The 69,580-nt window shown below is 52.4% G+C and overlaps 1 protein-coding gene across 1 annotated transcript; it reads right to left on the bottom strand.

Moving 5' to 3' along the window:
* Window positions 1-47,408: 47,408 nt before the first annotated feature.
* On the bottom strand, window positions 47,409-68,970 carry LOC142020298 (UAP56-interacting factor-like). The gene is made up of 9 exons (XM_075008034.1): window positions 68,760-68,970; window positions 63,237-63,380; window positions 55,278-55,420; window positions 52,813-52,940; window positions 51,334-51,415; window positions 49,681-49,724; window positions 49,519-49,593; window positions 48,185-48,296; window positions 47,409-47,571 (listed from the first exon to the last, which is right to left on the bottom strand). Exons 1-9 carry the CDS (start codon window positions 68,809-68,811, stop codon window positions 47,476-47,478), a joined length of 876 nt encoding a protein of 291 aa, XP_074864135.1. The 5' UTR covers window positions 68,812-68,970; the 3' UTR covers window positions 47,409-47,475.
* Window positions 68,971-69,580: the final 610 nt, after the last annotated feature.

The raw sequence follows: 69,580 nt of genomic DNA, 5'->3' as shown, positions 1-69,580 counted from the left end.
AGGAGTGGGGGAGGCGCTGCTGCATGACTCCTGCTCTCCAGCAGCCCCGGACAGCTGGGCTCTCTGAGAGGGGACAGGGTGTTCGGGGGTAGCCTGACTCTAGCACTAGCCATGTTCCCAAAGGGCAGGGTCCAGCCTGGCCAGAGAACTCCTGGCTCCTTGCAGGAGAGGGGGCTGGTCCCAAGATCTGTGCGATCGGGACACCAGGCCATCCACCTGTGCTGTGCCCACAGCTCTGTCCTCCTGCCAGGGCAGAAGCACCAGGAAACGGTCACTTTCCCTCCCCGCTGAACCCCTCCCTCCTGTGGGTTTGTGGAGTCTGAACCGCAGCACTGCTTTTCCAGGGCCCTGCCTTCCTTCCCACAGCCTGCTGCTCCGGGGGTCACGCCCTCGGAGTGCTGTGCGAACATTAACTGCTTTGGCTCAATTGCCCGGGCTATCTCTCCTCCGAGAGCGCCGTTATCTCCAGGGCATGCAGTGTGCCAGCTCCCACAGCCGGCGCGGCGTATTTATGGCTTTGCCAAGGAGCAGTATTTCTGGTGACCTGGTCATGCCCAGCATGTATGTTGGCAAGGAGCAGTGCCAGAGAAGCAGGGATGTTCTGTAGGACGCCAGACCAACGGGAGGACTTCCGCCCGGCAGAGAGCCACTCAGAGTGTGCGAGGCCGCCCTGATATTTTACAGAGCGTTACGAGCATGCCACAAGTGTTTGCTCTGATTCGAAGAAGTGCTGGGAAACAGTCTGGCACAAATTACAGGAAAAAACTGGGGGCCGAGGACCTCGGAGCGATTGGTTTGGCTTTCCCAGTGGGGCTTGGTGCAGCACCAAGTATGTCCAGCATACAGGTCCTGCAGCCTGAGGCTGGTTACAACGAACATCCTCTGGGGCAATTTGTGCAGCAGCAGCTCAACGTTGCACAGCAACTCAGAGGCGCTTGGGCAGCCGCTCCTGACAACCATGCAGAGCAGTAATCAACAGTCTCGTCCCTGGTGCACACCTTCACATTGCACTAGCCCAGAGCGGGAGGGGAGGGGCTGGCTCCCTGAGAACTCACCCCCCATCGGGCTGGGGGAGACGCTCCTTTGATAATTAATGGTCAGAGCTTTGCTGCTCTCTGTCTTCTCAGGTTGAAACAAAGCAGGGCAAGGGAGCAGCGGCCCAGCAGGCCTGGCAAGGGCACCGTGCAGGGGCCAGCTGGGGCTCTTTTACGTGTGTGCAGAGTGGGTGAAGGGAAATGGTCCAGGGAGCCCTTTCCTCCTCTCGGGCACTTGTGCAAACCCAGGCGGGATCCGGGTATCTACACTCTGTGTACAGGGAGAGGGCAGCTTCCTCAGGGATCACAAATATTGGAAGGAGGGAGACACCCCTTTGCATCCACAGGTGCTCAGCAGCCAGCACTGTGGGGAGCTGGCTCCCTTTTACGCAGCCCCCCGTGGCTGCCAGGCTGCACTGCAGAGGTCATGCCTCCAGCCATCACAGTAGTCAGCTCCATCATATAACTAACTCCCACGGGCCTAGGAAAGCGTACGCCATCAATCTTAGCAGTACCCTTAGGCACAGGGATGTGCACTGGATGGTTCTTGCTTTCATGTTTCACAGGGGTAGCCATGTTAGTCTGTATCCCCAAAAACAAAGAGCAGTCCTGTGGCACCTTATAGGCTGACAGATATTCTGGAGCATAAACTTTAGTGGGTAAAGACCCGCTTTGTCTGCATGCATCTGATGAGGCCCACAAAAACTTATGCCCCAATAAATCTGTTCAAGTGCCCCAGGACTTCTCATTGTTCATGCTTTCATGGGGCCTGTCCATTCCTTGAGCATCCAGAAATTCCCACTGAATTGCAGATTATTGGATTTATTTCTACCCAGAACACGCTGTGCTCATGTATCTGGATACCTGGGCTTTCATTTAATTGGCTAAGATAATGCCGGTATATCACAGAATACCTAGAACTGGAAGGGACCTGGGAGGGGGTGCATCACAGAAGACCCCTTGGGATGGTCCCCAGTGTGCTGATCATGCCACTTACACCCAACTTCTTGCTCTCCAGGGCTCCCCACGACCCTGCCCTGAGGAGCTGGAGCCTCTGGTCTCCTCTCCTCTGGCACAGAGCTGGGGTTACCATCCACCTGCAGAGCAATGCAGAGCTGTTTAACCAGTGGTCTGGGTGGATGCAGTTCTGGAGCACAGCACCCAGGAAATCAACCCGCAGAAGGGATCAGAATCCCACATAAATTTGTCTGTCTCTGAGTAAAAGATTTGCATAGGGAGGGCTCATTAGGCAAGCCCCTTTTATCAGTGAAAGGGAGAGCTGCACAGTGGTAGCCCTCCCCAGGTAATGAAACTTTACGCTGGGTCTGATTGTAAACAAAAGAGTAATTAAGCAAAATGGTAAGATTTAAGTGGTTACAATAAGGATAAGCAGGTCAAAGAGACTTACCAAATCAAATCAAAGAGAAAATGTGCTGCTAAGTCTATTCTTGTGAGTTCTAACCTTACATAGCTGTCTGAATGTCAGGTGAAATCTTCAGGTCAGAAATGGGCTCAGCGGAGGGTGACCAAAATAATTAGGGGGCTGGAGCATATGACCTATGAAGAAAAGTTGAGGGAAATGGGTCTGTTTAGTCTGCAGAAGAGAAGACTGAGGCGGGGATTTGATAACAGCCTTCAACTTACTGAAGGGAGGTTGCAAAGAGGCTGGAGAGAGGCTGTTCACAGTGGTCACGGACGGCAGGACACGGAATGATGGTCTCAAGTTGCAGTTGGGAAGGTCCAGGTTGAACATTAGGAAAAACTTTTTCACAAGGAGGGTGGTAAAGCATTGGAATGGTCTAACCAGGGAAGTAGTGGAGTCTCCATCCCTGGAGGTGTTTGTCTTGCCTCGACAAAGCCCTGGCTGGGCTGATCTGATGAGGTTTGGCCCCGCCTTGGGCAGGGGGCTGGACTTGATGGCTTCTTAGGTCTCTTCCAGCTCTATTGTTCTGATTCTATGATCTTATCCTGACTGGGGTCTCCAGGAAAGTTCTCTGTCTGTCTTATGGCGTGTCAGGCAATTTCCAGAGCAGGCTGATGACAAAAGATGAAGGAACCCCAAGGTCCCTTTCTACCTTCCCACTGTGGCTGGAATTCCATTGCTCCTTTGTGTAAGAGCATACTCAGAGCTGGAGCCTGTCATGCAAGCAGGTCACCTGTCCAAGTCCTCTTTCGGCAATTGGCCATTGGCGGCCCTCTGGGTTGCAGGTGCACAGTCAATTCCTCAGATGTGGATTGACACGCATGAAAGGCTCTTTGTTGGCTAAGTGCTGCTATCCCCTCACAAGCCAGACTCTCACAATAAGGTGGCCAAACGTCCAGGTGAGGCCTTAACAAAGACAAACATTTGGCACACAAATATGTGGACAATACTTATAACTTCAACTACAAAAATGATGTGTGCGCAATAATAGAATGTACAGATCCTGCAGGTTACAAATGATAGGTCCAAAGTATTCTGAGTTAGGCATATTTACACTCATAACCCATTTTTCATAAAGCAGGGTGGGAGAGGGTCTATCACAGGGCCTCAAGAGGTCATCAAGTCCAGTCCTCTGCATTCATGGCAGTACCAAGCCCCATATATCATCCCTGACAGGTGTTTGTCTAACCTGCTCTTAAAAATCTTCCGCAATGGAGGTGCCACAACCTCCCTGGGCAATTTATTCCCGTGCTTAACCACCCTGACAGTTAAGAAGTTTTTCCCAACCTTCAACCTAAACCTCCCTTGCTGCAATTTAAGCCCATTGTTTTGTGACCTATCACCAGAGATCAAGGAAGTTAATTTTCATCCTGTCAGCAGAGCTCTGTCTACACTAGGGTCAGGCTGGTCTAATGACATTCCTCAGCGTGGTTATGCTGACAGAAGTTGCTCATGGCGTGGCAGCTGCAGCAGTGGTGGGGAAGCCGGCCATGGAAACCGGCCCCTCTGCTACAACAGCTGAATCTTGCGGGAGGGAGAGGGTTCTGCAGAGGGTAACGCAGCTGAGTTATCAATGTTCCTTTTATCCCCGCCACCTGGCACATGGGCTGTGAAGAGGCACTGGGCGTGCTGCCCAGGTGGGACAGATTTCACCTCTTTCTATGGCTCTTTGCCCTGAGGGGCCCCCTCCAGTGAGGAGACATGGGCAGTCTCAGAGCATCCTTGATGACAAACAACTTTGGGAAGGGTGCTTTGTATTTGCTTGTAGGAAGATGCCCACGTGGCGAAACAGGAGCAGGAGGGATGCGGCTCGCTGCTTGGGCAGGGGGACCAGCTTGCTGCCTTTTCTGGCTGAACGGTTTCCAGACGTGGGCATGAACAGTTATTCCTACGTTTCCCTTTCCAGGAGGCAAAGAACCGCTTGCTCAGCTGAGCCCACAGGGTTCTCCGTGTCTCGGGAGCTGGGAGCAACCTCCAGCCCTGGCAGGGGACCAGTGTCTCTGTGCAGCAGTCAGGACTGTTCCTCTCAGAGGCAGTGCCAGCCCCGGGAGCCAGCAGGAACCACTGAGCAGAACAGGGGAGGATGAGGGGGTAGGCTGGGGCTGATGAGTCCTCCATGAGAGAGCCACTGCCTGGCTTGGCCCTTCACACTGGGCGCTCGGACAAAGCCCAGGGGCTACTGCAGTGCTTCAGCGAGGGGCTGCTGGTTTTGCTTCTCCACTGAGAGGTCCTGAGCTCCCATTCTGCCCTCCAGCACCTGGCAGGCAGCTCTGAGCGGGAAGCACAGGGCCCCGGAGCACTTCTGCCTTGCAGAGTGGTGTCCCATGCGCACGCTGAACACGAGCCCAGCAATGCTCACGCTCTGCTCAGGAGTGCGAGGGGTCCTTCGAGGTGCTCTGCAGGACCACCTGACAGAGGGGGAGGGGCAGCTCTCCGCACAGGGAGCGCGCTTGCCGCTAGCGAATGGGAATGGTGGGAACACCCGTCCGTGAGTGGCTGGTGAGCGGCGTTTTCCCTGGGGAGCGTTCCTGTATGAGTCTCCCTTACAAACAAGGAGCCTGTCCTCTGAACGGCACTTCCTGACTCGGAGAGCTACCGTGTTGCTGTGTCTCAAAAACAAACTGAGGAAATTTATAAAAGGAGAAGAGTTTGAGAGTGGGCTCTGCCCACTTCCCAGGAAACTCTCCATGCCCGCAGTGGGGACGGCAGGCCTGTCTCCCTGCAAGCCCAGAGCGCGTGCTGGCCCTCTCTTTGGCAGAGGGATTTCCCTGCAAACTGCCTCTGCTGGCAGACAAACGCTTTTCCAAAGTGGAGGAAGTGAGTGGAGGACAGTTCTCTCTTTGTGGCCAAGATGTCAGAGCTCCTATTAGTCTGAACTTTAACTTGGACCAAATCCGCAGCAGACCAAAGGAAGTCAGAGTGACAGCCTTGTGACAGACGCTGCAAAGCTCCCTAGCGTCTCTTAACACCACAGTGTCAGTTGGAGCTGTACCTTAACTACTAGCAGCCCTTGAGAAGCTCTCGCCTTTTGTCTTTAGACGCCAAACTACACAGGGGGTGATCTAAGGCCTGAGTCAGAGTCCTAGAGCAGGGTGTGCCAAGAGGGAGGGTATAACATTTTAAGGGGCAGCACAGCATAATCAGCTGCCAGGTCTCAGGCTCATGCGTCTCATTAGAAATGTTGAAATATGTTACTGGGTTTATGTCTGAAACCAGGCGAGGGGAGCCGGCAGGTCTGAAACCTGTGGTGAGATAGGGAATTGCCTACCCCAGCATGCAAAGCCGGCCCCGGCGGATTGGACAGATGAGATCAACAGCGAGATTCAACGACCAGGAAGGCAGTTCTGCAACGCTCTGTGGAGAGCGAAGGGCATGACAAGGCACCAAAGACGGCATGGCCATCCACTGCAGCCTAGGAAGTCCCAGCCGTGACAACTTTTCGTACCAGTGGACCCAGGCTGCTGAGGTCGAGAGAGTGGAACCATCCCTGTGCAACGGCTTTTCCACGTTAAACATTCTCCCGCACGAGTTCTTTGCACGTTCTCATCACTGTTCTGTGCCAATTCATTACGTTTTTACATTCTGCAGACTTCTTTTCCTACCCACACCGAAAGCTTGGGTGGTTTGGGTTTTTTTCCCCACGTGCAGATGACCAAAATTTCCATGGGTGTGGATGACATTAGACAGGTTGGGGGGCCCAGCTAATTGCAGGGAGGAAAAGTGGGGCCCAGTGTAAAAAGTTTCCTCACCCTGGGCAAGAGCAAAGTGGGACGGGAAGAGAAATGGCCACAGGTGATGTGTCTGCCTGTTTGCTCTGCATTGATACCCACTGGCAGAGAGTCCCAAAGGCACTTATGGCACTTCTACACCCAGGTCCCAGGGACAAACCTACCTCCCCCAAGGGCTCCATGGGAGCCATGTGGGGCAAACCCTGGCAGCATACCACCTGGTGTGCGAGGAGAGACAAGAGCTTGGCAGGAGGATGCCTTTTCTGCCCAGCAAATTGTGAGTCAGAGCCTCTCTCCATGCAGGACAGCATAAGGAAGAGACCTTTGGCTCCCCCTAGGAATGTGGTGGTATGTCTAGCAGGCAAACCCAGTCCCCAGGGGACTAGCATGCAGGATGCATGTACGTGCTGGCCCTGGGGGCACACTGCACATCCACAGAGCAGCAGAAAATGGTGCCTGGCCCTCCATTCCCATGGGCCAGGCTCAGCCAGCCCACCCTGCAAGAGCAGGTCCCAGTGCTAGCCCGCTTTCCACTGGGGCTACTTATCTGGTCACCGTCACTGGAGTGTTTGAACACCTCTCAACCCAGAGTGTGTTCATCTCCTCACCCCCTTGTGGCACAGAGGGGGGCTGTCAGCCCTGAAGTATGGGGGAACAACCCAGGCCTAGGGAAGCTAAATGACTTGCCCAAGGTCACCCAGGATGCCTGTGGCAAAAGAGGGACTTTAGCCTAGGGCTTGGGAGACCAAGGCTCGCTCTGTAACCTCCTCTCATCACACATCTCCACAGAGTCAGGAGTTTGGCACTGACTGAGTAGTTACCATGCTCCACTCCTGGAGATTACAGGCAAGACGCAGCGGCTATTTCTGAATCCCCTTGAAATTGGCATTGGCGGCCCTTCTGTTGAGTCCACAGAGGCGAGGAGAATGGAGATGGATGCAGCTGGCAGGAGTCTGGAACGGCCATGCTGTGACAGCCCTTCAGGGGCTTGCCGTGGTCACTTGGTAGTGTTACTCCTACAAGGTGCTGAGAGAGTGAGCCAGCAAATGCAGCGTTGCTAGTGATCAGATCACAGGTAGAAAGCGAAGGAAAATTAGACTAAATTATTCAGCCACCTCTGTTTTCCAAAGGATTGGATAAACTGCAGCACTTGCTCACTCCACATAATCATGTCATGAACTCCACTGTTTGTTCCACTGTACATTTCGAATGTTGCAATTCTAATGTGTAAAGTCGTCATTAAGTCTTTGTCCAATATTCCATTTGGTCTTCACGTTCGCTGAACCTGGGAACTAGGGGCGTTACTTGCCGTCAATCACTGGCGCTAAAAAGAAATTTGGTTACAAATGATTTCCTTGGCACGTTTGCTTTCTTGGCAGGCTGTCAACATTCTTTAGAATGCAGTGAAACTTCCCAGCTTCCATGTTGAATTGAACGGATACTTCTTCAGTGTTGCATTTAACTTTGTCACACTATAAAGCCATCTGAAATTTCTGTGCGTTGTATGAATTAGGGGAATTATTATATGTTGAATGTCTCTTTCCCAGCTGCTATGCTTCGTGAGAATCAAATAACTGTTTTCTAGACTTTTGTTATATGCCTTGTCTGAGGTAATAGAGCTAAACTGTATGAGGCAGCATATGATAGCCAGAGCCTAAAATTGAAAGGGAGGAAAAAATAAGTAAATGAATGCCTCGGTCAGTGTATCTGTGGCTGATGTGGCAATTTCCTGCCACATACCCTAAAATCGTTATTGACTGAAGTGTCCGTATCTTTGGGGTCCAGTGTATTACCAGCACAGGTTGTGTATTACCGTGACTCAGGGTCGAGAGAGGGTGGGGGGAGTCGTCACTAGGGAGGAGATGGGCTGTGAACACTTGCGAGTGGAATGAATTGAAAAATGGACCAGGCAAGTGTCAAGTGGTTTGCCTGGGGCATCTCTACTGGGAGGTGAATGCCTCTTCTGTTAGTAGTAGGCATCCTTCAGTCTGCATAGACTATGGATCGCACCCTTTAAAGTTTCAATTGAGGACTTCATTTACAGCGTCTATTGTGACTATGAAGACCCACACGAGAGTGACAGTCCTTGCTGCATCTCTTGCAGATGTAGTGGGTGTCTGGCAAGTCCTTATTGTGCTTTCTGTGCACTCGCTTCTCCTCTGCTAGCTGTCTGATCTTCATCTCGCCCTTCTGAAGGCCCTTGTGTAACCCCTGCCTCCACCTGCCGCGGTCGTCTGCTAGTTCTTCCCAGTTGTCCAGCTCGATGTCTGCCTCTCTGAGGTCTCTCTTGCAGACATCTTTGTAGCGCAACTGGGGGCGTCCAGGAGGTCTTTTGCCAGAGGCTAGCTCACCATACAGGATGTCTTTTGGAATCCTTCCATCATTCATCCTGTGGACGTGGCCAAGCCAGCGGAGCCGACGCTGCCTGAGGAGGGTGTGCATGGTTGGGATTCCAGCTTGCTCGAGGACGGCAGTGTTGGTCACTCTGTCCTATGATATTCCAAGGATGCGCCTGAGGCAGCGCAAGTGGAAGACGTTCAGCCTCTTTTCCTGGCGGGCATACAGGGTCCAAGTCTCGCTGCCATAAAGGAGGGTGCTGAGGATGCAGGCTCTGTAGATTTGCATTTTGGTGTGAGTGTACAGCTTGTTGTTATTCCACACTCTCTTGCTGAGTCTGGACACAGTTGTGGCCGCTTTTCCGATCCTCCTATTTAGCTCAGTGTCCAATGACAGGGTGTCAGTGATGGTGGACCCGAGGTAAACGAACTCGTGAACGACCTCTAACGTAGTTATGCACAAACCTACCCACCTTTTGAAGCAATGCCTTGAGGAGAGGCCCATGGCCTGCTGCTTACCTGCTTCCACAGCCTCTCATGCTTGAGGGCCCTATCTGTGTAAAGAGAAGATTAATTTATCAATCAGGTGTGAGTTCTGAGCTTATAACCCCAGAAGCTCCTTGGTGGTGGTTACAGAACTGGCTTCTACGTGACCCTGAGACTGGAGGATGAGCTCTGGTAAGGTTATTAGTAGGATAAGTTTACAGCATAGTAAGACAATGACGTGATGAACCCGCCGACAATGGCATGTACTTGCTTTATAGGTGCTTTGTGCCAGTAACAAGAATCCCCAATGGCCAACGGCAGCACACTGGAAGGGGGAGGGCTCTGAGTTACTACAGCAAATCCCTTCCCAGCTGTCTGGCTGGCAGGTCTTGCCCCCGTGCCCAAAGTCTAACTGGCTGGCATAGTTAAAGTCAGGAGGGACTTTACTGCCATGTCAGACTAGCAGAGACCCGGGGGGGGAGGTCTGCCTTATTCTGGGGCACGAGGCACTTGCTGGTTTAAGCTAGTGTAAGTGGTGGACCCACTCAAACTTTAAACCATGATTTGAGGAGATCAGTAACTCTGCCAGAGGTTACAGTTGATCGGGGGGCGGGCGAGTGAGGTTCTGTGCAGCAGGTCAGACTGGATGATCGGGTGGGCCCTGCGAGCATGTGAATCTGAATCAATGCTTGTAGATTCTTTTATTGTTTTGAATGTTTTCTCCGTCATGCTCTCACCTTAAAAATAGATGTGCTTGCTTAAGAAGCTGTGCGGTGCGCTGTGGCTGCTGGCACTGGCAGCTGATCCTAGCCTCTGGAGAGAAAGTAAGGCACAGAGACAGCAGTTGGAGGCAGTCTGGCTTGCTGGAGATATCACAGTGTGGGCAGGGAACTGTGTCACCTGGAGATATTACTGGTCAGGAGGGAAAGTAATGTTGGTCTCTTCCCAAGAGAGGTGATGTCTGAGGTGCAAGAGCCCAGAGCTGGGTGCCTCGAGGGGCCATGGACAGGGAATACAGACGCAGTTGCCTTGAACTTTTTCAATCTCTATGGCAGCATATCTGGGATGGAAAGCACCGTTTTGGTTACAGTTGAAGTTGGCACAACGCTATTATCAGCATGCTCCACCCACAGCTGCAATGTGTAATAGTGGTGGCAGGGTTAGAACATAATTACAATGGCAGTGAGGCATGAATGTGGCCTACTAACCAAACTGGAGACGTTGCAACAGCATTTGATGTATACTCTCGTGTTTTCTTAAGACAGTGGCTTGCACAAAGTGTTACTGTTTTGCATGGTGCAGTAATAATACTGAATGCCTGCTTTCTGCAGGACGCTAAATTAGACTGTCATCCTTCTGTCTTGCTACAGCTCTCCTACCAAACCTCAGCTGGTATGTGACTGTGGAAGTGGCATGTGACCATCCCCAGGGATGTCAGTGCTTTGAAGAATTTTTGTTCAGTTGTGTATTTGTACCACGTGGAAGTCATGGTTGGTGTTCGTGGGCACCTGTGGGCTGCGGTGTTCAGCAGCCTGAACCAACGCAGATGTGCAACAATTTCATCCTGGGGCTGGGGTGAAATCGACAGCCGTCACCCTGACTTCCTGCCATCTGGACTCATGCCTGACCTGGAAGCCCCCACAAGAGACATGACCACAGTTCAGACTGTGGGCAGGTGTCCATGTCTCTCAGATGGGTGTGACAGTCTGTTCTTTTTGCAGTCTATAAAGATGATAGTCATTGCTTAATGGTGGGGAGCCATCCGCGTTTCCATTATTTAAATGCACCCTTCCTCAGAAGCAAACTAGGGAAATGCAAACTACAGGGAGTTATTAAGGCTGACGCAAGACCTGGTGGACAATAACAGCCTGAGGGCCAGACGTGGTTCACCCGAGTTAGGACCTGGTGGGCCACCACATGCTTTATTTATGTAAGTGTCCGCAGGGACAGCTGCTTGCATCTCCCACTGGCTACGGGTTGCTGTTCCTGGCCAATAGGAGCTGCAGGAAGTGGTACAAGCCAGGCCAGAGCTTCCTGCAGTTCCTATTGGCTGAGATTGGTGACCCATGACGAATGGGAGTTGAGTGGCCAGACCTGCAGATGCTCAGATAAATTAACTGTGCGATGACCTGCTAGGTCCTAACTCTGCACTGTGTTTGGACAGTTAGCTGCTTATTGTCCACCCCTGTGCAAGACCACCCTCACCAAGCAGTTGTCAATGGCTTGCTGTTAACCTGGAAGGGTGTAGTTAGTGGGGTCCATGGCCATCAGTTCTGGGTCCAGTACTATCCGCAATGTTCGTTGGCGAGTTGGATAATGGAGTGGAGAATACGCTTCTGATTCCAGGCTGGGAGGGGTTTCAAGCGCTTGGGAGGATCGGATTAAATTCAAAACAACTTGACAACAATTGGAGAATTGGCTTAAATTCAGCAAAATGAAATTCAGTAACGTTCAAAATATTTCATTTAGGAAGGAAGTAGCAAGTGCATGGCCACAACCTGAGAGGTCCGTAGCTCAGCGGTGACGAAGGATCGAGGGGGTGAGAATGGGTCTCAAATTGAATGCTGGTCAACAGCGCAGCTAGAAATGTTCAGAGTTAGAGATTCAGCCTGGAGGTTCTCATTGAGTGGAATGGGAATCGCGCAGCTAAATGCCAGCTCAGTGGCTCCGCTGGTGCAATTTCCACCGGATGCTGACCTTGCGAGATCTTTGTGTTGTAAGGGATTGGATCAGTCCAGCTGTAGTGTGGTGGGGAGTCTGGGGACGGATGTACCACTTGGGGATGGAATTCGTTCCTCAGCTTTTCTGTGATTTACTCTGTGAAACCCTTGAGCCCACAAAGCAAATGGCAGCCTCATTCTCATGCCTCGCAGGAAGCGAGCTTATGTGGGTTGCCAAATGTGTATTTTTAGCAGACCAATCTGTACCCAGCCTGGGGGGAGGCAGGCCAAGCTGTTCATGAAATAACGGCCTGAGTCATTTGTGCTGCTGTTATGGTTCTGATTTACTAAACTTAGCAATAGAGTAATGGTTTCCCAGATGCCTTTTCTTCTCCCATGCTTGAGCAGCCATTCTCTGTTTGCGTTCCAAGTTGCTTTCCGGCTTCTTGGAACAATTTGTTCTCGGACAATGTGAAGAGAAAGGAGGCTGACTGCTGGGCTCCCGTCTATTCATTCAAGATCCTTGTTAAACAGTAGATTTCCCTCTTCTGGGCAAATGCACTGAAATGAGATCTGGCTACAGCCAATTGCTCTTACACAAGCACCGTGCAATTGCTAGTATGGTGTGATTGGCAGGAGAGCAAGGGGGAATGGTGTCGCACCTGTATTGCCTCGGTAGGCTGGTTAATTCCAGAGCCTTCAGAAGGTTCGGGATTGTTTTGTTCCTAGGCTGCCAGCGGGAGTTGTAAGTCAGTGCTTGTTCTCAGAGGGGAACTTCTCCGTTCCAGAAGTAGCACATGTGCGTGTGTGTACAAGGCAGAGGCCGTTGCTATTGAAAAAAGGTGCTGTAGCTGGGGAAGAGAAAAAGAAAAAGCTGAGTGTGTCCTGCAGACAGTGCACGTCCTCGTGCGGCCAGCTTCTGGTGAGCCTTGTCAGCAGGTGACCAGCGCTGAGAGGAGACTTGATTCAGTGATGGGTGGAGCTGAAGGACCCGGTGTTTTGGACTATGGCACGGTCCCATAGGGACAGACCCTGAGCCTGGATGCCATGAGGCTTTTGGGACCCTGATTTGGCCCATAGATCTATCTCAGGTTCAGATCTGGACTTTCTCCTTGAGATGTCCCCCGGATCCAGAGCTGGCTTCTGATTACATCAGAGTTTAACCTGAAACCACTTCCAGTGTGCCCACAGTGTCCCTCTCTCTCTAGCTTTAGTTCTGTGTCCAAATCTGTGTTATGTGCTTATTACCCACCCAGATGTGTGTCTCCTGAGACTGCTCTGAACTGCATCTATTCCGACACTCTCTTTTCCAAGCCTCACAGGTGGCTGAGAGACACTGAACAAAATTGCAACCCTGGATATGATGAAGCCACCTCAAGCCAGGGACTGTAGCAGGCTCCCTTCCCTCCCCCGGGTCCCTGCTTCCAGCCCCTCTGCCTAACGTTAAGAATACTTGGTTCCTTCCCTGAAAGAAATACATTTCTTTTCCTTCCCTGTGTTGTGCACACAGCAATTTCTAAAACAACTGATGAATCCCATCAATGCACTGTCTGTATGAAGAGGTTTTAAGATGCATTTGAAAAAAAAAAGGTGGCCTGTTCCCTGCATCATTTACGTAATTAAAAATGGGTGTTCAAACAATAAACACAATTGCTGGTCAGCCGCCCACTGCCTCTTACCTCAATAGAAGGAGAGAGAGACAGACTGAAACCTTGTAGAATAAGGAAAACATTAATACGCCCTGTAATGCACACAGCATGTTGTTTGTTGGCAAGTTCCACTGGTTGACTGTCCCCTTTTTGAAGCAGTTGAGTCAAAGGCAGCTGGACTGATCATCTCCTGCCCAGTAGGGTTTAAGGGACAGCTCCTGAGCCTTATAAAGGGGAGAGAGCTGCAGGTGGCCATGGCTGGGTGCAGATGTTGCAGGGAGAAGGTGCCAGTAGGAAAGACTCCAGGCAGAAGGTAAAGGGAAGGTATGAAAATAGACCCCTGCAGGGAGGAGCCTGGGCCCAGCTTGGGACTGGGGTGAAGACATAAAGTTGAAATATTTCGTGCAGGATTTAATGAGCTGGACCCTGCGTGTGCTAAATGTTTACCTTGTGGACTTTTTAGGGGGCCCGAAGGGATGGGAAGCTGTCTGGGGCACCACACCCCACCTGGCTAGAAGAGGGCCCTAGAGGGCAGGCACGCACTCAAGCCCACCGTTTGCGGCTGGGAATATTACTGGGAAGCTGAGACTTCTTGTGCTACTCAGCCTACCATCCGCTGAGCACTGGCAGGGTCAGATCGCTTGTGGGACTGGGGGATTTGGTGATAAGCACCAATGCAGAAGGGCCTATTGCTGTCTTTGCCACCTTGGAGCACTGGGTGCTGTTCCAGAGTGCCCATCCCTGGGCTGCTGGTGGCCCCAGGATGCAAAGAACAGCCCCAGGGCCATCCAAGGCAAACGTGGCCTGGCTTGCCCTGACCCAAAGGTCTAGCCGAGAACTGCCAGGAACTATGACATTATGTTGGAGGGAGAGACTGTAGCAGATGTCACTGCAATATAACAGCAGGCAGGTGACTTCCACAGCACCATGAGGGGAGTCCTAAGGAGACGAGAGCTTTTCAACCAGCTTTTCACCCTGTGTTTCCAAGGAGCTATAAAAAAAATGTCAATACTACCTAGCTCTTGTATTTGTCAGGAGGTCTCAAAGCACGGCCCCAGGTAAGTGGCTTGCCCAAAGTCACCCAGCCGCCCAGAGCAAAACGCACATCTTCTGAGTCATACACCAGTGATCCAACCACTAGGCTCTGCCGCCTCCCTTCTATTTAACAGCATGAAAATATCCTTCTAATAGTGCGAGATCCAAAGCGTCACTGAGAACAGCAGCATGCTCTTTATCACAGAACCCTCACACTTCTACAAATCTGGTGAGAAACATTATGTTGATGAAATAGAATTGGACTACAAGGCACTGAGTGTAAACAGAATACGCTGACTTCCTTATTACTGTGTGTGCTGAATTCCTTTTTAGTTTTAGACTGGAAGCGATTGGAAGAGAAAACATCAATTTGATTACACATCTTTGACTTTTCTTCTTCGCCCCCATCCAGACTGGGCAAACTTGGGAGGCATAACAAATATGTAATGGGATCATATGAAGACAATGTGACTGCAAAAGAACAACCAGCCACACATGTCATGCATCAAGGCGTTACTGTTTTCCCAACAGTTTGACTAATTGCTGTTAGGCGAGTGGGTTATGATAATAGTTGATTGAGGCCAGCCGTTAAAAATAAATATGTACTGTGCTATAAAATAGAGATCTCAAACCCACAATAAATGTGACGTCCAATTACCTGTAGGAAAAATATGGCCCATTTAACATCCAAAAAAGCCAGTCAAGTCTTTGATACCAGACCATATTATACAGACAAAGCTCCCGCTGAAATAAAAAATGAGAGAAAAGGACTACCCTGCCCATTAATCGGAGAAACTCTTCCCCAGAGTAGTGTTAAATATTTGCAACACCCAAGATTTAAATCCAAGGCGGACAAGTCTCTATTAAACATCCCGATGCCATTTTTAAAAAGTACCCTTACAGTATCTCTTTATTTCTTGTTGCAAATGGGACAAACATAGCGTAGGAAGTAGGGAAAAAAACTGCCACAGACAAGCACATGATCCCTTGAGAGTTTGTGGAACATGATAGAACTGACCATTCCGTTTGCTCGTCGGCCGTTACCCATTCTTTGAGAACGTTAGTATCTGAGCAATTCACCCCTCTGTGCAGCTGCTGACCGAGTGGAAGGTGTGGCAGTTCCATGGTTGAAGCACAGCATGACGCGTCATGAGATCTGAGATCATTCCTTGGCTCTGCCATGGATTTCCTGCAGACATTAGGCAACTCATTTTATTGGTGGGCACTTGGTCTTAGATTTTAAATCTTGCACCTTACACATCTGCATTGGGCTTGCAAAGCCCCTGACCATAGACTTAAAGCCAAAGAAGAAAAGTTCTCTTTCCTACGCACTAGAGCTGAGCCTGGCCAAGGGCTGAATGAAGCTTTTTGAACATAGACATTGTCAAATGCAGTGTTCACATTGTGCAGCTCAGAGAGGGGTGAGGAACGAGAGGTTGTCACCCCAGTCCTTGTTTATAAAAGCACCACCGTTCTCTCTCGAAACAGTGTAAAGCCCAACCCCATACCGTGGAGAGACTGCCGTGGGGGACACGCACCCTGTGGTGTTGGTGTGCTAAGGAATTGTACTAAAGAATAAACTGAAAATGAAGCACATGCTGGGAAAGAATGGCACCAGGGGATTGCAAATAATGGCTAGTTCTCTGAACACCTCAGTCAGCTGAAGCCCATTTTCCATTAATCGTTAATGGGCTGAAAGCCTTAAAATATGCAGCCAAGTGTTGCAAAGTGACTTTGTGAAATCTCCTCACCAGACTTCTCATTAAATCTCGCCCACCACACAACTAATTGAACCCTTCTCCAACGTACCATATCTTGTAGTCCACCAGAAAGCTCTATTTCCACAACCCCCTTGTGACCAGGACCGAACATATAACTGCCTGTACTGAGTATTAACCCCCAAGGCCATTCAGGGGAGACCGACGCAGTTCAGTCAGCACTTCAAATTTCCAAATTCCAGTCAGGTAAGGACAAAAGAGAACAGCTTAAATAGTCCAGGCTTGGGCTCCTCTCCACCGCCTCTATTCACATGCTCTGTACAGTTACTGCCGTGGAGTAATGGGATTCAGGTTGGGCAGGTTCGTTCCTGGCCTGCTCTTCCTCACTCGGAGCGGACTGGGTCTAGGGAGGGAACGTAATTGTTGCATTTCTGGTTGAGACCTCAGTTTAGCCATGCTGAGCGTACTCCCAAAGGGCCATTCTCCTTTGGCTGCCCAAGGGCCTAGGGGCTGGAGTTTCTCTCATTGCTTCTCTCTCATCCTAATGATGAGATAACTGAATGAATGCCCCGCTCAGGCTGTCATCTTTCATCCTCAGCCAGGCCTTCTCAGGGGTCCAGAGAGGCCTGGACCAAGTCCTGCTCCGGAGGCCCCTGGCCATAATAAAAATAAAAAATGAGGATACATGAAAACGAACTAAGGCACCAAAAAGGATGAGGCATAACCTGAATGTTTTTCTTTAACAAGTGCTTTCCTAGCCTTTTTCTGTGCAAATGCACTAACTATGGAAGAAAAATCTAGCTCTGAGCCCCCTTTGAGCTTGAGGCCAAGGTCTCATGGGCCTCTTGCCCCCCTGATTAGCCCTGTCCTCAGCCCCATGTCGCAGTTAACACCCTTCGTACCCCAGAACATAACCCCACCTTGTGTCAGCACACAGTGTACCCCTGGACCTCTAGTGCCCCTTGTTGGGAATGAGTCTCGCCCCCCCGTCCCTTCACAGGCTATGTCCCATTGCCAGCATCCCTCGCGGTCCCCTCAGGGCTTCCTCACAAGGTTTGGATACTCCTCAGAAGAAAGTGTCCTGCCGTGCCTGCAGTCTCGCTCCTCAGCCCAGGCCCAGGTGTCTAATAGATTATCACCTGGCTGGATGCCATCGGTTGGGAGGCAGGCAGGTGGGCAGTCACCTATCTCTAAATGGGGATTTCCCAGCTTCTCTAGCAGGGCTGGGCTGAGCCCATCACCTTTCCACTGGCAGTGGACTTCCTCTGGACACCAAACAGCCTCCTGCAAGTCATATGTGGATGATGAGAATCACACACAAAGACATCTGTGGAATAGTAACAGAGAGGGAGCCGTGCTAGTCTATATACTATCGAAACAAAAAGCACTCAAGTAGCACTTTAAAAATTTTGCTAGTCTTTAAAGTGCTACTTGACTGCTTCTTGTTTTGCTAGACATCTGTGGGTGCAGGGTAAGTCGTCTGCTTGCACTAATTACCCTGGCGACATGTTTTGGCTATGCACACGTTTCGGTTGTATTTGGGCATGGAATAGTCTTTGAAAGCTGAGGGATAAAACTGAAGTGGGTAAAATGTAGTACATCCCACGATGTTGGAAAACGTCCACATGAGGATGCTGAGAAATTTCCAAGTATTTGGAACAGAGTCAGCAAAATGACCTGAATTCTGGAAATCCTGCCTTATACTGAGCAGTGTAAGATGCACAATCAGTGTCATTTATCCCAGAGAGGGCTAAGAAGTGGCTTGGACTGGGGCCATAAACTTGTGCAAAAAGAAAAGATTTTGGCTCTTTAATCTCCTTAAATACAGTATATGAAGGCCTGACAGCTGGAAGTCGAAGTTAGGTACATTTAGACCAGAACTAAGGTACAAATTTTAAACAGGGAGGACATTTAATCACTGGAATGACTAGCCGAAGGATGTGGTGGATTCTCCATCCCCTGAAATTCTGTTATCTGCCGTTTTTAAAACGTGGCAACCCTACCAGCCAGTTGCACTTAGCTGCGTGGTTGCCTCTAGAGATTAGAATCGCTTTTCTAATCTATATTCTTTGACTACCTGTCATTATAATTTAATGTCTTCTGTTAAGCTGCTTGTGTTGGGCCTGGTGCAGCCCAAAGCACCTGGCCTGGAAGGCAAACCTGGGAGGCGTGTTGATTGGCAGACAAGAGCATTTGTGAAAGGGAGGGTTGCCACGGCTCTCAGAGCTAGGCGTGTGATTCTTGCTAAGTGCGCACAGCTGCTAAAAGACTCTGATACTCACTTTCAGGCAGCAGCAACAAGCCCTTCTAGGGAAGGACATGAACGAAAACCAAAGCACAAAGCATTGAATCACTGACCCAGCTGCACACGGTGCCATCTGCTAGTAGCTGGAGGCCAGAGTGAGGGGGAGGGAGGAACCCATCCGAGAGTCTGCACCAAACGAGAGCCGAATTCACTCAAACCACTTCCTGAATGCCTGTCTAAGGGGAGGTGTTCAGGCAGGGCACAGGACTCACACCCCATGTCTTCCAGAATGGGGCCAGACAGAGGAAGCCAGAGCCACTCATTATAAGAAGTGGCCCTTGTGTCATCCTCTCCTGGAGTTACCCTGTAGAAGCTTACTCAGAATGGGCACCTGGCAGTAAAATGCAAGCCAATATTGGTAGTGCTTTTAGCAACACAAATGAGCTCCCATATCTACTCAGACAGGTCTGGGTTTGCCCAGGAAATACCTGCCTAAACTGTGCTTTTGGTTTCTGTTCACCACCACCCCCGCCTGGCACCTCTGGAATTGTATGTATGTGATCAAGGGCTAGATGTGGTGGGACCCAGATTGTTTATTTCCTGGGGAAGGTCACAAATGAAAAAGTGGCATTCTGCCAGAAAACCAGGACCAAACCTGAAATATCCCAGGGCAGGACACTTCAAATGTATTTTGGGAGCTTAAAACCAAAACTCCTTCTTCCAATTTTTAATGTTTCTAATAAGTGAAAAGTTTGGAAACAAAAAGATGGTTTGCAAAGCTTTGGTCTTCTCTGAGCCCTCTTCTTTTGGCCTGCAGTGTAGAAACCAATGCATCTCTGGGACATGCTTTTGCTTCTGATGAATTAGTATTTTCCAGTGGAAAAATCTCCTGTAGGGGAACGCCCAACCCGCCCTGCCAAGGGCACAGGCTGCCTGCCTCAGTTCCTTCCTCATGCAGTCACCTTTCGCCCCAGAGCTCTGTCTATTGCAGCTGCTGCTGCTGCTGCTGCTGCTGGGCTGTTCAGATGCCAGGGCCTGAGCGAGTGTGGGGGTTTGAAGATCAGACAGACCGCTAAGGGGTTCTGCCGCTGCTGGGGTTGTAACTGTGGGTCAGAGCCAATGCACAGGGCTGGGGGGAGAATGTAGGACCAAGTGCATCCCACCAGGGAAGGAGGGAGAGGGGCTCTGTCCTCCTCCTGCTATGCCAGTCCCCCTCACCCCCTGGCTCACTTGGCCCCTCTCCCTGGTAGCTGGGCCAAGTAGGGAGCAGAAGGGGCAGAACCAGCCGCTTCCTGTCAGAGTGCCTGGCTGGACAGGGCCCACCCCACCCTTCTGCTCCCCACCCAGATCCAGCTGCCGGGAGCTGGGGCTGAGCAAGTCAGAGCTGCCTCCCCACTTTGATTCTGGCGCAGTCGGACTGCCAGCAGGAGTCCCAGCCCCCCTCAGGTGGGAGCCCTGCCTCAGCGATTTAGATGAAAAACAAGCTCTGACTCGTGTTCTAGGGAAAGAACTGGGAAGCGTCTGGACCCAGCTGAGAGCTCTGGTGAGATCCAGAGTCAGGCTGGATTTTACTTGCAAGCCACACCGCTGTGAGGAATCCATGAGCTGCTGTCTCTGCTTGAAAGGCTGCAGCGTAGACACAGGCTGTGCCAGTGCAGTGGGTTCGCCCAGTGGGAGTTCGCTCACCTCCCCAAGAGGCAGCGCTGAGGTCAGCGAAGTCGTCTTCCTTCCACCTCGTCCCGTCTGCCCCAGGGTTAGGTTGGCTTGGCTTGGCTGTGCCCCAGCGGGGGTGGACTATTCGCAAGCCTGAGTGCTGTAGCTGGTCCCAGGAACTGTTCAGGGCAGAGCCGGCTCAGCCCTTCCTTCCCCACGCTGGGGTTTCTTTTCAGTTTCAAGAACTCGGGGGGGTCCCCCACTGTCCTTCCCGAGGTCCTGAAGTGTGAGGTGAGTGTGGTTCGTCATGCCAGCAGCTAACCTGGACATGCCCATCTCGTCCTGGTTCTTGCACCCCGCGGGGGCGATGCAGGTGAGTGCCACTGAGTTTCGCACGGACAGAGGGGGGTCCATTCACAACCCTTGCCTGCGCACAGCTCTCTGCTGGCCTCCAGTTCACAGCACCGCCTCACATACACCCTAGCACTGGGCACAATCAGCTGATTCAATTGCTTCCCGGTCTGAGGCCCGGCCCCTGTGTTACTCCACTGCCCCCTACTCATTGAGTCCCTCCCTTCCTCCAGCCTCCTTTCCCCAAAGGCCCCAGTGCTCTCGGAGTTGCTCCATGCCCCCCACCCACTGAGCCTCTCCCCCGAGCACCTCCCATCACAGAGTTGTTCCTTGTCCCCACCCCGCAAAGGCCCGGCTGCCCACCGTTCACCGGGGGCCTGTCTTCACCACGCGGAAGATCCACCTGGCCAGGGTCAATCTTCCGGGGTTTGATTTTTGCCCACCTAATAGGGACGTGGGACACTGAACTGTCTGGGGTCAGCAGGTGACCCCTGTACCACTCAGTATGGCGAGGAGTAAGGGAGGTCGACGAGAGACTTTGCTCTGTGAGGACGGCCAGGTGACTTGTGCAATTGTTGTGGCTGGAGTTGCGTATCTACAATTGACTCTAGTATCTAGTGCAGACCTGGCCTGAGTCCCTTCCCCTCTCACCACTCACGGAGTCACTCCGTTCCTCTCCCGTAAGCCCCCTCCGCCTTGTGGAGCCAGCCTGGGCTCCTTCACCTTGTGGAGGGAGGGGAGGAACTCGGTGGGTGAAAGGTGTCTTTGAGGGAGAGGGATGGAGGAGAGACGGGACTCGGCAAGCGGCAGCAATAGGCCAGAGCGAGGATGGGAAGAGGCAGGCCATGGGGGGAAGTGGGAGGAGCCCTGGCAGGAAGGCGGGCAGGGCTGCACAGTGGCTGAGAAGGCTTAGCCTCCCCTGGGCTATTATACCCCCCACCTATGAGGCTCACTGAGCAAAGGTTTACCGATAACAGTGTATTTTGCCCCTTACTGCACATTTTGCAGAAATAGAATTGTGCTGCCCTTTGTGTGTCTCGTCAGTAACACAGGTGTACTTGCTTTGGTGTAAGTACAGTGTTATTTTTATATAGTAGCCAGATTTATCGTGACCAGATTAGAACAGCATTAAACACTAGGGATTGTACAGCCATCAAAAACCTGTCTCCGCCACACTAAAGAGAAGGTGCAAATATAACAATCTTTGCTTAGTGTATTTTAAAATCAAAATTGCAGGGCTTAGCTCCCGTTCCTTCCTGGAGAGCGTGAGAGGGAGCGACTGCCTGCCAGGCTGCTTCCTGATCTGGACAACGGAAAGCCACCTCTCTCTGGCCAGGCGCTCTTGCTGGAAGGAGAGGAAGAGTGAGGCCGCTTTGCCCCATGGCTGAGGCTTTTAAAAAGCTGAGCCAGCAGTAAGACTCCTCCAGGTGTATCTAGCCACGAGGCTGCCTTTCTGAATGGCTGAACGCTCAGTGCCTCCCCCACTGACCCCAGCAATGGTCTCGAATCTCAGTGAAGTTGTTGGGTGTCAGGAAACTGCACAGCCAGCAGGCACCTGATGCTGGACGTGGGAGCCTAAGTCTTGTTTCTCTTCACAAACATCTTGGCCATCCAGATCAGCGACGCGACAGGAACAGTAACCTACAGTTTGCTCGGGGTTTGGATAAATACAGAAGCCTGAATCTAGTCTCTCTGTCCTCTAGTTCCTGAAGGAGGAAATGGTCAGGGTGGGACGGTTGCTTTACTTCGCAGGCCCGATCCGGAGACTCTCGGACTCCCTCCGATTTCTGAATCAAAGCCTCCCCATGCAGACACCAGCATGGGGTTTGCAGCACGGTGGGAGTGCTGTGATCACATGGAAAATGATGTGCATTAAGCATGGAGGCTCACATCTGCCAGGACTGCGGGAGGGGAGAGGAGAATCCATGACCCATACACTGCACTAGACCCATTTGTAAGCACTTGGGCACATTCCTTGGCTCGGGCTCCTGTTTGTCTGCTGGTCTGAAGCCTCACTGAGTAGTTTGGCAGAACTGGCAGGTGCTCTCGGAGCGGCCAGAGGAGCAAATGAGGGTACGGCGTGGGGTCTGGGCAAGTGCAAGCTGTCCAATGGAGCGTTGGCCTTTAGAGTGTGATGCGCCTTTGTCCCAGGTCACTGTGGTTCATAGGTAGTTGGAATGGGGAGAGTTGCCCAGGCGCGGTCTGACAGCTGCCAATAGGGGTGGGGGCCAGGTGGGTTGTACACAGCTGCAGTAATTACTGAGCGTGACCGGGTGGAAAGTCACCACTGTCTAGGCTCCTCACGAGGGATCTGTGCATGTCATCAAGCTTGTGACAGGGGGAGGGAGAGCTTACTCTACCTTTGTACCCTCCCCGGCGGGGGCTGCTCCGGAGGCTGATTAGAAGCCGGTGTAATGGAGGCAAGCCCTGGTGACCTAAGAGTGCAGCTACACTTGAAGCTTGGGTGGTGGTTCCCACTCCCCAGACGTGCTCTGGCTCGCTGTCATCGACTCAGCAGCCGTGGCGGCCTCGCCTGCCTGTGCCCACAGCAGGGTGACCTCTAATTTTTTCTATCTATGGGCAGAATAAAGTTTGTTACGTGCACCCAGGCATGAGTGGTTGTGCACCACCCATAGAAAGACGCTGCTGGCTGTGGGCAACTGTGGCCCCTCTGCTAACCAGCTGGACAGCACCTGCCTCTCCCCTGGGGAGCTGCCGAAGCACTCCACTTACAGGGAACATGGCAGGTGTGCGTAGGGCATGGCTGGCTGTGCCGCTCACTGCGGCTCATGTTACCCGGCTGCCAGACTGCCGTCAGCTTGTGAGCTCAGCGAGCTCTTGTGCAAGACTCACCTACAGCTCCAAGTGCAGATAGACTTGCATGATGGCAGCCTCCCTGCATGGCCTGGGGGCAGCGGAGCGGCCCCCAAGCTCCATGCTCTGGACACCGCCCTGGTGCTGGGCTTGCACGTGGGAAGTTCTCTTCTGGACCCTTGCAGTACATTTCCTGCCCCATGTCCCATCACAGAGCAGCTTCTAGGGGCCAGGGCAGAATCTGCCCCAGTGATTTACTCTTTGATGGCAACAAACGCTTTTCAAAGAGGTGATGGCTATCCTAGCAGCAGAGAAGAGCGATCCAGTGCTCAGTACCCCAGGAGACTTGCTTGTTACATGGTAACTAATGATGGCCAAGGCAGCTTTCAGTCTGCTGTAGCAAGGCATCTAGCGTCCAATCTCACATGCAGAGACTGTCCAAATGGGATGTCTGCACCCTGCAGAGGAAGGGCTTTGAGCTCTCTGGCCTGCTGGCTGGAAGACCATCTTTGATCAGTTCTCACGCAGCTGCTGCCAACTGGGCACATTCGGCTGGGTAAGTGTCTGCTGCCACTGAGGACATATTAGAAATATGCAGATTCTGCCCACAGCCCATGCACCCACCCGCCCTTCCGCCTTCAGGAAAGGGATGCCTTCAAAAGAGTGCTTGGCCAGGGCTCCCCCTGAACTATAGCGTGCAGCTCAGAAACAGGAGCGAGCCACGTTCCCTTTTATTGCACTAGCCCATTCACTGCCTGGTGGTTCGCATGGCTCTCAGAACCACAGGCCCCCCTTGCCTAGATGTCTTGTGGAGCAGCGCTGGCTCTGAGTTGTGTGCGTGCTAATGAATAGCATCAGCTCTAAGAACACAAACCTAAATTATACGCTGGGTCTAATTCAGCTACACCCTTAATTTGCATGTTTTCCCTTCCCTTCCTGAGGCCTGCAGGTTTACCCTCCCAGCGTTCAACCTTTCTGTGAAGTCTGGTGTTTGTGCATAGATGAAGCAAACTAAGGGCTACTGATGTGTGGCCTGAAGAAGTAGTATCGAACGCCCTGCCAGCGGATGTTGTGAAGGCCAGGGTTTAAAGGGGTTCCACAAAACAGCTACTTACATCAACGACTGTAGGCCAGGCTGGGCAGGGATGGTGCCCCTGGCTTCTGTTTGCTGGATGGTGGGGATGGGCGACGGGATGGATCATTCCATGATTATTTCTTCTGTTCATTCGCTCTTGGGCACCTGGCATTGGCCACTGTCAAAACCCAGGCTACTGGCTGACCTCAGAGCCCAAGCGCCAGGCTCCATATGCTTCAAGAGCTCCACTCCAGGCTTCCTAGCTCCTCCTGAAGGGGGTGCAGGATCGAGGCCTGGGTGCAGTTTCGATGAATAGCTTCTGGCTAATTGCCCAGCAGGCTCCGGGGCACAGGGTAATTACCTTAGCATTTCCAAGTTGCACTCACTTGGGTAAATAACTCCATCTCACACTGTATAAAAGCTTTACACAGCCAAAGCTTGAGAGTTTGCTCTCTCTGCCAGTGAAAGGGAGAGATACGCAGCTGTTGATTTCCTCCCAGCCCTGCAGGTGACAGTTATTTATATTGGGCTGGGTAATAAACGAGTGTTTATGCTAAGTATAAAAAGGAGGATTTCAGTGAAAACAGGCAGCTCAGGGAGAGCAAGTGAGCAGAAATGAAGCTGCTCTGCACTGTGTTTCTCACCCCAGTTCTGCTCTCCGGGGCAGGCTCTCAAGCCAGAGCTGATCTTCTCTGACCTGGGCCCAGCCATGACAATGGAGGTTTGTCATCTTCCCATTAACACCAGGAGGGCCTGGCTCAGCTCCAGCTTGTGCCAGGCCTGCGTGAGATGAGCACAGACCTGGCCTTTGATTAGCTCCTGTAGGAGCTGGCTGAGGGATGGGAGACTTGGCCCTAGGTGCTGGATGGCAGTTCATGAGCCTGTGAGGGTGGCTACACTTTACTCACAAGCGCCAGGTGAGGAAGGGGCACGAACAGCTCGATTTGCCTCTGAGTTCTTCTTGCAAAGGACCGTGAGCCAATGTGATTGAGTCCATGGGTGTCTGGTCCATGAGTGCCTTAGAGAACCCAGGCTGAGTGCCGTCTCAGGCCTAATCCTTCCCGGAAGCACTAACATTTGCACAGCCTTCCCATCAGCCTGTTGTTTAAGACCTTTTCAGAACAAGGTTTATTTGTAGAGCATTTCCAGGCCCCCTTAATGTAAACAGAACATCGTGCGAGCAGCTGGCAAGCACAGATGCTCACAAGCCTAAAGAGCGGGGTCAGGTACACAAACCGCATGCAGGGGAGATCCATCACGCGAATGAGCCTCTTCCTCGGGTTACATTATGCTAACCTACCGAGATGGCCAGGGAGGGGCGAGGCCTGGTGCACCCCACTGACCTCGTAGGCTGGACCTGAACCTCAACATTGCCGAGGCGCTCCAGTGACTGGCTGGCTGGACACCATTAGCACTTTCCAGGCACACCGAGAAACCCGTTTTCTGCACAGTGGCGCAGATAATCCGATCAGCAGCTGCTGGTGCAGACTGCCTACGCCTCTGCTGGGGGAGGTTTGCCTGTGTCCCCACGCATGTGCACGCTCTCGTCGGAGACCAAAGCTCAGTTCTACTCTGAGTCAGGCTCAGCCTGCAGCTCCTTCCAGGCTGTAGAGCTGGGGAAGGCCCAGGAACCGCCCCTGAGAGCAACCCCACTTACAGCAGGTGGGGCGGAGACCTGCTCCTTTTGGGGCAGAAATCCTGCCTGTGCTGGGTATGCACACGTAACGGCTGGTGCCCCTGCCAGATGCGGGAATTGGAAACGTACGGGCAGTACCCTGCGCAGCTTGCACTCCTCTTTGGTAAGCCTTTGTCACCCTGGGCAGCGGGTGATACAGGCAAAGGAAGATATTGCCTTCCCCAAAAGACTGGGTGGCCCTGCCCACCATGATCCAGCAGGCCAAGAAGGCCGGGGCCACGTGGCTGCCTGGCCAGCTGGGAGGGATGGAGACTCTTGGCTGTGATATGGCTGCCTGGACCACCAGAGCTCTGGCCAGCTGGAAGCCTGGGGGTGCCCAGCTGCTCCAGGGGAACCAGGACTGCTCAGCTGCTCTATGAACAGAGGGGGTGGGGGTGGAAGCTAGAGCTGCATGTTGGGTAGGGGCAAGGCCTTAGCCTTGGGCAAGGGGAGCATCAGCCCTTATGAAGGGGACTGAGGGTGCAGGGCTGGGCTGTGGTGAATGTGGAAGGGGCAGGGCTGGGGTTGCCTTCCCAAGCCAGGCCTGCGCCCACCTTCCAGGTCTGTGGCTGATGTGGGGAAAGAAGCAGCAGGAGGGAGGAGACGGCTTTGCCATTAAGGCCTGGGACCAGGCACTGCTGGCAGCTGCAAAAGCAGCATGACTGCAAAGCCGGCCCAGGACTGGCTGACCTGCCAGTGTGCATCGTACCCTGACAGACTGCGAGAGGCGTCTTCCTGGAGCATGTTGGCTGTTATGTGTTTGGGAGGATGAGTAAGTGTCCCACTGGTGGCCAGGTGGGGAGCAGCTGTGTGCATTAGCCTCTGCCAGCTGCTGGTGGAGCACCAGTGAGGGACTGCCCTGCACTACAGGAGTGACCCTCCTGCAGGCACGCTGAGAAGCTGAGCACAAGACAGCTGTTGTCACAAGGCGTAGGATGGCTCCAGCTCTCCAGGTTTGGTTCAGACATTGGCTCGTTAAACCGCACTCTCCAGAGCAGCGACCATGGTTTGCACGCCCGGAAAGGGGCTGGTTTAGCAGCAGCATTTCATCAACTGGCCCAGCCAGGGCTGGGTTGGCTGAGGTGTTCAAAGCACCTGGGGCAGATGCTCTTCACCCAACGCTCTTCGACAGCTGTGCTCAGTTGGCAGGGGCACAGAAACTGGCCTTCGCGGAATGGGTTTCAGCTGCTGACATCAAGCAATTGAACAACAAAAAGCTGCAACTACAACAAGGTGCCTGAAGGTAAACCACAGGGTTGCTATGCAGCTAGTGTCCAGGCAAAGCCGTCTGCCTAATTAGTCCCTGTGAGTGTATCTTGTTACAGAAGAACAAAACAGAAAGTGCATTTGTCCAAACGATACACACAGAGGACATGATTCTGATCTGAATGGATGTCAGCCAGCATTAGCATTATAGAAGTTGGTGGAGTCTCACCCCAGTGTTACTCTAGTCCAGTGTCTGCAGAGATGCCATGCCTCATGTTTTCAGCTGTAGCTCTCAAGCCTGCAATTTTAGATCCCATTTAAACCAATTAGTGCATCAGAGCACATGTGCTTTCTGGAACTTCTGTCCTGCTATTGGGAGTGTATCCACAAAGCTTCAATGGAGACCCCAACTTTCACTAAAATAAATTTTACACAGCTTGCTTCAGACTCCCACGTGAACAGCATGTACTCGGAGAAGGCTTCGATTTTCTCAAAAGAACACATCAAAAATTCTCAAAGCCAACTCAATAAAATAATTAGACTTCTGCCAAGGATCCCCCTAAGCGTATCTCTATTAAAAAGCACCATACCATAGGCATATTACCATGCCACTTGCAGAGATGATACAATTAATGGTGTTTAGTTCTAGACCACTTGAATCAAGGAATTATAACCAAACTATTAAAGTTTGCTTTGGGCTAAAACATGGCTTGGAATTTCTAGCCAAGGTTGAGTATGATGAATTAATTTCCACATTAAAGATAGGGACCTCAGCCTTTAGTCCTATCAGTCTGGTAGCATCTGTGAACGTATCGGTACATAACAATCAAACTAAAAATGTGCATTTGTGAGCCAATAAATCTGAATGCTGCAGCTGAACCTGTTAGGCATTAATCTTAGTGACAGTGTCATCTGCTGCTTTTACTCTAAACTAAAAACTGTTTTAAACTGGCCAGGATAACAGGAGTGTCTCCAGAACAACATTAGCTTTTTGTTTTGCAGATCTTTATCTAAAAAATGGCAATTTAAAAAAAATGTGTGATTGCCTGGTTGAGATCTCAATAACCACGTGTATCACCACTCTGCACTAAATTTAAGTTTTGTGATGAACTCAAATATTGAAGCATAGGCAGATAATTTTTTTTCTGGGGCAGAGAATTTTGGAGTTTTCACAACTCGCTAAAATTTGGATGTTTCTTGGTGTACTGAAGAATATTTATATTCTGGTAAAAGGGAGAAATTACTAGAAATCCATCAGAGTTTGTGGAGTTTAGCTTGCCACCTTAAATATAATATATTTGAGAAGAACATAATCTGTTGTGGCCAAAAGCTGTGCATGTAACACATGTAATCTAGTGCTAAACAAAATATAAACACAGCTACAATAAATGTTATCTGATGTGTGTTGGTAAATTTCAGCATATTGTACTTTTCTATGAATGAGACTGCAGAAATCCATTTGTCTGTTATAGCTGCACAGAAATGAATGTGTTTTCCCTGGTCTGTTGACATATTTATTCATCACTCTTACCAGTACAGAATACATTAGTAACAAAAGAAGGAAAATCATTTGAAAAGACATGACAGATTGTCTGCCGACAGACAATGAGCCATTAGTTCTTCCTGCACCATGAATTCTACTCGTGACATGGCCTAGGAGCAAAACCTATCTGCAGATGTTAAATCTGTGGAGGGATAGTGGGGCAAAGGATGATTACAAAGAAAATTAAGTCATTTCTACAGAGATCATCAGAGGGAGAGACCTGGGGAACATGGCCCTGGTACCAAAAAAGCCAAACTGCTACCGTGACACATGCCAGTTGCCAGCCTCAAAGTATCCGGACCAGCTCTGAACTTGCTGAGAAGCCTTGACACGAAATCAGAATATTTTTGGTGAAATTTTATTGGGTTGAAGTGGAAACATTTCAAAGACTCTCCTGCCATCCACGCCCAAAGACCCTCCTTGCATCCTTGCCCCCCAAAAGCAAACAACTGCTGAGTTTTCCTTGTCTGGAACCAAGTAGGAACCCTCCAAACAGCTGCCTCTGAATTTCCTCCACGAACCACCTGAATTTAACCCCAACCAGCCTTCACTAGCCAAAAGGAAGCAGCCCAGGTAACATTTGTTACTAGATCAATTTCTGGTGATGACGGAGACAATATTTCGGTCTGACAACTCCGCCAAGCCAAAACTAAAGCAGCCATAATCATACAGCACAAACGGCAAATGGCCACAGTACAACACAACCACCAGCCTCACTAAACTAAACATCCCACCAGCCAGCAACCCAAACTAATGCACACGCCTGAACTACCTTCCACCCAGCCTGGACCTGCGCTCAATCTACAAACCAGGAACAAACTGCCCTGGCTGTCCCGCAGCTGTCGTCATTAACCCACACTCAGCAGATTAATAACATCAAGTAAGGCCACACCGCAACCTAATTCTCACAAACTCCACACTAGATGAACCAGTCGAGAGTGCCATCAGTCTGAAATCCACACACTCGTGACAGCAGTCTCTCCATGCTGGCCTGGATTCAACACCCCTCATGCTGGCCTGTGTGTAATTTTGGCTTTCGTCATCACCTTTTGGCTGGAGTTGTGATTTGATCTCCAAAGAGGAACTTTGAAAACACGGTGAGTGTGGCAGGGCAGGGCTAGTGCACATTCGGGCTGGTTCATTCAGGGGACCTGGATTAGATCAGTGTCTCAGGTCTGGGCTGCAAGGACAGCAGGTTGGCATTTCATCCTCCAATTTTTTTTGAACAAACGTGGCTGTTTGACTTACCATGTGTTTTCTTGTGAACATGTGCAGGTTTTTCGAAGGTTTCCCTGTTTTTATCGAAAACCTAGACTTTTTTTGGTTCTCATCAACACAAAGAGGGCCCTTGATTTCAACTCGAGACATGCCTGGTTTCCAAGGGTGGAGGGTAGCTGTGACAGGGAAATGAACAGGGTTTCACTCTGACCCTTGAGTGGGTAAATTCAAAACCAACTTCCTCCTTTTGTGGTTTTGCTCTGAAATCAGGAATGCCACAATAAGGTGGGTAACCAACTAGCGATGACTTTTGTTCTGGAATCTCTAATTATATAAAGTGTGTTTCATAAATGTGGGCCAGCTCCGCAAGCAGTGCAAGCTGGAGTCACTCCAGCGAGCTCAGTGAGACAATTCACATGCGCTAAGGGCCTGACTTCAGGGGCTGACGCCTGAGAGAGGCTTGGCACATGTAACACCCGGGAATGGGAACCAAAGCGAATAAGAAATTTGGGCATCATCGTCTCTTTGTCCAGCTGATGTAAACATACCAACAGTGACAATGTACACTCAGAGGGCTCACCCAAATACTTACATTAGGAGGAGCAGAGCATACTGCTGTGATGCCTCCTTTGTATTTTTGAATTGTTCGCTGTGTTGTTGTGTTCGCCCTGAGCAGACCATGGGCCACATATCTGGAACCTGGAAAGTCTTTCAAAATTTTCCATTTGTGCAGCAAGGGTATCCCACTGTCGTGGTTTGTACGGATACAGTCTAGGCTTTTCCATGAGCTGTCTGTGAGATCGAAGCATCAAAGCCTGGCCTCCTTGAGTCAGGCTCTCCCACTAGGTATGAGTTTGTGACTTCCTGTGAACTTCACTCAACTTCCAAGTTTCATCAGGGTCAGTTTCGCCCTGATGAAACTGGCAGTATCCAGACCACAGTGACTGATGGATTTGCATGAAGTCACTGGGAGATGGTTGCTTGTCCACTGTATTGTGTCTTTCCTGATTTCAGAGCAAAACCATGCTGGGTTTGAGCTCACCTTCCTACAGCCCCAAGTTACCTTCCAAGCATGCTTGTGTCTCACTGGATGACTTGCACTGACATAGGGTTTGCATTGACAAGTGCACTGGAGGATTGGGTCAGAATTCAAAATGATCTGGAGAAATGGTCTGAAGCAAATAGGATGACGCTCAACGAGGACAAATGCAAAGTACTGCCCTTAGGGAGGAACAATCAGTTTCACACATACAAATGTGTAAATGTAGTGCGAAGTGACTCCCTAGGAGGGAGTACTGCAGATCTCACAGTAATAGCAGTCCACAAACATATATATAAGTCAACAGTGTGATGCTGTTGCAAAAAAGCAAATATGGTTCTGGGGTGCATTTACAGCAGTGTGGAGAGCAAGACACAGAAAGTCATTCTTCCGCTCAACTCTGCGCTGATTAGGCCTCAGTTGGAATACTGTGTCCAGTTCTGGGCACCACATTTCAGGAGAGATGTAGAAAAATGGGAGAGGGTCCAGGAAGAGCAACTTCAGTGCTTGAAGGTCTAGAAAACATGGCCTATGAGAGAAGGTTAAAAGAACGGGGTTTGTTTAGTTTGGAAAAGAGAGGGCTGAGAAGCGACATGATTGCAGTTTTAAGCCCCTAGAAGGGTGTTACAAGGAGTGTGTGTGTGGGGCGGCGGGATTATTCTCCTTATCCTCTGAGGATAGGATGAGAATCAGCAGGCTTAAATTACAGTAAGGAAGGTTTAGGTTGGACATTAGGGCCGTGTCTACACGTGCACGCTACTTCGAAGTAGTGGCACCAACTTCGAAATAGCGTCCGTCACAACTACACATGTTGGGCACTATTTCGAAGTTGAAATCAACGTTAGGCGGCGAGACGTTGAAGTCGCTAACCCCATGAGGGGATGGGAATAGCGCCCTACTTCGAAGTTGAACGTCGAAGTAGGGCACGTGTAGCCAATCCGCGTCCCGCAACATCAAAATAGTGGGGTCCGCCATGGCGGTCATCAGCTGAGGGGTTGAGAGACGCTCTCTCTCCAGCCCCTGCGGGGCTCTATGGTCACCGTGGGCAGCAGCCCTTAGCCCAGGGCTTCTGGCTGCTGCTGCGGCAGCTGGGGATCCATGCTGCATGCACAGGGTCTGCAACCAGTTGTCGGCTCTGTGGATCTTGCGTTGTTTAGTGCAACTGTGTCTGGGAGGGGCCCTTTAAGGGAGTGGCTTGCTGTTGAGTCCGCCCTGTGACTTTGTCTGCAGCTGTGCCTGGCACCCTTATTTCGATGTGTGCTACTTTGGTGCGTAGCCATTCCCTCGCAGCGCCTATTTCGATGTGGTGCTGCCCAACGTCAAAGTTGAACGTCGACGTTGCCAGCCCTGGAGGACGTGTAGACGTTATTCATCGAAATAGGTTATTTCGATGTCGCTACATCAAAATAAGCTACTTCGATGTAGCGTGCACGTGTAGACGTAGCCTAGGAAAAACCTCCTAACTGACAGGGCGGTTAAGGACTGGAATACACTGTCGAAGGTGGTGGTAGCATGTCTGTCACAGGAGGCCTATAAGGAAAGGTTGGATAATGGTCTAATGGGATGACAGATGCTGCTTGCTCCTGCCATGAGTGCAGGGAACTGGATTTGGTGGCCTTGTGAGGTCCCTAGCATTCTATGATTCTATGGCATCACCTGATTTGATCGAAGTGTAGGAGATTTGGCCCTCCCAGGAATTCATCTTCTGATCACTAGAGGACCCGTGTGTGACAGTAGGTGACCATGTTCCTGCTGCACTGAGCCTGGAAGACCCTGGATCACTGTGTGAACCCATAAGGATCACTTCCTTGACCCTGGACTGCAGCCACCCTGGTGGCAGACAAAAGCACAGACTAATAAGCTGTGGGCCCAATATTCCATTGTCTGGTGCCTTGAGAAATCATTCCCATCAGTGCAGTGGTGCATGCGACCATGCAAAGCAGAGGAAAACCAGCCCCTAGAAATCTGCCAAAGCAAATCCATGAGATCTTTGCCGATCACTCCAATGCAGAAGACCCCAGGTCCCCTCAGTGCCTTCAGTTCAGTGCCTTCTACTACTGTCGGAGAGATATAGGTTCAGGATAACTCTGCTACCTGCTGGCTCACGTTGGACACCACTTCGTGCAGGACACTGGTGTTCCATCTGAGCATTCACCTCTCAGCGCAGAGGGGCAGAAGAATAACATGCTGTGGCTGCTGCAGTATCCCAGCAAGTCTCTTTTAGACACTAAGAACTTCTAGTTGTAGGTTGTGAAAGACTTCTGCTTGTTAAAAGCCTGATATAAAAATTACCCTTCCTGGTCATAGACATCCCCCTGCAGCAATTCTGCTGGTGCTGCAACCCTCTAGATTGATTTTTTTTCTTTGCTGTGGCACGGAACTGAGATAAATGTTAACAAAACCATGCCAAAGATGTCTCTTACATTGAGCTTTGTGGGAGTATCAGTGTTTGCTGAACAAATAACACAGAATCTCTGGGCAAATGTCACCCACTGGATTGTTGTAAGGAGCTTTTACCATTAAGTAAGTAAAGTGGGCCAGGCCCCTTTTTCACCACTTTGCAGTTCAGCCAGTATGATAACCCACCACTTACTAGATCACTGTGTAGAGAAGAGCAGCACAAGATATGGCAAAGGGCAACTGCATATCCTGCCTTCTAGCAGGCTCTTGCTAAGCACTACATGTACCAAAATGTAGCCAACTGCTGTAAAAAGCTGAAATCTTGCAATCTTCAGAGGTATGGAGTCGCTATTTATTTGCTTATTTATAGAACTAAAATGAATCAGCAAATTAAGCAACAACATTAGCATAGATAACTGCTTTTTGGTTCTTTTGAGTTGTTCTAGGTTTAAAGGTTACTTTGCCTATTGTTGCAAAATGCCACCAGCAATTTCTGAGAATGCTGTGCAGGAATACATACCAAGGATTTCTGTACTTTTGTAAACATTGTGAACCAGGTCAGCACATCTGAATCAAAGTGATTTGTCAGTGACAGATTGTTATGCAGGAACACATCTGGAATATTGTGGCCACATCTGAGGCCACATCTGGAATATTGTGTCCAGTTTTGGACACCCCAGTATAAAAAGGATGTGGATTTGCTGGAGCAGGTTCAGCGAAGGGCAACAAAAATGATTAAGGGGCTGGAGCACAAGACCTATGAGGATAGGCTGAGGGATTTGGGCTTGTTTAGTTTACGGAAGAGAAGACTTAGAGGTGATTTAATAGCAGCCTTCAACTTCCTGAAGGGGAGCTGTAAAGAGGAGGGTGAGAAGCTGTTCTCAGTGGTGTCAGATGGCAGAAAAAGGCGTAATGGTCAGAAGTTGAAGAGGGAGAGGTGTAGGTTAGATATTAGGAAAAACTACTTCACCAGGCAGGTGGTGAAGCACTGGAATGCATTGCCTAGAGAGGTGGTGGATTCTCCATCCCTTGAGGTTTTTAAGTCCCGGCTGGACATGGTCCTGGCTGGGATGACTTAGTGGGGGTTGATCCTGCTTGAAGCAGGGGGCTGGACTAGATGACCTCCTGACGTCCCTTCCAACCCTGTGATTCTGTGAACATGTTTGTTTAAATATGGTTTCAAATACCAAAAAAACAGGTAGCCAGGTCTGCAGTTCTTACAGAGGCCCAATCTGGCAGTTTGGTCTATCATCACATTTAAAAAATGTGTTTCTCCACAGATGTATTGTTCAAGAATGGAAGGGCCAGCGGAAAAAGCCAGTGTTTATCAGGGTTGTACGTGACTCAGAAGGAATGCAGCCCAGTGACCAGTTACAAAAAGCTTAGGCTAACTAGTCTGTTCTTTAAGTTTGCTGAGCACATCTTTGTGTGCCTGCATCGGATGATAGGTCCTCCTGAAACTGCTGAAAGAATATAAGCCCCAGGTTCCACTGTGCTTGCTCCTAACATACTTCTGCACGGGGGCCTAACCATAGGTGAAAGGAAGGTGGGGTGCCCCAGAGAGGAGGAGCCAGCCACTAGGGTGTTCGGCTGCAGAGGGAGGCACAGTGCGCTCTCAGCCCAGCTCCTGCAGGCAGCCATGCTAAGCAGCAGGCAGCCAGTCGGGTGAGAGGGGCTGGTTGAGGGTGCACCGGCACTGGGCCAGGGCTGTTGGGCCCTGAGTCTTCCATCCCCAAAGTGCCATTAGGGGTGGTCGGGGGAGGGGGAGGGCTGAAAAGTTGTGCCAAACCAAAGCCTCTTTGTTATGGTTAATTTTTTTCATGGAACATGTTCACCTGCCGGGGGTTTGTGTCTGGGTCCTGTAAGACTCGGGGCAAGAGGAGACACCATGCCCGAGAGCAGAGCAGATAAAGCCAGACATCCAATCTTGCTTTTGCAGATACCTTTTTACCTCACTGTGAATGGCTTGTGGGCATGGAATGCTACCAGCCAACCGCAACTCAACTCCCAGTTCCCACCCTGTTGCAGCTGTCGGCCAGCACGAATGGTGAATTTACCAGGTCCTTGCTCTTAGTTAGCGCCAGCCGCTTGGTGAGAGATTTTTCTTACAAGCGTTTCGTGGATGGGTCACACATTTGACAAAGCACGGAGCAATGGCAAACAGCTCAGGTAAGAAGGAATTCCACCCTCATGGCCCAGGATTTCTGCAGTGCTCAGTGATCCGTGGGAACAGAGAATCATTCAGCTGCACACTAGGGGAGTAGCAAGCCACCCCGGAGGCTTCTGGGTTGGTGGAATGACTCGTGAGCTTGTGGGACCCTGCTGAGCTTTCCACGAATGGGTCAAGGGGCAGCCTCCCAAAGGGCAAGCAGAATGTTGGTGCCATACACAGGATGGCTGAGCTCTCCCCTGGATGTCTGTCTGTGTCTTTTGTGATGCTGCCGGCACAGGGTTCCATGGCAGAGCAGTGGCTGGAGCAGCCTGCTCAGGAGCCATGTGAACAAGCCAAACGTCACGAGGTTGACTTCATCCAAGACCCAGGCTGGGAAAAGGAAGTCGAAGGTCATTTGTTGGAAGCGGGTGCTGAATGCGAGAGACATCAAAGGCTCATCTCTTCCGCCTTTGCCATGCTCAGCAGATCCTCCACGTCCAATAAGAACCCCATGGTGGTGAGCTGCTGGGGACCTAGGCACAGGCTCAGCACTTGGTTTGCGCCTGCTTCGTAACTCATTCTGCAGCTGACTTTCAAAGGTAAAGAGGGAACTCCTCCTGGCTCGGCATGGGCCCGGCGGAGGGCAGCCCCATGGCCCTCTCCTGTGGCCGGTGTGTTCGCAGGTGGCAGCAGTTCTCCTTTGGGCCTGGTTATTGGCCTGTGTCCTGTGGCACTATGCCGCACTGCCCCAGGGCAGGGAGCGGGGTTCAGGCAGCACCCATGGGTGGCTGTGCTCAGGGGACAGGAGCTTTTTGTACCCGAGCAAGGGAAGGGAAGACAAGTGACACCAACACACAAAAAGGCGCCAGGGTGGAAGGAAGAGCTGACATGGGCCCAATTAGCAGAGAGACCTGTGTTTAGGGTCCAGACCCTTCTCCTGGGGCTGGGGAGAGAAAAATGGCAGTTGCAGCCGTGTCCCACAGCGAGCCGCGGTGCAGCCTGAATTCTTTCTCCAGCTCCCCTCTAGCTGTGTCCCGTGGAGATGGCTCGGCCCGAGTATCGCTCCCTTTGGAGCCGCAGCGTGGTTGGGGGTGGTGTTGGTCACTGGCCTGGAGGGATCAGTCTTCCAAAAGCTGCCGCTTCCACTGTACCGGGTGACACATCCTGAAACATTCAGCTGGTTCTGGGCCCTTGGAATTCACTTCTTCCCTGGCTGTGGCTAGGTGCTGTGGTGCTGTCTATAGGGGCCCTGGGCTGGGACCCATAATCGAGGGTGGCCTTGGGTTCCCCCCACCAGCCACTGGGAAAGTAAGTGTCCTGGGCTACGTCTACACTACCCCCAAACTTCAAAATGGCCACGCAAATGGCCATTTCGAAGTTTACTAATGAAGCGCTGAAATGCATATTCAGCGCTTCATTAGCATGCGGGCGGCCGCGGCGCTTCGAAATTGACGCGCCTCACCGCCGAGCGGCTCGTCCCGACGGGGCTCCTTTTCGAAAGGACCCTGGCTACTTCGAAGTCCCCTTATTCCCATCTGCTCATAGGACTAAGGGGACTTTGAAGTAGGCGGGGTCCTTTCGAAAAGGAGCCCCGTCGGGGCGAGGCGCGTCAATTTCGAAGTGCCGCGGCCGCCCGCCTGCTAATGAAGCGCTGAATATGCATTTCAGCGCTTCATTAGTAAACTTTGAAATGGCCATTTGTGTGGCCATTTCAAAGTTTGGGGCTAGTGTAGACACGGCCCTGGACTGTGATACAGCCCAGCAGGGGAACAAACTCTTGGTGCCTGGCCCAGAGGGGCACAGTGTCTCCAGGGAGCAAGCCGGCGGGGGGATGTGGCCCCACGCTGAGGCTGGGACTGCTGGGAGAGCAGAGACAATCTGAAGGAGTCCAGAAAGGGCTGAGACACCATTCGAACCAGGGTACTGTGATAGGCCCTGCTGGACTGATGGAGGCTCGAGCCCAGAGGCAGGGCTGCAGACGGAGGGGCCTGAGGCAGGCTCCCTGCAGCACTTGTATCCCAGAGGCCGCGGGAGACTTGGCTGGGCTGCTGAAGTCCCACCACCAGTGCCGCTGAGGGAGTGCACAAACTCATTCTCGCTCCCTGTACGCGGCCGAAGAGTCACCACAGGCAACATTGAGTCATGCCCAGTAGTGCTGCTAGTTACAAGCCGGGTATTGTCGTGCACGGATCTGTCGCTCTTGGAGATGGCAAAGACACCACAAGGTACTTTGTATGCCACTGGCCTTCTAGGATAGCTGCAAAGTGTCCTGAGTCTAGCTGAGCTCCGGAGTTTGTTAATAAGTAGCCAGCCCCTGCGGGCTACTCTGAATTTCAGCGCCCTTTCTCCCTTTTGACAGACATTTTCTGCGTACCACAATTACGTGTGATCGAAAGAGAGACGGGATTGGCTGTCTGTGGAACCCCTCAAGCAAAGGCACCGACGACTCATTCCAGAGTTCAGACCGTGGGGGCCCAAAGTGAAATTTTACCTTTAGAACATGAGTTCTTTGCAGCCTTGTAGGAGGCAGCCCAGGGAAGTCCTTTGACTTTTGTGATTGGCTGTACCTAGTGGTGAGGTACGAATATTATCTGGTGTATGAGTGTTGCTGAGCTCAGTGCCTGCTTCCAGACGGTCATGCGTCACCAGAGGTACGTCTGTACCGGGAGAGATGCTGTGCAGAAGGCCCAAACCTGTTCGGGGTAGCACAAATCCTGCGCATGATGTTGGCTGGCAGTAGACTGGGACATGGTGAGATAGACTCATACACAGCGCTCCCTGGAAGCTGGGCACGTGGGTGGTTGCCCAGGAGATTCAGGTGCCATCCAGCTGATTGGCATGATGCCCATAGCCATGCGCAGCCAGGAGCATGTGTTTCTATTGCTGGGGCACATATCTTGGTGCACAGAACAAAACTTATTTGGCCCATGGGTGGAAAAATGTAGTGAGAACTGCTCATGAGCCCTGACTACTCAGCCCTTGGCCACAGTGGTAGTGAAACAGGTTCTCACAAAGGCCCAAACAAAGCTGTGAAAGAACTCCACTGCCTCACATGTCTGTGTCCGGTTGGCCAATGGGCACTGGTTGCAGAAGGTGATGTGATGACTGGGTCCTTTTCCTTTCTTGGGGCACCTAAAGGGAAGCCCGTGTAGCTGGTTTGTAGGGCCAGGGCCTGATAAACCTACTGCCAGGGTAGGTAGGGCTGTAGGGTTAGCAGCTGCCACACGTAAGGAAAGCAGCTAATTCACCTGGAGAGGTTGACTCTACCACGCAGACTCTGCAGTAGGAGGAAGGTTGATCTGAATCACCTGGGGGGATCCCAGTAACCCAAGTGCTGAGATTCTCAATGAACAGGGGGGCAAATTCTATCTGGCCCCTCTTTAAAGAGGAGAGAGAAGAGCTTCTGTCATTGCCAGACCCTGAGGTCACTAAAGCTCTTGCATCAGGCCTGCCTTGTAAACACTTGGTCAATCTCGGGTGGGTTCCAGTGGAGTGTTAGAAGGGGGCTGAGGGTGGTGGCCGCTCCACACTCCTGCCAGGCTCAGTGAGGGTTCTGAGCATTTCACGCAAGAAGAGAAAAGAGCTGCCCTCAGGGGCAGGGGGGACCAGATTGTTCCCCCTTGGTGAAGTGTGCTACCTACAACCAGCACCAAGACCAGGACTCGCCTCATTTGCTTTGCGTATTTCCCAGGCAGCACTGCTTCAAGTGCCTGGCAGCTCTTTCGTAGAATTGTGCTATCCCTGCAGCCAGTCTTCAGCCCATTTTACATCCTTCCTGCCAGACGAACAGGAACAGGTAGCTGGGGAATGAGAGTGCAGTGATGTCTTGTGGTTTGGAACTGCCTCCAGGGTGCAGAAGTTGAGAAGACGGTGCTTCAACATTGCTTGTCTCGTTTCTCCAGCCTTTTGGAGCCCAAGGACCCCAGATAAAGCATTCTGGTCTGTGTTGGCCAGACTCATCCCCCTCCATCCCAGCATTCTGGCCTGACCTTTTGAAAACTAAGAAAATTTATTCCAGCCAGCTGGATGTTTCATGCACTACATATATGGTTTTTATTGTGCTGTGTGGGGTCTGGTGCCTACAGACAGCGCCCAGATACTGTAGAGGTGAAAGCTCTAGGAGGCCAGTAAATCTTTAGTAATAAAATAAGGATATTAATAATAGAAGATATGGTACAGCTAACTCCAAGTGGTCCAGGATCACGAGACTGGTGCCACAAATCCTAAGACTGGCTTTAAAAATCTCAATCTTTAAAACCCATATTCTGGAGACTTCTTCTTTTAACATCTGGTGTCGCCGATTTCAGGGTGCACTCAGGTCACGTTTTCACGTTATTCTCTCCAGCAGCAAGGGCTAGAAACTCGCACTTCTCACAAGTGGAGACTGAGCCTGTTGCAAATTCCCTGGGTCTACGGCTTTAACGAAAAGGTCATCCAACAGCACGACATTTTGCAACAAGCTCTTGGAAGTTGGCTGCCCTGCCTAAGCAACCCTGTTGTGGGAAGCTGCTTAACATTGACGGTCAATGTCCTCATCCTGAGCCAGCCAGGCCCAAATAATTTTTCTCTGTTCTCTTTTTCCCTCCCTGTCTGTGCTGCTTACGCCGGCACTGTTGCCTATAAAGGCCAGTCAGAGGGCATCTGGATGAGCCGTTAATGTCAGACTTCAGTGCCTGCAGATACAGATAATGCTCTGCCTTGCATGTGGAAATTAATTCTCCATTAGGTGAGCCATGCAAGGGACTATCGCTATCCATCAGCTTTGGAATGCCCTGGGCTGTGAAAGGCAACTGCTCTACACACACAAACTAATTTACTGGCCTTAACAGGACACGCTGCGTTGTGTTGTGTTTTGTTTTTTTTCAGTCAGCAGCTGGCCAGACCTTTGTCACCATCAGGATCTTTGTGGAAACCCATGATAGAGATGTGAAATATCTAACATGCTGCCCATGACCACCTATGTGCTCTGTCCCTGGGATCCTGCTCTCTTCCCTCCAGGAAGCCTTTTGGAATGCGGTCGGTACTAACGCGTTTACTGCATAAATGTACTTTTCTTTTCCACACCGAGTCTGTGGGTTTCATTCTGCTCTGTTACAAGCATGATAAAGTTGAGCCAAGGGCCAAGCAGGCATATTAAACTGAGATCTCCACCTGGGGAGTCAGTTCTCTGTAGTGAGACATGGGAAAATCCAATGGCCTGGATTGGCCTGGAATAGAAGAAAATAGTGAGCGAGGCATCAGACACCCACGGGCGCTGAGCCCACGGTTATTGATGATGATGATGATGATGATGAATGGCCTGGATCATTTAAAACGTAACCAGGTAAGAACCCGAGAGATCGTCACAGTGCACCTTGCACTGGCAGGGCAAAGTCCTCAGCAACGTTCGACGGAGGGGAAGTGGTGGCCTGTGTTAGCAGCTTTAACTTTGCACGCCCCTGGGCCAAGAGCTGTTCTCCTCCATCTCGGTGCATTGTGAGCCCGGGAGGGGCTGTTTGTGGCTGTGCGCAGGAAGAATGGCTGTGCTCCATCTCAGGCCAGACTTTCTCTTCTTTTCAGAAACATGCCCCATGCTTTTTACAACCCAGAGCTGCCGGCTGGCTAGCACACCCCCAAATCTTCCCCCGTTTGCTTAGCTCATTTCCAGAGCAGCAGCAATTCCAAAGGGATTTGCAGGGACTGGCAGCAGGCTGGGTCTCAGGTTTCTTGTGGAATATATTGTGCTCAGTTTCTAGCTGCCTGAATCCCTCCCAGGGCCCCTGAAACACTAACAGCCCTTCGATGCTGATAAGGTCCCTGCCTCGCCAGCAGCACTTCCCCTGCACTCCTGTGCCAGCCAGGAAGTGACTTGGTGCATTGTTTGACTCCGCTTTGCAGCCAGGCTGAGAATTTGCTGGACTCTTCCCCCTGGAGACAATAAAAGGCCCTGAGTCCCACAGGAGGGGTACTGCAAGGAGCTGCAAATGGAGCCAGCTTTCCCTGGCAGGGAGCCAGCGTGGCTGGAAGAGCAGCTCCCCATTTCACAGTCCGTACAGAATGCACTTCAGCACCAGCCATACTCCAGGTCCCACCAGGCCTGGCCTTCGATGATTCAGCTGCTTCTCTGCTGCCGGGATCAACTTGGCCAACTGTCTAGAGAGCACAGTGTGCTGTAAGCTCCTCTTGTGGTTGTCTGCCTGGGCCTCTTCCCCAGGGAAGCAGACGCAAGCACGACAGCTACAGCAGAATTCCTGTGCCTTCGGAAAGCTCTCTGTGACTGCTCCAGGCAGGTGGCGCTGGAGCCCTGGCAGGGCGGCTGTTACAGACGTTGCCTGGTTGTGCCTAAGTCCTCGCTTTTCAGTGTGTTTTTAAAAGCACGACTGAGGGTTGCCTGGCCTCCCAACACAGGCCTGTTCCAGAGTCGGGTCCTAACACACTACCTGTGTGTGCTCCGAAGAGAGGGAGACAGCACCAGCCTTTGTTTTCAGAGGCAAGGGGCTGTAGAGGTGCCTTTCAGTGACCCCTTTTACTGCCAAAATGGTGCCCCGGCCCAAGGGGCCCCAGTGTAAGTGAGGCTCTGCTGGAGGGCCAGAAGGAGCTGCTGGGCCATTGCTCTGTAACACGGCAGAGTGTGCTGGAAATGCAGTTGGGTGCACAAGAGACGTTTCTCTGTGGTGAAACCAGCAGTGTCTGAGGGCAGGTCTACGCGAGGGGAGAGAGTTAACCCAAGGTACGTAACTCAGCTACAAGAACACCGACTGTGAGGAGCGCCAGGGTCACCGGGAGGGCCCCGAAGGTTTGACTTAGTGCATCCCCACGACGTGTGCGAAACCGACCCTCACGAGCGGGACCTCCAGCACATCCGCGTTCCCAGCAGTGCAGCTGTGCCCTGAGGCTGCTCTCAGACAAGGGGCCCAGGCTGCTGAGTTGCTGGTGCCAGGTGCTGCTGGCCAGTTCTGACTGGGATGGGCAGAGCTGGAGAGGCGCAGCCAGGTGGACGTGTGCATTGAGGAAGGTAGAGTGCTGGAAGGGGATGCGGCAGGCCAGGGCCAGGCCGGGGGAAGGACATTGCTGAGAATCTGAGAAGGGCACTAACTGTCTCCCTAACCTGCCCTCTTTTGCAGAAACTGGATCCCGGAGTCAGCCAGCTGCAGCTGTGCCAGCCCCCGTTGCTAGGGTGGGCAGCCTCCTCCCTGCAGGGCTGGCACCAGAGGGCCTGGAGCTGGCTGTCTCTGCCTGGCTCGAGCCCCAGGGAAGCACAGCCCCAAGTGGCAGTTCCCTGGTGCGTGTGGTTTTTAAGGGCACAGCTCGCTTGCCCGTCACAAAGCTGCCCTGTGCAAATGGACCCAGACCCACCCAGCACTTCCAGGGTCCTCTGTGAGTGAGCAGTGGGATTTCTCCTGCAGGGACAGGCTGATCGTGCATCCCAGCTCTTCACACGACTGCTAACCCCACCCAAACCACACACAGCCCCCTTGGCCCGCTCACCCGGCCCCGTAGGAGGCAGGGATAGCTGAGTGGTTCAAGCAGTGGCCTGCTAAACCCAGGGTTGGGAGTTCAGGCCTTGAGGAGGCCGGTTACAGATTGGGGCCAAATAGATTTAAAAACCAAAATCTGTCAGGGATGGTGCTAGGTCCTGCTGTGAGGGCAGGGAACTGGACTTGGTGCCCATTGAAGGTCCCTTCCAGTTCTCTGGGGTAGGTACTATTCACCCTCCATGTATGTGCTGTGTACACGAGACAGACCTGCTTATGACAGGGAAGGGCCAAGTCCCACCTGCTGCACATGCCCAGGAGGCAGACTGAACCCTGGCACTTTGGTTAACCAGGGAGCATGAGCAGGACCAATGTACTGCAGATGGCCGAATGTATCCCTTAATCGTGTGCTGGTACCAGACCTCTAAGAAACGTGTCAGCTGTTTGTGCCTCCGGTGGTGATTATCTGAGGCAGCGCACGGCTCCTGTCAGCAGGAGAAGCCGCATTTGGGGAGGCTGATGACCAGAAAACAAAAGTTGTTTAATCAGTTGTGAGCCCAGGCTGGAGCCAGCACTTCCCTCCTGCTGGACGACTCAGCAAAGAGAGAGAGTGTTCCAGAGCCTCACTCAGGAGCGTACAGATGCCCTGAGCCCTGGCATCACTTAGCGTGGAGACATGTCTGTTGTAATTTCTAAGCGGGTGTCTGTCTGGAGCTGAAGGGTACAGATGGACAATGAGTGCAGCACAGCTTGGACTGAAACGGCCTCAGTAGTTAGAGCCTGAAGTGCTACTGGAATGAAGAAGGACCTAAAGCTGCAGAGCCTTGCTGAGAAAAGAAACCCTTTCCTCACCCATGGTGTGTGCTCCTCCGAGTGCCTCGTGTGGTGCTAGTGGGTCGGAAGCTGCGTTGCCTGCTCACCCCTGTCCAGCAGCAGCAGCCTCGCAGAGCTAGGAGCACATGGCCTGGAAGAATCTGCACAAGAACAACGTTGGCACAAAGGACTTCCGTGTGTCCCATGGAGCCCTGAAATACGAGCCTCCCACTGCTGCTCTGGAGGCTGCTTCAGGTCAGTGTCAGGTTTCCAGGAACAGTGGGAAATACCCGAATGCAGTTGTTCCTCCTGTTCAGAGAACAGAACCGTTGTGGGGAAATTGACGCTGGAGGAAATTAACTGGTCCCCAATCTGATAAACTCATTAAAGGAGAGGCTTCAGCTTGAGAGCTCAGCCAGACTCCCATTGCACAGCCAGGAAAATACTGACTGCAGGAACTACTGCGTCAGGGGAACAATTCCCCTCCAGCAAGAGCGGCCAAAATGATAAAGTCAGACTTTTTGGAGACACTTATTTCAGGCATCTGACTAAGCGAGTCTTTGCCCATGAAAGCTTATGCTGCAAAATACATTAGTCTATCAGGGGCCACAGGACTTGTTTATTTCAGGCAGTTTTCAGTTGGCCTTTTCTTCTCTGTGCAGCAAAATGAGCGTACCCAGCAGAAAGGGATGTGCGGTGGGGGCAGCTGTTGCAGAAGATGGAGAGTGGTGGGCTGCAGAGAGCTGCGACTGGCCATCGGTGTTAGTAAGTCCATAGAACTGGTACCTGTTGGTACTGTGCAGCGTGAGGCCTTAAATTCCCAGTGCTCTCCATGCATCTCGCAGGGGCCTGGAAAATGTTTGTTTTGAGTAAGTCAGACCAGTGCTGCTGTGAGTGAAATATTTTCCTGCTATAGCAGACGCCCTTCCCTGGGGCCTCCAACCTCTGTGCTATTTGTTACCGCGCCAGCTTTTTCCACCCTTCAGCTGAAAGCTACAACCAACTGCAGGTTCCAGTAACAAGGGGGAATGCCGCCACCTGCTGGGCATGGGGGCTTTTGGGGGCTCGAGGAAACGCTCCTGGACTAAAAATCTTAGTGGCACCAAATATATTCAAGGCTCGAGAAAATGCTCCGCTCGCCCCAGTTTTAAATGCAGAGGTGCTTAAGACATTCAGTTTTGCAGAAGGAGAGATTCCCAAGACGCTCCAAAGTGCTTTCAGTCCTTTCTGCATTGACCGAGCTACATGGAGCTACTGGTGCATGCCCTGATCCTCAGTGGCCACAGGTTAGAGCAAACTGGACCACTTGTTTATGCTTAGCGGGCAGAAAGTGGTGTTTCATGAGAGCGTTTTCAATTCCAGGGGCTGTGAGGGCTGGGTGCAAGGGGGTCACTTGCTGCTGCGGTGCCTCCTGCTGGTGCGACTGGGACGTGGCTCAGTTTGTGGCCAGGGCGTGCCCTGTGAGTCGCGCTTTGCCCCTTGTCACTCTGCTCGCCTGCCTCCACTGCATCTCTGTGGCCCGACGTTGCTTGCTGGCCCGCGTTGTCCTCTTTGGGACACCGCCCTCCGGCAGTGCACGCCGCTCCGTTCTCCCGCTTCCAGCCCCGGTACGGCCAGCCCCACGGGCAGGTTCACGCGGCTCCGTGAGACCGAAAGCGTCCTGCCGGGGCGCTTAGCAGCAGGTTTGTCTCACGCCTGCCTCTGTGGCCAGCGGCAGCCCCAAGGTCTAGCCCCTTGCCTGAGGGGCAGGGTGCAGTCTGCGCAGGCCGCGCTCCCTGGGGGCGAGGTGCAGGGCAAGGGGAAGGTGGGACCGAGGCCCTCCCACTCCTCTGGGTTCCAGCCCAGCCCTGCCCTGCCCTCCTTCACCCCTCTTGCCTGCTCCCGTGCCCTGGGCCACGTCCCTGTGAGCCTCGGGCTGCCTTGGCCCTTGTTTCTCTCCAGCCCCCGAGCCTGGCCAGCGCTGCCCTCTTCAAGGGGCTGCTGGTCCCTCGCCTGCTGGGACCCAGCCCCTTCTCCTGGCCACGCTGCAGGGCCCTCTCTGCCCCTCAGCCCCCAGGGAGCTGGCTGGGGCATGGGAGGAGCTGGGTTCCAAGGGGGTCACTAACCTTCGTGGGTCTGGGGGGGGCCGGGGACCCTGGGGAAGGACTGGAGGGTGTTTGACTGACTGACCGTACATGAGGCAGCAGGGGGTGGGGGGCTTCTGTCCCTTGCGGAAATAAACTGGAGGGAGGAGACGTGTTGCCCCCAGCCCATCCCACCCCCCAGGGTCCGACCAGCCAGTGCTGGTGTTGCTTGCTGGGGCGAGGCCCTGCCCCTTGCCGCACCACTCAGGCCTGAGCCCTGGGAGTTTGGTTTCCACGAAAGTGCCCGTTGAGGGGAAGCCGGTCGTTGGCTCTAACCCTTTCGCTGCACTTTAGGCGCTGCACTGGCCTCTCCGCCCCCGCTTCAGAAGTCAGGCACACCCCCAGGTCCTGGCAGGGCCATCCCCTGCGGCCGGTTAATGCCGGCCGGCTGGGAAACCGGAAGGGGCCCGCCTGGCCCACGCAGACAGGCCTAGGGCGGGCCCAGGCCCCAGCTCTGCGCGCTGCCTTCGCAGGCTGACGGCGGGAGGAAAGCCGCTAGCAGTGGGATGTCCGAGCTCCACTGATCGCTCTCGGGGCGCCCCCAGCTGAGCCGAGGTGTGCTCAGAGGCCCCAGCCCTGCGCCCGCTGAAGCCTTGTCTACACCATGGCCTTGGGCACCGTGGGCGCTGCCCCAGTGTGGACGTGCTGCAGTGACGTAAAGTCCAGGTGGCACACCAGGCTCCGCCCTGCACCCCCCCACCCGCGTGAGGCCCTTAACATCAGCGCAGCACGTGTGTGCTCAGGGGTTGCACTGGCACAGCTACCTCAGCCAGCCCGGTGCCCAGCCCACCCCCCAGCGCCCAGAGCCGGGGTCACACTCCTGACGCAAGCGGCCCCTGGCCCACAGCAGGACTGGGGTGTGCGAGCACACGCGTGTGCACCGGAGTGGGGGGGGGGCTCAGCGGTGCCCCTGGCCACAGCAGGACTGGTGTGCGCGAGCACACACGTGTGCACTGGAGTGGGGGCTCAGCGGTGCCCCTGCCCACAGCAGGATGGGTGTGTGCAAGCACACACGTGTGCACCGGAGTGGGAGGGGTTCACTGGTGCCCCTGCCCACAACAGGACGGGTGTGTGTGAGCACACGTGTGTGCACCGGAGTGGGGGCTCAGCGATGCCCCTGCCCACAGCAGGACGGGTGCGTGTGAGTGGCTTGGGGGCTCAGCTTGTAAAGGCTTTGGGCTCAGCCCCATCTTCCCTCTGGCCTGTCCAGTGCTGGGCTGGCCCTGCAAATGAGTCGCTCAGAACTGGGTGGAGGAGCAGAGACAAGACCTGAAGCAACCCAGAGCAGTAAACGCTGACCCCAGAAATGCCCCCTGGAGACTTTCCTTCCCCCAGTCATGCGCTCATGGCCCTGCCCGTGGGGCCAGGCTTGCTCGTGAAGCTGCTGGGGCCCCTTGCTTGGGGCGGCGCTGCCAGGCCTGTTAGGACACAGCAGCCCCAGGGCGCTTTGGCACGGGTGGGAGTGCCACGCAGATGTAGAGTCACCGACTGGCCAAAACTCCAGCCCCCAAGGGCCTGTGAGCCGTGCCCCAGACCGCTGGGTGTGTGCAAGGGGCAGGGCAGTACCAAGGCAGCGGCTGAAAGGACATTGCTTGTGTTTTATTGGTGGCTGGGCTGGATCCAATCCCTGGGCCGTCATGCGGCGCTAGGGCAGCGTGACTGTCCGGCCGCTGTTCCTCGCTGCCGTAAAACGTCTCCTGTTTCTCAGGCCGGAGAATCTCTCGTCCAAGGTCAGGCTGGTCTGCAGGGAAAGGGAGGGCACAGTGTGATTTGCACCCAGAGCTGCAGGGGGCCGGGATTAAAAGAGGCCGGGAACCTGCTCCTGCAGCCAGCTAATCAGTTAAACCCCGTGGCGCTGTGTGAGGAGCGTGAGCAATGCCTTGGGCAGCGCCAGACCGGCAGGACATCGTCCTCAAGCCGCGTGGAACAGGCCAGGGCAGCTGGGTGCGCAGGAGCTAGTACTGCAGTGCTGCCCTGGCGTGGGACTGGAGTCCCTGCAGGAGCAGATCCAGCAGGAGCCTGGAGCTATTCTGGGGCCCACTGGCCCCTCTGCACACGGCAGCACGAATCTGAAAGCTGCGCGAACCCCCACCTGCGTGTGCGCTCAGGGGCCACACTGCAAACCCGCCAAATCTGGTGCAGGTTGGACTGAAGTTTTGTCACCAGAATTTTGGTTTTGTAACTTTTTAATATAAAATTGGGAGGATAAAATTCAAACCCAAAGGTGTTTGGGTTCCAAATGGAAACTGTTCGCTCTGAAAATAAGAGTGGACGCACAGCGCATGCACCTGCAGCCTGGGGCGCAGTACGCCCGGCTGAGCGGCGCAGCCACACACGAGCGCCAGCCGCTCTACCTGGTTCGCCATGGCCCGGAAGTTGAATCTGAGGGGCACTCCTCGGGGCTGGGGCCTGGCAGGCCTGGCTGGCAGTCTTCTGCCTCGGAGGAACGGGCGCTTGGCTCCCGGCCTGTCGAACGCACGGAGCGCTGATTTAGCAAGTGACTGATGGCAGCACGTTTTTCTCACCCTCGGGCAGCCGAGGACGAGAAGCCCATGTGTTTTGCTACGTGCACTGAGCCATGTGCAAATGTGCACCCCCAAAAGGAACAGGCTGTTGACGGTGGGCGCTCCACCCCACTCGTCAGCTGGGCAGCACCTGATCCTCCTGGGTAGCCGCCCCAGTGTCAGCTTCCAGCCTGCTCCTCCTTAGCCTACCTGGGGGTATTGCCTGCCCCTGCCTGGGTGGCTGTGACTGACAGGAGGAGCTGCCAGTCTGACTTGCCCCTGCAGGTGTCTGGCACTGGCGCTAGAGCAGGGGTTGGGAACCTCCAGCCAGCAGCCTGCATTCGGCCCCGGGTCTTATCTTGATCCAGCCCACAGCCCGGCTTGGGGCTTCCCCTGCCGCACAGCGAGCTGGTGCTCACACTCCATCCCCAGAGCAATCTCTGAGCCTCAGCACCCCCGTGGGATGGGTCGCAAGGGCTGGCTTGCCCTGCTGCTGGAGGATGTCCTGAGCCTCACAGCCCTGGCGCCCTGAGGTGAGTAAGTGTGGTCAGGTAGGCGAGGGGTCTCACGTGCGTGTGGCCCCACGGATTTCTCCAGGGGTCAGTGGCCCTCGGCTGCCAGCAGGCACCCCAGCCTGGGCGAAAGGGAGAGGCAGTCAGTGCCCTTACGCCTGGGGCACGTGCGGGCTGTGGCGTCCAGCCCCCTCCACAGCTACTCCAGCCCCAGCGCAGGACTGGGTGTCGCTGACTGTGCATGGCAGGACCTGGAGCAGCCACTCTGCACTGCCCCTCCAGCACCGTGAAGCCATGGCGCACAGACCGTCCTGTGTCCCTCCCTCCTCCTCCTCCCGTCCCTCAAACGGCCTCTCTCGAGCTGTTCACACAAGCAGCTACTGCCAGCAAAGGGAGCTGGCCCTTCAGTCCAACCAGATGTGAGTGGCAGAGGCCCCGGATTGCTGCCCGCAGCTAGCCCCTGCCTCAGGCACACACTGCATACGTGAGTGACAACAGCTTCTCCTTCCAGCTCCACCGGGTGCAGGAGGAGGGTTCGAAAGCGTTAATCGGAGCGGTGCCGTGGGCTCTAAGGTGCCAAAGGGATGGTGCCTGGGGAGCTGGCAGGGGGAACCTTTGCAGTGCTGCAGATCTTAACAGAAGGACTAAAGCCCTGCCCTGGCCATTACTCACAGAGTGGCGTGACTGGCCTGAGGGTTGGACACCGAAACGGTCAGCACTGCTCCGGAGCTGGGCTGTGGCTGCCACCTACCCAGAAAGAGAAGGTTAGCTCAGTGGGTTTCCGTAGGGACCAACCGGTGACGTTTGTGGGTCTCTGTTCATTTTCCCAGTTACCTTCTCATCCAGAGGCCTTTCCCTCCTGGGCGCGGTTGTGCTCGCTGTAAGACAAAAGGCAGGTGAGAGATGTTGTCACAAGCTGTCCCTCAGAAGAGGCTCACCGTGGCGATTTGTTACAGACCATCGCCTCACGAGGGGGACTGGTCCTTTAGGACGCTCACTCCCGGCTGAACAATCTGCTCTGCTCGCAGGCAGCTGGGCTGCTCGCCGCTCCTTCCCCCACACCGAAGCTGGTCAGTGTGTCCCTCCTGCCAGCAGAAGCCGGTCCAATAACTTGTAACCCCTCTTTGCCCACCTTCTCTCACGGCTACCCTGGGACCAGCCTGCATGCCGCCTGTGAGTCAGGGGAACATGGGTTTCCCGCTAACCTATGGCGCAGTCCAGGCTGACTTTGGTCGTTCTGTCCTTGTGGTCCTGCAGTTCAAACAGACCCGGCTCTAGCATCTGTTCTAGGGTTGTTAGTCCGGGGCCAAAGGGGTAAGCTGAGAGTGACTCGGTGGCACACGAGAGCCCAGCTCATTACAGGAGCTGTGCAGGCGTGGCACCTCTCGTTAGGTGGCTGGACCTGGAGGTGCCCACGTGAGGTGAGGTGGTCAGTGGCAAGGTGGAAGAGGGGCCTGGCTCTCCACCCCTGGAAGGGGCAGGACCAGCAGTGGAAGGGGCAGAGCTTGGGACAGTCAGCCCTGGTGCACACCTCCTCCCATGCTCCCTCTGAGCTGCCCGTGAAACCATGCACGGTGCTCTGTGGTGTTTCAAAGGGGCCCCGAGCTTGGGCCACAAGGGCCCTTTTACCGCTCCCCTGGGTCAGTGGCCTGGAGGTGGTGGGCTTGGGGGCAGTAGGAGGTAGCTGGGAGGGGCGAGGCGGGAGAAAGAGGAGGCAGGAGGGCAGTGGGTAAGCAGGGCGGGGGAGTTTGGGATGTGTAAGGCTGCAGTGATCAGAGAAAAAGGGCGGGGCAGGGAAGCCTCTTTCCCCGCCTCAGCTCTGTGGCTGCCGCGGTGGGGAAGGGACTTTTGGGAGGATCATTAAGTGGTCCACGGAGACCCTCAGCAATTTCAAGCGATCCATGAGAAAAGTTTGAAAACTGCTGCTTTAGGATGCGTCCAGGCAGCACAGGGTAACGAGCCCTCAACCTGCCTCGATGGACGCCCAGGAGTGGGCCTTGCACGCGGGCTCCAGAACAGCAGTGTAGATAGCACTTGGATGGTGCCAGGAGTCAGAGCCCAGCCCCAGCCCCAGATGCAGCATCAAAGAGCTGCCTCCCCAGCTGCTGTTAGCATACACATCGCTGAGCTGAGTCCCTGTGCCAGGCTGCTGCCATAGGCTCTGCAGATACACCCTTTGCAGAAGAGCCACCAGGACAGGTAGAAATGTGCAAGACACATAGACCTGCGTGAACAGCATAAGAGCAACTGCCACCCCCAACCTGCACCTGCTTCCTTGCTTTGGGACCGTCAGCCCAGTTGGGTTCCAGCAGGGCTTGGTGCCTGGGAGGGTCTGGGCCACGCTCTCAGTGCAACAACGGCTATTTCTCCCAGCCGGTCACAGAATCAAGGGTGCAAACGTGGGAGGGCCAGAGGGAGGGAAGACCATTAACACTAAAACAGGCACATCTGTCAAGTCTAAGGAGAGAGACTCACTCACACACTCACCCCTCTGGGAAAGCTGAAGTTAGCGAGCCGCCGCGGCGGCTGCTTCTGCAGGAAGGCTGGTCTCCTGCGCAGTGTGAACGGCCTGCAAGCAGCAGAAACGAGGGAAAGGCACAGACAGAAGGCCCTCAGGCAGGGCCTCAGGAAAGTCATCGGGTTAGTAGCAAATAACCTAACCAGGTCTGATCTGACTGCCTCTGAGAAGCAATTCAGGCAGTACGTGCCACCCAGGCTGGCCACATTGCCCCAGTAGGTCAGGCCTTTCAAACGCTTCTCTGACAACACCCCAAAGAGCCAGACACGCTGCTTCAGTGTTGCCCTGGGAGCACCAGGAGTTAGGCAATGGGACGTTGTCCTGCTCCCAAAGCCCTGCTCACCACTTGTTCCCTGAGGAGCCGATCAGACATTCGCTGTTACTCCCGACAGCTGTTGAGTGAAAAGGCGCGTTACAATGTAGTTTTTTCCAAAAGTCAATTTGCAGTTCTCGGGTTTGGGATTTCTTCCCCCTGCACCTTCTCTAACCGGCGGGGAGAGGGTAGAAAGGAACCGAGAGGGGAAAGGAAGCAGCCAACCAAAGCTTGGCCACTGAAATCTTTCACACCAAAAACTCCTCTTTGGTTCAAAAGGAAAGTAACATTTTTGTTTTGTTTCAAATATTTGCCATCAAAAACCTTAAACGTTTAGTTGAAATCAAGCTGTTTTCATGCAGACCTGATTGGAAAAGTCCAACCCTCCCCGGCGCCTGTGCTGAACCCCACCCCTTCTTGCGCTGACGTTGTGGCATAGTTCCTCCTGACATGGCTCTGTGCCACTTTGCTCAGACAGCATAGTGCAGCCTGTGGCTGCTAGAGCTGAATCTACAAATCAGACTGGCAGAAAAGTAACTGGGTGAAACTCTGTGACCTGTGTTCTAGATCAGACTAGAAGAGCCAGTGCTGCCCCCCGCACCTTCTCGCCTCAACAGGTATGACCATAGCATCAGCCTTCGCCAGAATTTTCTGGCTTTCTGGCCTCTCAGTCTCTTAGGCTGAGAACCAAATCACCGTGTACTTCACTCCATGAGTAATCTCACTGGTTTCAGTGGGGCTACTTCGTGTGAGTTAGGCTGTCAACCCTGGCATTAAGTTTCAATGCCTTTACTTTATTTTAAAGTTAAAAATTCAGCTTTTATGAAGGCAAAAGTAATTTCACCATTCAAGTGCAAAGTGTTGGACAAAGTTTACTGAAAGTTGAAATTAGAATGTTTTATTAGAAGTGGCAGAGGCAATCTGGGTGATGAAACAAGGGCACACAGGAAAATGATTTCTAAGTGAATTAGTGATAGGGAAAAAAAGAAATATTGCATAAAGCAGGGTGCATTTCAGGGCTGCTACATCTCTCTATGGAGTGCCGAACCTGAGAGGAGATTTAACAGCATGACAAACCCTTCCGAACTGACAAGGAAAGAGACCTGTGAGCAGATCAATATACTAGAGTATTTACCTTCCAGCAGCAGCTTGGCCTGCGACGCCAACTGTTTGGAATCTCTTGGGGTGCTGTGGCAGCTGTCCTTGGGCTTCAGGCTGTCCATTGTCACTGCTTTTTGTGAATGCTTCAGCCTCCTGGTTGCCCTGAAACACACCAACAGCTCGTTTGCTATCTGCTGTAATTGCAGCATTTGCTTTCTGGGTAGTCAGAGAAAAGGCTGGCAAAATAGGACAGAGCTGGGGATTAGTCACTATCAGAATACTCGTGTTGGTTGTTTCTGATTTATCCCCAGGCAGGCCACCATGGGGGCAGCCAGTGTTTAAATCTGAATCTGTTGTGCTGTTCTGCTTCCCTTTTGTACACAGTGATCCTTGGTTTCATGTAAAGATTGCCTGCGTCAAAGCAATTTCTCATCCCAGGGACTTTGTTTGACAGTTTTAGGGAGGACTCACCCTTAGAATCTCCTCATCACTACTGTCCACATGTTGATTTCACTGGGACTGACTTCTCCCCTATGCATGCAGTACCCCATGCTTGTGTAGCCCTCAGATACTAAAGACAAGGTAGGTGAGGTTGTATCTGTTATAGGACCAGCTTCTGCTGGCAGGGAGACAGGCTTTTGAGCCACACAACAGTCTTCTGGTCTTGGAAAAGAACTCACAAGGTAACCTTGTCTGTTCTTTCCTAGGTAACTTTTGTATTAGCATCCAAGTTCCTGCTCTGTAAGTGGTTTTTTGGCCTTCTTTGACAATTGACTTGGGATGTAATTGATCCCGTAAGCTTACTAAATCCTGTGGAGTTTGGTGGTCTTTCCCTCTGTGAGATGATTACTGTATTGCTACAATATCACAGATCAGTGGCAACTTTTCCTCAATCATGTCTCTTTTTGAACCATTAATAACAACTTTTGGAAGTTATGAAGGGGGACAGGGCAGAATGTTCCAAGGCAGCGTGGGGGCCTGGGTGTTTTGCATCTCACAGGGAGGGCAGAAAGGCCAAACCCTGTTTGCAAAGACACAGGATTGTGATCTCAGATCCAACCTTCCACCCCGCCCCCAGCCCCCGAAAGCCTGTCTCATTCAGTCAGCTGCTGCTTACTCTCTGCACATGCATTTGGTACCTTGCTGGGGCACAGCCTGAAAATGTAGAAGAACAAGCACCTCAAAAATATCTCTGCTTTGCTGCATGGGTTTCTCATGACTTATAAATACTGCTACTTACTATCCCCCATTATTTCTGTGGACAATATCCACTTCACTGGTATCACCCAGTAAATGATACACATTTCCTTGTACTCCTACTCAGTTTATTTCTGTGGCGTGAAAGTGTCCTTAAAGTTATGCTTCCCAGCAACTGCTTATTATGACTTTCTCTTAACACCCAGCCATCATCAGGACATCTATTATTCATCACACACGCTTTAAAATACGAGCTGTGTTCCACACACCTGCGTGTGTTTCACTCTTGGGAGATTGTCGTTATACAGTTATTTTTGAAAAATGTATTGAGCAGGGGTGGAGTATTTTCAAACCCACCCAAATCACAATGGATTTTTACCAAGACCTCAGAAGGCAACTTTCCTCTGTCAGGGTTTGTGACATGCGACCTGTCAGCTTTCTGCCCCAGACTGTGTTGGTGCTAAGGATGTTCAAAAGAGCAGTGCAGGTATACTGCTTCCACCTCCTCTTGATGCTAACAAGTAGCTGTATCGCTTTCATTCAGACCTTCAAAACCAGCCCTAGAAAAACCCCACTGGACCAGAGAACAGACCGAGAGAATTTCAGCCTGACAAAATGAAAGTCTGAGAGTTACAACCAGAGTTCCCCGTGAGCCGAGCGCTCGGGCGGCCGCCCAGGAGAGATTCAAATGCCACCCAGCTGATTAGCAGAGCGCCCCCAGACGACAGTGTGTGTTTCTTTGGGTGGTGCCCATATGCACATGTCTCAGTGCGTAGAACAAAATGTATTCCACACATGGATGGAAAGACGAGGCACCCCTTGTTACAAGTACCCCAAAGAGGGGGATTTCTCATGGCAGCACCTGAACAGCATGAACCAAAGGTGTCACTGGCACTGCTGTAGAATCAGATGTTCTTTTTCACAGGCCAATGAGCCACAGCTGCCTAATCTTTCTAAGCCCATTGAAATCAATGGGAACCCTTCCGCTGACCACAAGGGGCGTTGGCTCAAGCCAGGCTTGGGCAAAGATGATGGCGAATCATCAGCTGTTTCCTGGGAAGAGGCTGTAGCATGAGGAGGTGACACTGACTCTCTTTCTAAGACAGGACTGCGCTCACACGGCCACGCTGACCAGATTCCATGGTACATCTCGACGCTACTACAGGTCTCACATCTTCTGAGCCTCACTGGACAACAATTCTAATGTTCTGTTGTTCCACTTGGCCCTGAGGCAAGTGAAGACAAAGGCCCAGGCCCTTCCCGGATGCTGTGACACTGGAACGGCGGTGGCTCCCCACCTACCTCTGGGGGAGAAGTCTGGTGGTTTAAAGGACTCGCTCCATTTAACTTAGCAACTGCTCTTCTTCTTGGACCAGCCACGGCACTTCTAAACTGTCTTCTATTATACTGCTGCTGTCCGAACCCTCGTCTGAATCGACTGAGGCCTAGGAAGAGAAACATCTGTTTTAGTATCCCTCCCAGCCGTGGCTTTGGGATCACAGTGGTTCACCAGGTTCATTCACGTGGCCCTGCAGGTATCTGTGCCGTCAGTGATTTGAGAGCGCTGGGAGCACAGCTACCATGAATTAGCATTGTTATACGTTCCATTTTGAAAGCACTTCTTATTTCTAAACCTGTCTGGTTGGAACTTAGGGTCAACCTGGATGCAGCTATTTTAACTGAACTGAAATGTTGTGGCTTTCCTTAGTACAGGAGCTTGCAATGGGGGCACTGCTTTGCTCCAAATCAGGTGGTGTTAATTTAAAACATAGAAGGGCGTTTGTCTTTCAGAGACTCAGTTTCAACATTCTATTTTTTAAAGATGTATTTGCTTGAACTCAGGAAAGGTGTGACTGTTAAGAATTAACTGACTTGTAAACAGAAGACAATTCTGACATATAATACACACAGTTCTCCAGCCCAGGCTTCCAATTTGCTGCTGGAGCTCCCAACCCTACAGTGCTGTGAAATGCCAACCCTCTGGGCATGGACATGCAAATGAGTGCATGCATCTGGAGGATTAACCTGCAAAAGCCTGGAAAAGGTTGTGAATGCCCAGAGGCTGATGCCTTGGACAGGGACAGAAGTTTGTGCCCTTTTGCAGTTGTAGAGAACTTTGCATAAATTTTGCATTTACCAGATGTTGTTGTTGGTAACAAATGAGCAATCCACATGCACACAGCTTTAAAAACATTTAGTTTTAATGATCTTTTCTTTTCTCAAGGCCTGTTAATGCCTTTTGTGCTTCTGAACTGTAGTAGGTAGTCCGTCATGTCAGACGATGACGTCTTGAGCTTGCACAGGCTCATTGGTTGTGGACTCACAGGTGGCTGAGGAGTCCAAGCTTTGAACGGCATGGGCGTTCACAGTGGGGTAAATGGAATTGTCCTGGCTCTGTTGGTGTGGCTGCTGCTGTTGCTTTCTTCCTCTCACGAGCATCAATGAGGCATATGCGTCGCTGCTCTTCAAAGTTGTCATACACGTGTCGTACGAGAACACGCCAGCCTGTTTGGTCTTTTGCATGATGCTCTAGCTGATCTGGTTTTAAACCAGCATGAGCAATGTTGGCCTTCACACAATCTTTATATCTCTTGAGAGGCCTGCCTTGATTCCTTTTGCCCTGGGAGAGTTCAAAGTAGAGGAGTTGCTTGGGGATTCTTGACTCCTCCATTTGTATGACATACCCTGTCCAGCAAAGCTGGGCTTTCAGAATCATGGCTTCGATGCTTGTGGTTCCTGCTCTGTCCAGGACTTCCAAGTTCGTAACTCTGTCCTGCCATTAACGTGCAGTATTGACCTCAGGCTGCATGTGTGGAAGCGCTCCAGCAGTTTTATATGTTTTCTGTACAAGGTCCAGGTTTCACAGTCATACAGGACTACAGCCTTGTATGTACACTTTCAGCTTAGTGGACTGTTGGATATTGTGCTGATTCAACACTCGCACTCTCAGATGTCCTTGTGCCTGGCTGGCCTGGCAGATTCTGGCACTGATTTCTTTCTCAAGGGAGCCATCGTTGGCTATCACACTGCCAAGGTGCTTGAACTCCTCTACTGTTTTTACCTCTCTTCCTTCAATAAAGATTGAAGCAGGGAGAACAGCAGATCCTGGAGTAAGCTGAAACAGAACCTCAGTCTTTCCTAGGCTGATGGTCAAACCAAAGAGGCAAGTGGCATCAGCAAACTTGTTGACCATGAGCTGGAGATCAGATTCCTTGTGTGCCATAAGTGCACAGTCGTCAGCAAAAAGGGCTTCAAGGATGAGCCTCTCACGCTTGGTTTTAGCGTTCAGATGACAAAGGTTGAAAAGTGATCCATCAAGTCTGTATTTTATGTAGACTCCATGGCCCAGGTCCCTAACTGCATGGCTGAGGATGCACATGAAAAAGAGGTTGAATAACACTGGGGCAAGCACGCACCCTTACTTCACACCATTGGATATGTCAAATAGATCTGAGGACTCACCATTTGAAAGAACAAAGCCAGTCATGTCATTGTGGAACAGGCGTATGAAGTTAATGAATTTTCTCGGGCAGCCAAGTTTTGAGAGGATAATCCACACGGCTTCTCTGCTGATGGTGTGAAACACCTTGGTCAGGTCTATAAAGACAGCGTACAGATCCAAGTTCTGCTCTATGCACTTTTCCTGGACCTCACAAACAGCAAAGATCATGTCAATGGTGCTGCGGCCTGGGTGAAAAACCACACTGCGCCTTTGGTAGGTTCTCCTCTGAGATGCTGGTGATCAGACAGTTGAGGATGACTCGAGCCAAGATCTTCCCAATGGTACAGAGAAGGGAGATGCTCCGGTAATTTCCACAGACAGCTTTGTTGCCCTTGTTCTTGAAGAGTGAGATGATTGTGGCATCCTTAAAGTCTTCGGGCTTGTCTTCTTCTTCCCAGATGCTGATCAAGATGTTGTGAAAGGCTTCCAGTGACACTGATCCTGCCGCTTTGAAAATCTCAGCAGGGATAGTGTCCATCCTAGGGGCTTTGTCAGAGCTGGTCCGGCTGATTGCCTTTTTGACCTCATCCCTTGTAGCGGGCAGGTCAAGACTGTCTATCGTGGGTTTCTGAGGGATCTGGTCTAGGGCCACAGGGTCGACAATGGAGGGTCTGTTGAGAAGGTTGCTGAAGTGCTCTCTCCACCTATTGTTGATGCTGCTCTTCTCCCTCAGAAGGGTCACGCCATCTGCAGAAAGGAGAGGTGTCGTACCTGGCTTTGAAGGTCCATATATAGCTTTGATAGCCCTGAAGAACATCTTGGAGTTCTTGGTGTCAACGTAGTATTGGACTTCATCAGCTTTACTCTCCCACCACTCATCTTGCATTTTGCAAAGTGCCGTTTGTGCCTGGCTCTGAAGGTGTTCGAAACGATCACGTTTGGAGGTTGAGGACTAATCGTTTTGCCATAGCAGACATGCGTTCTGTTTTTCCTCTGAGAGAGTGAAAGAGCTCTTAATTCAAATTACTGTGCTCTATGCAATTCACTTAAGTCTACATAACTTCAGTCCTATGGAGCTCTTCTGTATAGAACTTCAGTCTATATAACGTCATCTCTTCATCTTCAGGCGAAGTCATGGTGCACTGTGGCCTTATTACTGTATGTGATAAACTCGTGTAATCAGAATTGTCATTTGCAGAGTGGCCATCTCCACAAAATGTATGCTCAGACTCAGGGCACGACTTCGAAGTGCACTTACTCCCAAAAGAAGGACTTCGAAGTGCCCACGGCTACACGGCTTCCCGCCGCTTTGAAGTTAGCAACTTTGATGTTCCCACGGTGAGAACTAGCCTAATGAGGTGCTGCATATGCATTGCAGCACCTCGTTGCTATTCCCTGCTTGGGCCCATTACCATGCCCGTTTTGAACCGGGGGCTAGGGTGGACAAGCCCAGGGGGTGTATAAATCATGTGTCAGAGCACAGTTACAGGAGCAAGCATAGCTTGTAAGGATGCTTTACGATACTTAATATCTCAGTGCAGCCAACAAAATACTGGGCTCTCCGTAACTTCAGCCATCCAAAATGCAAAGTGGGTAGTGGCACGGTCCATCTCCAGCACTGATTACTGCACTCAGTCAATGATTCCTAATGACTTGAGCAGTTAGTGAGGAAGTAAGTGTTCTTATGAGCATGGAAATTCCTTTGACACAGGGGCCTCGCAGCTTATATCTGCACTACAAGGTAAGCTCAGGGCTCACACTCCAGCTCACTTACACACAAATTGCACTGACCCAGGGCTGGAACCAGGGTCCCAAGACCCCAAAGAGATGGACGGTTTGAATCTGACCCAGGTTTCAAGCCCTATTGCTTTGCAGCGTAGATAAAGGCCCAATGGAGTCTTTTCGCCAAAATATCCCACAATCCCACAGGCTGACTTTTTGTCCTCTGGACTGTCTAGGCTTCCCAGGCTGCACCACTAGCAAAGAGCTCCGGCAGCCATGTTTGGGAGGGTAGCAGGGGCTCTGGGTATAGATGATTTGATTTGATGCAGGGAGTTAGACTATATGACCCTTGTGGTCTCTTCTAACCATATGAGTCTAGGAGTCTGAGCCCTAGGTTTACAAACCCAGGCTCTGCTAACTCCAGGTTTACTAACCTGGGCTCATGTTGCTGTGAAGACAAAGCCAGGTACTGAGGGAGGCTTTAGCCCCAGCTGGTGACAAGAGTTGAGCACCTAGAGGCTGGATTTGCGCATCTCAAGGTTAAGATGGATGGGCTGACTTGGTTCCTTTGGCCCTAACAGCAGTGAAGCACATGATCGAGCACAGCTTCAGGGGCACCAGCTGTTAGGAAAGTGCCTGACAGAAGAGGGGTTGGCTCCATGGCAATCATCAGCAGAGATGGTGCCACTAGATGGTGCTCAAGATTATGCAGCGTTGTTCTTAAGTTTTATAGGACCAATGAGGTCTTGCAGTGGCAGTGGCTGGGAAGGGCTTTCTCTGCACCACACTGACTGCAGCAGTGACTGAGCTGTGCAGGATGGAGTCAGTGGGTCTGGGCTGGGAGGAAGAGAAAGCGGGCAGAACACTTTCCACTTCTTGCTTTTCTTCCTCACCAGACCTGGCTTGTTCTCTCCTTGTCCCTGTGACCCAGAGGCCAAGGTGACACTCCCCCTGCCCCCGCAGCTGCTGAGCAGGCTAATGCGGCTCTGCACAGGCTCAACAGTGCATTTCCTTCCTGCTGGGAGGTGTGGAGCTCAGCCCTGCCTTTTCAGGGCACAGTCAATCCTATCTGAGTGACCACGTCTGAGGAGAGACCACCTGTCACGAGCCACCCACAGGAGCCATGGAACCTCCCTCTGTAATTTAACTGCGATGAAACTAGGAAAGGTGATGCTCGTCTGCGACCAGCAACCACATTGTCTTTCTTCCTTCAGAGCTGGGAGGCTGGAGGGTGGGAGCTTCTAGCCAAGCACTCAGCTCCCAAGGCAGCAGCGCAGGAGCGAGGATGGCAATACCATAGCATTGAAGAGAAACCACCTCTTTTGCTTTTGTTGCAGCAGGAGTGATTAATGGCAGTTAGAGTCAAAAAATCCTGCTCTACCAGCCAGTTTAGACTGCAACACCTCCACTCCTGAACACTGCTTTCATAAGTCAGCACTGCTCCGTTAGCTTCCATGGACCAACCTGGATTGACAGCAGCTGAGTGTGTGCTGCAAACCACAGAGTGTGTATGGTGCTAGTTTCAAAGTTGTAGACCCCACCTGTGACACAGCAGGGCAGTGCTTGGTAAAGCAAGTTTTCATGCACTCAGCAGTGAGTGCCACTGAGAAGGGGATTGCTTTGTGCTGTGATGGAGAACGCTAAACTGTGTTTGTGTAGAGCACAGCTATGCCGGCAAAGGCCCACCTCCGTTGCCTCCAGAACTGAGTCCGAAGGGGAGCCTCCTTGAGAGCAGAGCTTGACAGTCCCTCTTGCAGATGATTTAACACAGAAACTCCGGTAATGGCTTGTCATTAAGAACCCTCTGGAACAATTGGCACATGTTTTAGAGGATATTTGAATGTGGGCGATTGCACATAAATCCCTTGCTGCTTTGTTCCTCTTCATTCCCTGTCCCTAAAGTATTGTGTGGCTGGTACTTGTGAGAAGGACAGTCACACTTCATCCCAGAAATGGCTGCATTTCAGGGTGATTGAATTGAAGTGAGCCCTTTCAGCATATGAGGCCAAATTCTTGGCTGTATTGAGCACCTTAAACTTCCATTGACTTCAACACCTTCAGAGGTAGTGGGTGCTCTCTTTCTCACAGAAGCAAATCACAAATGCAGCTGAGTCTGCAAATTCTGAGCCTTTCAAAAAACCACCGTGTCAATTAAGAATAAAGGATTTTTTTGAAAAGAATTCATAGGCTTGACAGACTGTACCTCTATTCTCACCACTTTTACAAAACAATGTTACATTTTGTACAAAGGATGCCTTGAAAGGTGTCATTTTTAAGTTCATAATTTCCTGATCATTATTGTCCTGGCAGAATCGGTGTGGCAGCATTGTAGGAAAGTTAAGATTCTACTGTATGATGTTACTAAGGCATATTCCAAAGATGAGAAAGCAGCCCAAATCTATTCTTCTGAGATAAAAGGCTAGGCAGCATCACAGCCAGCATCAAAGGGGCTATCACCTTGTTAAGCAGCCATTCTTTGGCATGAAGGGTGTAAATGAGAAATGTACAACTGGGGGTTCCCATGAGAACAGATTGGCTGTCACCTGAACACCACCTGGAAATAATTCTCAACAAGGAGGAAAAGATATAAAGATTAGGAACTGAAGTCACAAATACCACTCACCCCAGAGCTCTACTCACAGCATCAGCAATGTTCAAAAGACAAAAGAAGTACCATAGAACTGGGTTCTGGCTGAAGGAACTTGTCCAGGCTGCTGGGAGCATGTGGTAAGTAAAACCTCTTTGCTTCAAGGTCATGTAGTTAGATATTAGTTTGTTTTTACCTTTTATTTCTTTGTAACCGTTTCTGACTTTCATGCCTCATTCCTTGTAATCACTTAAAATCTTCCTGTAGTTAATACACTTGTTTTACTCTTTCCTATCTAAACTAGTGGATGTTTGGATTACTGTATTTTGAAACCTGCATTTGAGCCAACAAGGTTTCTGCATATTATTTTCTGTTAATGAAATGAACTTTCTATGAATTTGTACTGCCCTACTCTTTCCTTCTGGGCAGTACAAGTTGCACATTTCTGGGGACAAGTCTGGGACTGGGAGTTAGCTGGTGTCACTGTAGTATAATTGACATGTTACATATAATTCATGGTAGAGGCAATGTGTGAGCAGACCAGGACTGCTTGTTCTCATAGCATAGCAGTGCAGAAGGCAGCCCAGCTCAGAGAACTGGCAGCACATGTGTTCAGCAGTGCAGATTGCACCCTGGGTAATACCACAAAAATCTTTTGTTTGACTTATTTATCTCTGAGTTCACTATTGTCAATGGCTGAATAATGGTGCTTGAGGGTACAAGGCCATGAAAATCCCAAATACTCTTGTCTGATTTGCTAGGGTAAATGAAAAATATTTTTTTCTGAACCTTAGCAAGTCCATTCATGCTCTCTGTGCTAAATGAAATGTACCGAGAACCAGGAAAACACAAACAACACCTCTGTTCAGCATTCTCACCGCTCCATATACAGTTTGCGTTGAGAAGAGAAATATTTAAGATAGAGCTGCATAAAACTCTAAAACCTTGAGAAAGTCTGTTTAAAAAAAAAAAAAGATGGAAAAAATTCTACGATGCACAAAAGAAGTCATTCGAGCTTTGGATGAAAATGAGCTGAGCCAATTTACACATTATTATTCAAAGCACATCCTAAAAATAACAGGTTCAACCAAAATGACAAATTAACTCCACTAACTGAATGATGAGGGGGGACCTAAGGGGTAATTTAAGTGCATTCTGGGGAAAGGGGGATTAAGAAAAGTATAATTAAAATATGCAAAACTCAAAAGGAAGAGAGAGTTGATATTAAGTCATATTGAATTAGTAATTCATAAGAGAGAAAGGCAGGAATTTATGCTTTGACAGAGCGCAGACATTTAATTGTTACAGAAAAATGCCTTCTTGTGAAGCTACCAAGAGCCAAAGTAGATATTACAACCACACTGGCTTAGCGAAGCAAAGGGAGGCAGGGATATTGCTTGGTGTGCAAATGTACACTCGAAAGAGGAGAGTCAGCATGGCCGGCTTCACATGTGTCCTCCCATTCTAAAATCCCCATAATTCTTACGGCTGCACATTAGCATTTATGTACCTTGCAGGTTTCGTTGCATCCAGGTACGGAATCGCAGTCTCCCACTGCCATAAGCTGAATTCCTGTTCTTAAATTGCTCCTGTCGTGTGTCTCCTACTAACTTTGCATCTCTTTGTCCTTTTCTGTGGCGCTTTATGATGTCATCTGAATTGAAAAACACAAAGTAAAAAACCCAGGAAAACAGCAGTTTCAGCTCACATGATGTTCCATTCCAAGTACTGCTCATTTGCCCTCAGGTGGAAAAGGGGGCTGGTGTCCCTGCCAACAAGGCTTGCAAGATGCGAAACACCCCAGATCCGGCACACCACGAGGGTGGCAACATCTGTCCCTGTGCATGAAAGATAGAAATGAACTGAAGAGTGGCTCCACAACCTGGATCTACGACCAAGAGGCCAACAGAATTGCTGCCCCCTGGGCAAGCTTTGCACTCCCACAAGAAATGGAGTCTCTGGCAGAAAGGGTGGAGCGGGGGTAGCCAACCCTCAGCACAGGCTGTATCCTCGCCCGCCCGCCAGCCCTCGGCTCTTCCCAGCTCGCGCCATGCCCTCGCCCGCCCGCCAGCCCTCGGCTCTTCCCAGCTCGCGCCGTGCCCTCGCCCGCCCGCCAGCCCTCAGCGCCTCCCAGCACGCGCTGCCCTCGCCCTCCCGCCAGCCCTCAGCGCCTCCCAGCTCGCGCTGTGCCCTCGCCCGCCCGCCAGCCCTCAGCGCCTCCCAGCATGTGCTGCCCTTGCCCGCCCGCCAGCCCTCAGCTCTTCCCAGCATACGCCGTGTCCTCGTCCTCGCCCTCCCACCAGCTCTCAGCGCCTTCCAGCATGAGTTGTGCCCTCGTCCTCCCACCAGCCCTTAATGCAGCCTGGGCATGCTGCCCTGGGCTCTTTTGAATCACCAGGCCCAGGGAGAATTGTCCTCTTTGGCCCCTGTGTGGCGAGACAGAAGTGGGACTTCAAACACTTTTTCTTTGGTATGCCAGGGTCCCAGGGTGCGAAAGTCTGAGCAGAACCCTCCCACATTGCCTAAAACACTCTGTCTACTTGGGAGCCAAGGGAGGCCTCCAAGCGCAGCGGTCAAGTAAGGCGAGGCATTCCCCACCCTAGACACAATCTCCTGTGAGCCCCACAGTGACACCAGCTGGTTCAGTCCCAGTCTTCTCCCACTGCTGCCAACTAGGATGTATTCCCCTTAGCTTTGGGTGGGGGGTGACTGGTGAAAAGACCTGCAGAAGGAATCACTCAGCGCTTTGTGGGCCCTTGCAGCCCATGCAGGCGAGAGCTAGTATTTGATGAAGGTCAGTAAAAGGGAGGAGCAGGTTAGAGCTGAAGGATTGTCACACCAAGCAAGACCCAGCAAAGCTATAGGCCTGGAATTGTGGGGATAGATGAGGGGTCACTCTCATTAGGGGTCTAGCATGCATCTTGTGGTGCTCTTCTAAAATCCCCAGCTCCAGGAGACATGAGATGATGTGAGAATCTTGGTTTCCATTAAAAAAATAAAAGTACATTTCTAGCCCTGCTGATTGCAAGGAAAAACTCTGAAACTGTGAATCTTTCCAAAGCTTGAAACCTGGCAGGTAGCTGTGTACAACCCACTTGGTGGTGGTATTTTTAAAAAGTTCCAGACGTTTCAGATAATCTTGTGATTTCCAGGGAACTTGACTCATGACACGTGAATACCTGGGCCTGGTGAGACTGCTCCAGTAGTTTGGAGCGTGCACTCAAAGGGTTGGATGGGGGCTCATGAGCTGAAAAATAATGGTCTTAACCAACACATGTCTTCAGGTAACATGGGTAAAGCCGGAGAGACGAAGGGGGAGTGGGGAAATGCCTGCATGTCATGGCAGGGCATTGGAGCTGCAGATCCGCCCCATCCTACACCTGGGGAACCAGCTCTCAGTTTCATGTTGAACAGAGGGATTTACTTTCCATTTTTGCTCTGCAGACGCAGAGGCAGCAGCAGCAGCTGCTATGTATTTTGAGAATCGCCTGCTGTCCCTACCGGAACTGCAGAGAGCCACCCGCTGCCTCTCGCCCTGCTCTGTAAGGGGTCAGTGACTGGGACAGCACGCCTGTCAGTGCTGAGTCACCCTCTGCTCTGCCTCCCACAGACAGTAGAAAGAGGATTGGAACACAAACCAAAAGGAACCAGGCAATACTGCTCACGTCCCTGACTGCCACTGAACGCCTGCCACAGGGCCTGTAAGTAGCTCTAAACAGAGCAGGGACTTCTCCGGGTTCATTCCGTGGAGAAAGATGCAAGAGTCCCAAAGTGTGGGATCAGCTGGTGGTCATGTCTTCTGCTGCTGGACACCTTCCCTTGCTTGTCTTTCTGCGCTCCTTTAATGGTCTGCGCCGGCTCAGGGCTGCTGCTCACTTTGCCTCGCCTCACATCTGGGCTGGGCTCAAACCCTTCGGCATTTAACCACAATCAGGGGCATTCTGGCAGCAGGAAGGAGAAGATCGTTCTCTCCATCACGGTCTGACTCCAGCTCGTTCGTTGCTTCAGCTCCAGTATTTCTCTTAGTTGCACATAATGCTTGTGCCAGGAGACCACTGTGCTAGGGCCCACTTTAGAGCTAGACAAAACCAGAGTGGGTGCCTTAGCAAGGAGCACGGCCTCAGGGGATGCTCCTTCCCCATGTGAGTTACCTAGGATGAGCCGAGTGGCTTTCAGCAGCGTGGGAAGCGCACATCAATCCTTTGCAAGCTGCTCATGTGCTCTACAAGCTAGCGTGTGAAAAGGGGGACTCCACATCCTTTTAGGCACATCTCACCTGCTTTTATCTAAACCTTCTGCTAAGACAGCCAGTTCTCAGCAAGATGGGTTAAAATAGATGGGCTTCAGTGGCCCAGGTGTTCTGAAGTTTAGTTGGCCAAAACAAAAACCAAAGAGGAAAGGTTCAAGAAATAAAATGTGCCTTTCGAGTCTCATAGTTCCCAAACTTGTTCAGTTTGCCTCAGACCTTCCAGACAAATTCCAGCCTGTCCTGAGATAATGAACATGGAATTCCAGGCAGACTGTTGCAGCGTTCACCAAATCAGTGGGGAAGGGCTGTCAACTGAACTCTCACTTCAGTCTCAGAACCTAGGCCCTCTGCTGAACAACTGTTCTTTGATGGAGGTGGCTGCAAGCTAGGAGATTTCCTAGAGCCTTTATTGTGGGAACACATCACTCCTCAAGTGCCTCTGGCTTGTCAATCTCTACCAAAAATGTCAAGAACCGAGGGAACACCAGCCCCAGAGGAAGTGAACTGTGTCTGGTCTGAGTGAGCATAGATTCCCTGCCTGCTGCGTGACTTGCTACCTGGTCTGCCTAGAACAGAGCCCTGGGGTGATATCCACATGAGTGTGCCTCACTGGTCTCAGCGAAGTGAGCCTGGGGGACATGTGCGGCTTGGAGCACAGACATTTTCTGTGCGCGTTACTAGCTGAGCCCCTGCCTGTGCCTGGTGGTTTGGGAACTGTGAGTGGTGCTGGGCTCACAGAACTGATGTTTTCTTGCCCACCCTTCCACGCTGAAAAAGAACCAGAGACAACGTTTACCTTGGGCCTGTCTGAGACCAGACTTTATTTCCATAAGCGAATCCTGGACAGAGGAGACAGCAATGAGTGCTGCTGTGTGAATGGGCACAGGAACTCTCAGAGTCGTGGAGCTATAATAATATCAGCATCTACAGGGCCTGTGGGACAGATCTGTGCTGCAACATGGCCTGGGTCTTAGCTGTGTAAGGGGGACAATCCAAATGAGTATTCCTTCCTCCTTTGCAGTACTGGATCAGCTCTAGCACAAGGCCCTTCAGCAGTGGGCTAAGGAGATACGAACCTGCTTCTGAGCTCACCTCTACCCGCTGTACAGCTTGTTACTGTCTATGACTTCAGCCCAGTTACTTCTGATTGACGCTGGTGTAAGTCAGATGAGGCCCTAAAGAGCTGAAAATGGAGACCCAAAGACCTGAGTTGGCCACGATGCTGAAAGGGTCTCTTGAGCACTATGGGCTACGTTGCCAAAGGGGCCTCCCCTGGAGGCAGGTGTACTTTGCAGGGAACACAGCTAAGGAGAGATGGAGCTTACAGGCTCTGCTAAAAGTGAGCCTTCAAAGCTGCCGCTGTGCACTGCCTGCCGGGCGGGGGTGCACTCAGGATGGCCACACAGCGGCGGCCCCAGGGTTTGGGTCACTAAATGTAACCTAGAAGAAGCAGTGCAGTTAGGGGCCAGCTCCTCTGTGGCTGTAACTCAGCAGAGCTCCATGGAAGTCTGTACAGTCTGTCAAATCACCCCGAATTCTGCGGTTCCTGTGTATGTGGGGGGACAACGTAACTTGTTCTGCTCCAGAATATCTCCTTTCTAGGGGTAGGAACGCTCCAGTGCATCTAGTATGGAGGTAACCCAATAACTCAGTCCTGCCAGCATTTGCTTATACTATGGAAATGTCAGTAAAATAATCCTCCAAGATCTATACGTCAGACCTCCTGGCTTAATCAAAGGACAGTTGTTTATTCACAGATCAACACATTCCCTGCCAGAAACCCGCCTGGCCTAATGAGCAAGCGGCTATAAATAGCCTCAGCACCCAGTGACCATAGGCCTTGGCTCACCTCCTCATTTCCACAGAGGGCCATTTAGTAAAGTCTCTCCCCGCCATGTGCTTTCAGCGGTGAAGTCAGATTGCAACCTCAGCAGCATGTACACAGCCAGCTGTCTACACTGGGGGGCTTTTCCAGCCCCGGCTCTTGAACAGGCCGGCAGGTGTATTGCGTCCCTGCATTCTCCCGGAGAACACCCTGGACTTGCACTTGCGGCACAGGCCCTGTGCCCGCCAGCCGGATGTCTTTCCTCCCCGCGCCAGACAGGGGAACCCGACAAGCAGCTCCCCCAGGTTAGTGCTGGTGGGCCGGCGCCATTCCAGCCCCCCTTGCTGCTCAGGCCCGGCCTCGCTCCACGCTCCCGCCACTGGGAGCCAGGTTTCCTTCTGAGCTGGGCCCGTCTCTTGCACAGGGACCTGAGGCCTGGCTCAGCCGCGGGGTCAGGTCACTGGCCCGTGTTCCGGCAGCGGAGCACACCCGCCAGGGGGCGCGTCTGTCGGCCGCCCGCTTCGGCTCGGCCGGGCTCACAATACTGCTGCCGGTCGCCTCCCAGAGCGCACAGCCCCGCTCCTCCCTGGTGCCCGGTGCGCCCGACACCGGCTGCCCGCGGGGCGGACCCCACCTGCGCCGAGCGCTTCCTCCGCTGCTCCCGCTCGCCGGGCTCCACCTGGCAGGTCCCAGCCGCGGCCGAGGAGCCCTGCGGAGACCTTCCGGGCCCGGGCGCAGCAGGTTGCGGGGCGGGGACCCCTCCGCAGCGGGCCCGTTCGGTTCCTTGCCCTCGCCGCAGGCTCCGCGCCCGGGCGCCCTGGCTGGGACACGCTGGGCCAAGCCGGAGGGGCCCCGCAGAGCGCAGCGCGGGCGGCCTGGCGCACGGTGCGTTCGGGCTCTCCAGGCGCGCCGGGCTCGGACGGGACCCGCTGGCAGGGCGGGCAGCGACCGGCACCTACCCAGGGACATGTCAATCTCCTCCGCGCCCCGCGCCGGCCCCGCCAGCTCCATGGGCTCCTTCCCGCTGCGGATCCAGCGCTGGGAGCCGCGAGGCAGAGCCCAGCCCGCCCGTGCCCGGGCACACTGCCCGGCTGGACGACCCCACCCGCCGGGCTCGGCGCCCAGCTCCTCCGTGCGCCTGCCTGGAATGTGCCGGCCCGGAGCGCCAGCGGCTCAGCCAGCACCCGCTCCCTACCCCGCCGGCCGGCACCCTCCCGCCCCGGGCACTGCCCCCCGCAATCAGCCAGCCGGCACCCACTCCCTCTCCCTGCGCCCACCCAGCAGCAGCACCACCACGCCCGGACACTGTTCCCTGCGCCCACCCACCTCCCCTGGGCACTGGCCCCGGCAACCAGCCAGCCACCACTCCTGTGCCCAGACAGCCGGCGCTGCCCCGGGCACCCTTTCTAGTGCCCACCAGCCAGCACCCCCACCAGGTACCATGCCCAGCAGCCCAGCCAGCCAGTACCTGACCCGGGCCCCCGCCCCAGCTCTCACCTATTCCAGCAGCTGCTGCTTTCTGCTCCCCAGTGTAGCAGTCCTGGCAGCAGGTTCTGGTGCTGCCCAGCTGCCCCACCCCTGGCTGGACTTGTTCCATGAAGATGGGCAGTGGGAGGTGCAGGTTACATGGGGGCTGTCCTGAGAACCACATGGTTAGAGGAGCCTGAACAGCTCCCCTGGGGGTGGTGCTGCACCTGTGGGGCATGGCCCCCCAGCCCAGTATAAGGTGGGCAGGTCATCAGCTCGTTCTGATTCATGGAAAGGGGCAACTGGGCCTGCC

The sequence above is a fragment of the Carettochelys insculpta genome, chromosome 13 (genome assembly GCF_033958435.1).
Source record: "Carettochelys insculpta isolate YL-2023 chromosome 13, ASM3395843v1, whole genome shotgun sequence".
Taxonomy (NCBI): Eukaryota; Metazoa; Chordata; order Testudines; family Carettochelyidae; genus Carettochelys; species Carettochelys insculpta.
The sequence above is the reverse complement of the archived record's forward strand: the minus strand, read 5'-3'. Positions and strand labels throughout refer to the sequence as shown.

Excerpts from the sequence above, each read along its gene's own strand:
- LOC142020298 (XM_075008034.1), bottom strand. The coding sequence starts at position 68,811 with ATGGAGCTGGCGGGGCCGGCGCGGGGCGCGGAGGAGATTGACATGTCC. Across the intron at positions 63,381-68,759 it reads GGAGATTGACATGTCCCTGG|ATGACATCATAAAGCGCCAC; the intron begins GTAGGTGCCGGT and ends TTTTCAATTCAG. Across the intron at positions 48,297-49,518 it reads CAGGCCAGTCACGCCACTCT|GCCGGGAGCCAAGCGCCCGT; the intron begins GTGAGTAATGGC and ends TGCGTTCGACAG.